Source organism: Phodopus roborovskii, unplaced genomic scaffold (genome assembly GCF_943737965.1).
Source record: "Phodopus roborovskii unplaced genomic scaffold, PHOROB, whole genome shotgun sequence".
NCBI classification, from domain to species: Eukaryota; Metazoa; Chordata; class Mammalia; order Rodentia; family Cricetidae; genus Phodopus; species Phodopus roborovskii.
Genome location: NW_026126459.1, coordinates 31,540,281 through 31,612,369, shown reverse-complemented (window position 1 = coordinate 31,612,369; position 72,089 = coordinate 31,540,281). Strand labels below are relative to the sequence as shown.

The 72,089-nt window shown below is 36.2% G+C and overlaps 1 pseudogene; it reads left to right on the top strand.

The window, feature by feature from the left end:
• Positions 1 to 66,093: 66,093 nt before the first annotated feature.
• Positions 66,094 to 67,910, top strand: LOC127226233 (heterogeneous nuclear ribonucleoprotein K-like; annotated as a pseudogene).
• Positions 67,911 to 72,089: the final 4,179 nt, after the last annotated feature.

Sequence of the window (72,089 nt, the reverse complement as noted above, 5' to 3'; positions counted from 1 at the left end):
ATTAATCTGGAAGGAATCCACAGCTTTTCATTTTCTGTGGAAACAAAAATAGAAATCGTTTTCCCCAGTAACTTGTCCTTGAACTTAAATTTTGGAGTCAAAGAATTTTTTTTAAACTTAATTTATTATTTCACATGTTGATCCCAGTTACCTGTCTCTCCCTCCCTCCTTCCCTTTTATCCTCTCTGCCTCTCACATGCAACCTAGCCACCCTCCCCTCCAGCCCCCCCCTAATTCCATATGTAGGGGAATGCCATCCAGTTGGGGTCATGTAGATCTGACAGGTCATGTGAAGTAGGGCCTAGGGCTTCTCTCCTGTCTCTAGGTTAAGGCAGTTATCCCTTCATTGGGGATGTGTTAGCAAGGTCCTTTTGTGCACCAGGGATACATCCTGGCTCTACTGTCTGAGGTCCCTTAGACTGCTCAGTCCTTCTGGCTGAGACCCATATTCAGGGGGGCCTGAGTCAGTCCCATGCTGGCTTCTCAGCTACCAGTCTGGTGGCCTGTTAGCTCCTCCTTGTTCAAGTAAGCTGTCTCTATATGTTTCTGCCACCTGGTCTTGTCCTCTCCATCTGCATCTGGGTTCTAGATCGACTCAGTGTTTAGGTGTGGGTGTTTCCTCCTGTTGCCAACAGACATTAGATGAGAGCTCCATGGATAAGTTAGTTGTTGATCTCACTCTCTGGGAAGGGCATTTATGATAGCCTTTCCATGGAAGCTCAAATTGTTAGATGGTGGCAGTCTTGTAGTTCTCTAAACCTTTCTTTGTGTTTAATTTTATCTTCAAACCAATATTGGCTCCCTCTTTTATGTTCTCTCTCTCTCTCTCTCTCTCTCTCTCTCTCTCTCTCTCTCTCTCTCTCCTGTCTTCTATTCCTAACCAGGCTCAATCTTCCTGGTTGCAAGTGTTTTCCTTTCTTCCCCCTTGTTTTCTGCTACTTTTCTCTCCATTAGCTGCCCCCACCACTTCCCCTGTGCTCTTGGGGACTTGTCCCTTCCCAGTTCTGTGAGGGACTTTATATGAATATCTTAGAATACACCTTGTATCCTAGTTCCTCTGGTGGTGTGAATTATAGGCTGGTGATCCTTTGCTCTAGGTCTAAAACCCATATTTGAGTGAGTACATACTGTGTTCCACTTTTTGTGACTGGGTTACCTCATTCAGTATGGCTTCTTCAAGTGCCATTCACTTGCCTGCGAATGAATTTCAAGATACCATTATTTTTTTCTGCAGAGTATCATTCCATTGTGAAGCCCTATATCTTAAAATAAAATGTGCCATGTTTCTATATTTTGTGATTTTAGAGTGTACAAATCATGCCCCCTCCCCCGAGGCAACTCTCATGCAATGATTTCCATTATATAATTGCAATTCAAGCAAAAGAAACTGGTTTGGAGACACATGATAAAATGGTGTATACATATAATACAGCATATGATCTTGCTGCATTGCTTTCTTGTGATCTAATTCCAGTTAGAGATGAAATTGGATGGCAAACGAAACATATGTTTAACATGAGCATTGTATACTCTTCAAATATTAGAAGTGCTGTGCCACGTGAGAACTTGATAGAGGTCATACTGTTTCTAACAAAAGTCCATGAGAAGCATGTGTGATGGAGACTCTACCCCATATCCCTGTCTTTGTCCTCCAGTCCTGTTCCTGGCCGGATTTGTGATCTTGTAGCCTTTGAGGTCCTGCTTTTGCTGAGCTGTGTTTACTCAATGTCTATTTTAATATAGTCAAGATGTCATGGAGTCTTTTTTTTTCTTCCAATTTACACATTCTCCTAGGTGCTACGGAGATTTATTTCCAGAAGTACTTCGATACCGGATTTAACTGCAGATCTCAGTTTTTCAATCATTGCCTTCCCCTTCTACAATCAGCTGTCTTGCAATTTTATGAAATGTATGACTAAATTGAACATATTATGAACAAGTGCTATAAAAAGCATACAAAGACAGTCACCATATGGAAAAATAATTGCTTTAATAATTTTATACAGCAACGTAGCATTCTCATAGGCCATTTTACATACAGCAAAGAAAAGAAATGGTTTCTGAAAACCAAATTCATTTTTATAACAATCCTGAAGAATTTTTCTACTAGAACACATATATTAATGGTCTTGCCTTTGGCAAACATGGTAGAAATGTGAGCATGTTTTCTGGATAGTGTGAAAAGCCTTTAGTTCCTTCAAAATAGACCAGAACCTTTTGGAATTTTAAAGGTTTATCTCTAAAAACTTCATTGGATCTACTGGATTGATCTTAGTATCATTATCAATATTAAGACTGCCTTGAAAAAATGATTGTGTTTAAAATCTGCACTTGAAGAATAAATACAAGAGACTGAACTTCTCACAAGACAGCAGCTTGGTGTAAGAATGAAGCTTTTTCTGCTGTTGACAAGGGGGATTAAAAGCACATGTGTGAGTCAGGAAATAAGTATTCCCCCCAGTGTGCTGTTTTAAGGGACTTTAATGATCTCCAGCTGAACCAAAGATGTATCACCATCAGATCATCATTGATAATAGAGATCCCGTTATCCACTAGTGGAAGGCTTATGAGCATGCACATATATGCATACATGTGCACTAGTATGCATATGATATCACCGCAAATTTATGTCCACTTCAGAGTATAATGAGTAAAATATAAAGTACGTTATCTATCTAGAAGATATCCTTAATCATTCTGAGTTAATTTAGGAAAATGTTCTAAATTATTCAAAGAAAAAGATAAGCAAAAATTATTTTTATCAAATTTATATTTGGCACAAAAATGTTTCTGTTGAATATTTTCTGCATTTTTGACTGTGACAAATTATTGAGCAGAGCTCTTGAGGGAAATCCCTTTCTAGGATGCTTTCATCGGGCCTTTACTCAAATATTTCCTTAGCTAGAGTGATCATAAGACTAATTTACCAATGTTTACTTTATTAATATATGTGGGAAACTTATGATTCCATATTAAAAGAAGCAAAATTTAAAGCCCAATATTTGAGCTGAATAACCTAAAGATATTCATATTCACAACATAAATATGTATACTAAGGTAGGTGATAGATAAATACATAGTAGATTTGATAGAAAAATAGACAGACATATAGGTAAAATATAGATGATAGATGATAGATATATAGATAAATAGATGATAGATAGATAGATAGATAGATAGATAGATAGATAGATAGATAGATAGATTGATTGATTTGCTTATCACTGTGCTTAGGAAAAACACAAACATGTTTCAAATTGTGTCTTCTCCCTAGCCTAGCTGAGTTGAATCTGAAAATGTGTTTAACCCTTTTGTCCTTTCCTCCGCGTATGTTGTGAATAGATGATTGGATGAATAAATGAATTATGTTCAAAATGATGGAGCTGTCTAATAATAGATTCTTGCTAACTAATCAAAAGCTTTATACTTTAAAACTTGTAAAATCAATAAACAAGTGTATTCTGCTTAAACTCCTCGGGATTAGCCTAGCATCGAGCAAAATCTGTGCAGCCTTAAATCTGCGAGCCTACTCTCCTTCTGAGATTTCAATCTCATTGTATTCTATCTTTGCTTTTCAAAACAGTATGTGGTTTCAAAAACAGAGTATGGAAGATTTATTTCAAGATAGGAAGAGAGAGAGAGAGAGAGAGAACAGAAACAAAATGATAGAACACTATTGTAAAAGAAAATATTCAGTACCAGATATACATGAACTCACAGTTCACTTATGCATAAACAAAGGAGCCAAAATTATACAATGGAAACAAGAAAGCTCTTTTTCAATTTGTTGGCATAACTGCATGTCTGCATGTAGAAGAATTCAATTAGATCCATATCTATCACCCTATACAAAATCCAACTACAAGTGGATCAAAGACCTCAACATAAAACCAGACCCACTGAATCTAACAGAAGAAAATGAATAAATTGACACAGGTGACAGGCAGTAAGATCAACATTGAATGAATGAGACCTCTTGAAATTGAAAAGTCAAAGGACAGTGTCACTAAAACAAAATGGCAGCCACAGAAAGGGAAAAGATCTTCACCACCTTCATATCTGAGAGAAGGCTAATATACAAATTATAGAAAGAACTTAAGAAACTAGACTTCAACAAGTTAAATAAGGCAATTTAAAACACGGGTTCAACAGAGGAATCTCAAATGACCAAGAAACATTTAAAGAAATGTTCAACCACTTTAACAATGAGGGAAATTAAATCAAAATGACTCTAAGATTCTGTCTTACACCTGTCAGATCAAAAATGCCAATGACAGCTTATGCTGGGGAGGGCATGGCACAAGGGAAACACTCCTTCATTTCTGGTGGGAATGCCAATTTGTATAGCCACTTTAGAAATCAGTATGGTTGTTTCTAAGAAAATTAGGAATATTTCTAACTCAAGACCCAGGAATACCACTCCTGGGCACATACTCAAAGGATCTTTCATCCTATCATAAAAATCCTTTCTCAACTATGTTCATAGCAGTTTTATTCATAACAACCAGAAACTGGAAACAACCTCGATATAGAAAATTTGTACATTTGCATAATATAGGATTATTCAACTGTTAAATACAATGACATCATAAAATTTTCAGACAAATGAAAGGAACTAGAAAAAAATCATGAATGATTCACCCCAAATACAAAAGGACAAACATGTTATGTACTCATTTATAAGTGAATATTAGCTATGAAGTAAAATATAATCATGATAATCCAGAGACAGAAAAAAGGGTAATAACAAGGAAGTCTTAAGGTAGAATGCAAAGATCTTGCCAGGAAGGAGAAACAGAATAGATTGGGGGTAGGTGGGGTTGTAAACAGGAAAGATCAGGTGGGGTGTGGAAATGTAAGAAAAACACTGGGAGCATTTCAGAGGCAAGGTGGAGATCTAGTGCATGGGAAAAATCTTGAGACTATACAAGGGTAACTCTAGCAATGACTCTTAGGAATGGCAGACACAGAACTTTGTCAGGCCATCTTTTGTAACCAGGCAAGATTTCAGGGGAGGGACTGAAACACCATCTCAACCACAAAACCTTTGACCTACATTTTGTCTTGTCTTCAGAGTGTTCTGAGACCAGAACGTAGCAGAACCATCATCAAAGAGACCAGAAGAACTTCATCTAATAACTGGTTTAAGCATTGGCAGAGTCCTACAGCCAGATATGAGGTGGAGATCAGGGAGTTCTTTGGAGGGAGGAGGAAGGATTAGAGGGACCAGAGAATTCAGGAATATCATGAGAACATAGGACCTACTGTTGGGACTCATGGAAGCTTGCTGATTTCAGGGATCCTATACATGTCTGAACTAGGTCCTTCACATATATGTTATGGCTGAGTAGCTTGGTGTTATTGTGGGACTCTAACAGTGAGGGAAGGGGGCAGTTTCTGATTCCTTTTCCTACTTGTGTGACTCTTTTCTTCCTACTATGTTGCCTCATCCAGCCTTTATGTGATTGTATGTACCTGGTCTTGTTCTAGCTTGTTTTGCCATGTTTGGTTGATGTCCCTGAGAGGAGTTCTCTATTTTGAGGGGAGGCAGGAGAAGAGTGGATGCAGGGGAGAGGAAAGATCCAGGGAAGAGATCTGGGGAGGAGAAAAAGTAAAGGAGACTGTCATTGAGGTGTACTTTATGAGTGGAGTAAAGAAATATAGCATTAACATATGTACAATGTATTACTTATTTATACCTAATGCTATACTTAGCAATCCTTATACAGTACCATCTGTCAGTTTCCTTGAACCTCATATCATCCACACTGTCCTTCATTATACTCATTTTTCACTTTTATCAAAGCACCCAAGTTCCTGGCCTCTATATACATGTATAGTTAATCAAAAATAATATATTCATTACAGCCTTCCATTTTGATAATAATTTGGATAGAGACTTTCCTCCACTGCATCAAAGAACCCTGTACTTCAAGATGAAAATATTTATTTCATATTACAGTGGGCTTAATTTAATCCACAGGCATCATATAGCCATTTGAAAAGTAATCATTTGACAGTCATAATTCATATTATTCTCAAAATGGAGCACATATGTAAGCAATAAATATATCTCACTCATAAGCTTAGACCTAACATTAACCCATTTTAATTTCCCCAATTTTAAAACAACTACTACAAAAAATTAGAGCTAATGAGACTTGCAATTTATCGTTTCCTTAAAAATTCAAAAGAATGAACTCAAAATGTTGGATATTTGGTATAGTTTGTGGTGGCTAGTTTTATGATGGCTTGAAAAAAAAATATATCATGAGAGGAAGAAATCTAAGTTGAGAAAATGCCTCCAAAACATCTGTCTGTAAGCAGATCTTTGGGTCATTTCTTAATTGCTGATTTATGTGGTAGAGCCCCTTGTGGGTGGTACCACCGGTGGGTATGTTTTCCCTGGTTCTATAAGAACACAGGATAAGCAAGCCATAAAAGCAACCCAGTAAGCAAAACTCCTCATGGCCTCTGAACCAGCTCCTGCCTCCAGGTTTTTGCCTTGTTTGGGTTCCTTGTGTGACTTCCTTCCCTGATAAACAATGTTCTGGAAGTGTAAACCAAATAACCCCTTTTTTTCTCCAAGTTGTTCTTGCTCATCACATCAACAGTAATCCAAACTAATAGAAATAGGGAGATTATACTTCCTCCTCTTCATGAAAAAAACTTTATACTTCTGAGAGACCAAAAAAGTAATGTTAATGATGGACTAACCTGGAAACCAATATCTGTTCCTTGGAATTTGCTAACTTCCTCTCACAAGGCCCTGAGATAAGAAGAATTCACACTGCCCCTCCTTTCCTGTAAGTCAGCAGGTAGTAAATAGGGTATGTAGGAAACAAAGAGATAGCTGCAACTCCGGTTTTGCCAGAGAAAATTAATTAGTACATCCTGAGGCCCTAAGGTCTGTTGATCCTAATAGCAGACCATCTGGCCTCCAAGGGTCATGTACTCAATGGACAGAGGGTCTCACCCCCTCCCTAAGCTTGTGGGTTTGCCTTTAAAAACACCTGGGCCCAGGGGAGGGGGCTTCTCTCTAGCCTGTGTGCTGGAGGAGCCCGTTTGCTGAAAGGTTTCCTGTTCATTAAAACCTCTTGCGTTTTGCAGCAACTGGACTGGACATTGAGTTCTTGGGGTATCAACCGAACCTGGAAGACTCCTCATTCTGAGGGTCTTACACTTCAAGATGTTCAAGATGGAAAGATCTGTGATGTATTTCGTTGGGTGTAATTTATATCTGAAGTATCATATGGCCTTTTAAAAAGTTATCACTATCACATGAAATTAATTATATTGCATATAAGGAACAAGTACCTCCCACTTACTAGCTCAGGCCTATCATTAACTGATTTTAGATTTCCCAATTCAAGAAAAAAAAAAGACTAACAAGATAATAGGATTTACATTCATTAGTTTCCTTAGATACTCAAAGAAATGAATTCAAAATGTTGGACATAAGGTATGAGTTGATTCTGCTTTGATTGTTGACATAAATTAATATACTGCAATCACAGAAAAAGGTTTGATTCATGAGAAAACTAATGGGAAATACTTTATGTCATGCTCACCTTTAATTATTTTTATCTTTTCCTCATCCAGTACAAATACATACTCATCTAGTCCAGTTAGCTACTATTTGATGGTGTTGTACATTTTTCAGAGGAACAACTTTTAAAAAGAGGAAATAAAGTTTTAGGAATACTAATGTTCAAGGAGCTTGGCATTCCTCCCAGAAGTGAGACAAGTAAACACCTGAGCACTCTCTCCTTCAGAACCAGGAGGTTTAAATAGAATTCTGTTTAGGTTTTTGAATTGTGACATATGTTAGTCCCTAAGAGTCTCTGCATGGGAGAAATGTTAACAGTTTCTTAGCATGGCATCATAAGGACAATTTGCCACATTGCTGTGAATCTGCCATAAATATCCCAAGAGTTTGAAGTTTAGCACATATAGGTAAGAATTAAACTGTATGTTATTCCTGTGTAACAATAGTTTTTAATAACACATTTCACAATTTTTATTCAGATACAATGTAGCATTAGACATGGCATAATGAATATGCTATTTATATTGACATAATTTATTTATCAAAAGTTTTATTTCAATGTTGATCTAATAGCATTTACTTATAAATGAGCAGCATTCAAAACATTTATAAAAGAAAATATCAAATCACAAACAGAAGATTAAAGGTTCCTATCCCTTTGTCAGGTACTAGAATTACACTGATAACTATTAAAATATATTATAAAATGAATATAGATATGCATATATTTTCATTAAGGTTTGCTTTTAGGGATTCACAGTTTTATTGTGATAAGTATACTTTAAGAAACAAAACTAGAATCAATAAAAATGAAAAATCTAAACTAAACTTCTAGGGGGATCCTCTTAGTACTACCACATGGATATTTGTTGCATTTTATCTTTTATAGGAAAATGAGGTATATAGAGGAAGCAATAGGGAAGAAGAAATGGAGTCATATAAAAACTAGAAGGAGAGTGAAGAATTAAAAGCATAAAGGATAATCTGATATTTTGTGGGACACCTTTCCTTGCCTTGCTTCTTTTTATTGACTGAGAACTTTATACATGCAAATGTGTTTTAATCAAGCCTGCAGCCATGCAACCTCATCCAACTTCCCAGTTTCTAAAACAAAGATTCCCTCATTATATATCTATAGTTAGGTAGATATATATGTGTGTGTGATTTTATTTATTTATGTACTTATTGAGGATTTTTATAAAGATTATAATCTACAACATGTCTTCCTTCCCTGTGTGATCTACAAAACCTCTTCTATACCACTCCTCTCCCTCTTCAAATTCATGGCCTTTCTTTCCCCACACACAGCTTGCTAGTGCATTCATATATGTATCTCTATTTGCAGATATATTCCTAGGTATAGCTTGTCTAGTATAAAGTTACTTATATGTATGTTTTCAGAAATGATCATTTAGTACTAGACAACTATCTGGTGTGTTCTTCTCTGGGGAAGTCCACCTCCCTTGTTCCCAGCTTTTGTCCATTGCTGGCAGTTGTTTGTGTAGGCTTGAGGCCTTGTGGACTTTTGCCTGTCCAGTTTTACATGTTCATTGCTATCACCATTGTTCAACTCCTGTCTGGACAGTACTATTGGTGAGATTTTATTGCTAGAGCTTTGAATTATTATTAGTCATGATCTCACATACAGTCTTTAATATTCTGCCTATTATATTATAATCTGCTATGTCTACTCCATGTCTCCTGGGTCTTATGTTTAGGGGAGATTTCTACTTGTATCAATTGGTTATTGTTATCTTACTAACTTCTTAGGAGGAGTGTGGTATAATACAGGTTTTCTCTTTGTAGCCCTGTTCTGGAATTCACTCTATAGCCCAGGCAGGTCTTGAACTCAGAGATCCACCTGCCTTTGTCTCCTAAGTTCTTGGATTAAAGGTGCGCACCAACATTACTTTGCTACTCTGCTAGGTTATAGTTTTCTTTAGTGGCCTCCTTTAGGGGGGGAACAGATGTTTCCTTGATGAGGTGTGAAGACTAGACTTATCTGTGGGTATAAGAACACATGTTAATAGATTGATGCTAAAGGTCATGCTGGTTTAGTAAACTAGTGGATATAGATAATAATACTCTAATGATTTCACTAGCAGTGAGATAGGCACCACTATGAAGCTAGCTAATTAGAGTCTGGCTAATGCTAATGATACATATATGTATGCCATTGAGACATGTTAGCCTATCAGTGGTTGCTCCTCTGAAGAAAACAGATAGTCCCTATTCCAATAACCATAAGTTGCCAATATCTCCTCAGTCTTGGATGGAATTTCCTAATTAAATCCCCACTTTGTGATTTAATTTTATCTGCAATAACCTTGTAAAGTTCTTATAAATACAATTGCAGTCACTGTAAGCTCATGTACAGAATACCTTTGTCATGTGCAGAAAAAAGTCTCACACTATAACCCCAATAGCTAGCTCTTACAATCTTTCAGTCACCTCTTATGTGATAATGCTTGAGCCTTGGGAGGAAGATGTATGATACAGACATGTCATTTTGGCAACGCATTCAGAAATTTCATATTCTTGGCATGTTCAACTTAAAATTAATATAGACAAAAGTACCCATGATAATCAAATAATACTGAACAATGAAAACATTGCTTGAACCTTCAATAGACCCAATTTTAAGTTTTGCTACAGTAATAGTAATAAAAACATCATGGTACTACAGTAAATAAAAGGAAAAGAACTGAGGGCCTGGATGCAAATGTACAAAAGCTATATGAAGTTGAATTTTGATAAAGATATCAAAAATGAGCATTAGAGAAAAGACAGCATCTCCAACAAACTGTGCCAGTTCAAATAAAAAGCTACATGTGGAAAAATAAAACTATATATATTATCTATCACCCTTCAAAGAAATGAACTCCAAATGGAATATGCCTTAATATCCAGAACTTGTTAGAAGAGAAAACGGGATATATTTAGTAATGAGCAATCTTGTTACCAGCTTAACTATATCAAGCATCAAATGAAACAAGTTGCTGGGCACTTCTGTGAATCCTATGAAGGATTTCTTGACAAGATTATTTGAAGCAGAAAGACCTACAGGCAATATGCGTGGCACCTCCTGTTGGAAGCACAGATAAAAGAACATGTAATAAGGAAAATTTTTGTTTTGTTTTGTTTGACTATTGCCTTCACTCTACAAGCTCTCTAAACACCTTGTTGCTGAGGCATTTTCCTTATATTAGAACCAACTTCATGGGCTTCTAGTTCAGCTAAAGAACATCAGTTTTTTTATTTTTTTTATTTATTTATTTTTTTTTTTTGGATATAAAGCTGTAGGTCAGTTACTTGTTTCTTATCGGCTAGCTCTGCCTGCCTTAATTATTAACCCATTTCTATTAATTTAAGTATTTCCACATGGTCTTATCTTACTGGAGAGAGGGGCTGGCATTCTTCTCATTATCCTCCATCTTGAATCTCCTCCCTCCTACTTCCTCTCTCCTCCTGTCTCCTAGTCCAGCCTATCTTGGTTTGCTATAGTCCAACATTGCTTTATTCATTAACCAATAAGAAATAAGAGAAACATATTTACAGAATGACATTTCCCATCATCTTCTCTTTTCTGTCTAAAATAAAAAGAAGGGTTTTAACCTTACCATAGCAAAATGTATAACAACACAGTTATCAAATAAGAACCACAGTTAACAATATTTAGTCAATTAACATTTAGCAAGATTAAAAGAAAATATTTCATCATCTATCCTATCTTTGTGAGTCTGAAGTGAGCAGGGTTTGAGCGCAGCCAGGGCATGGGCACTGGCACATAGGCAGAGTGAGAAGGTCAGTAGAAGGAATGCCCTGAATTGTTTAGCTAACCTGTAATTGGTGATAATTTGCAACAGGAGAGATAGCCATGAGCTGGTTAGCTACTCTTTAGCTGGCTGTTAAACTGCAACAGGAGAGAAAGCCCTGAGCTATTCTTTAACTGGCAGTGAGACCACAAGCCTGTACCTTGGAATGTTCTGCTGAACATTCTGTTTATTTCTTTTAAGAGGCAGTAATTTTCTGCCTGAGAGACCTGAGGTTGTGAGGATGGTGATGGTCCCAAACAGTACTAGGCCTGTCATAACTCATTGTGACACTGGTGTCCACTTGCTGTGGGTGAAACTGTTTTTCCCAGGCTGCTCTATAAGAGACACTGACTTCTAGACTAAAGACCTTTAGACTAGTATTCAAATATTCTCTACCTGTAATTGCATTGATTTTTATCTATGTCTATTCTACCTTACCCCTAAAAAGGAGTTAAGACTATTGTACTATTGTATGTTAATAGATTAGCATGAAAAGGGAGCTTATTATTTTAAAGAGATTTTGGTATTTTAACCTGTGGATGCTGACATGTGGCATAACATATTTAATTAGTAAAGAAAAATGGTGTGCTCAAGGAAATGCAGGCATCTGGGAAATACATTTGGTATTTCAGTGCTTTACTGAATTGTATGTAAGCCTCAGTATATCTTTTATTTCTGTGTCTTAATTTGTTGATTTGTAAAATGAACTATTGTGTCATAAAATTTGAAATATGTCAGTGTATCTGTCTGAACATGATGTAGTAAAACTTATATTCATCAGAAAGCAAATCTACAGTGATTAAACAGCTCTGAACCTGACTGAACTGGCTTGAACAGGATAAAACCGGTCTGAACCAGATAGAACCGGTTTAACAGGTCTGAATCAGTCTCAAACTGATAAAACAGTTCTGAACCAGATTGAACCGTTTTAAACTGGTCTGAACCAATATAAATCAGATCCAGCTCAAACAGGTCTGTATGGTCTGAACTGGTCTGAACCTGTCTAAAGCCGTCTGAAATGGATAGAGCCTGTATGAACCGGACTGAACCAGAGTGAACCAGACTGAACCGGTCTGAACTGGTCCAAACAGGATCAACCCATCTGAACCGGAAAAAATAGGTCATGATTTTGAAAGCAAAAAAGGAGAGGTATATGAGTAAGGAGTAGGGTTTTTCTGCCTGCCACCTGGACTTGTCCCGCCGCCGTGCCAGCCCCAATTAACATACTGAGACTCTGTATTTGATACAATGCTGCCGGCCAGATACTTGTTTCTTATCGGCTAGCTCTGTCTTAAGTATTAACACATTTCTGCTGATCTATGTATTTTCACTTGGTCTTCTCTTACTGGGGAGTCTGCTGGCATTCTGCTTTCTTCAGACCCTCCATCTTGACTCCTCCTTCCTACTTCCTCTTTCCTCCTTGTCTCCTAGTCCCTCCTATCTTCCTTTCCTATTGGCCAATAGTGCTTTATTCATTAACCTGTATGAGAAACACATATACATAATGGCATCTCCCATCATCTCCTCTTTTCTGTCTAAACAAAAAGGGTTTTAACCTTAACATAGCAGAATATATCACACAATAGTTATCAAATAGGAATCACAGTTAACAATATTTAGTCCATTAACATTTAGCAACATTTGAAGAAAATATTCCATCATCTATTCTATCTCTGTGAGTCTAAAGTCCTATATGTAACTTATCTTTAATCCTAACTAAGGAAATCTATAACAATAACTATCTGTCTTCAACACCTTCAAAGACCACAGAAGGATAGTATATAAACTCTAGAAATGACAGAGACATCATGCCTTGTCAGTCATCTGAAGTTCTTCTGTAATCTTCCATCTTCAGCCCATAGGCCATAGTGTGTCTGGTAGACTCTTCAGCAAAGCAGGAAACTTTAAACTGTCTTCTTGTATTGGCAGTTTGTCAGTCACTTTTCTCTGTGTCCTGCAGACTGTCTGGAAGACTCTTCCATAAAGCAGGAACTCTGTAGCAATATCCACCTTGAATCAGCAGTCACTTTTCTGTGGGTCCTGCATGTCCAGTTTATACAGCATAAAATCAAACAGTCCAGACAAGAGCAGTATCTTATCCAAATGGCTAGTCTTGCCATATTGGAAGTAAACTTCATAATGAGTTTCTTCAATGTCCATCTTCCTTTCTGAAGCAGGCAGTGTTGCCAGGAGCAGTTATGTCTCACTGTCAAGAAAAACCCTAAACCATTTTAAATGCTATATTCTGTAGGTCTTTGAAAGGTTTGAAGTATGCCTAATTATCTCAAATAAATGTCTGTATATCTAGAAATCCTAAGTAACTTAACTATAAGTTTTGACTATTATAGGTAACTTTCTATAATATGTCCTGAATTATACATTACATTTCTAATTGAGCTATATAAACCCAATACCTAAACAAGAGGAGAAATATTCATATCACAAAATTGACCTTAACTTGTCTCAATAAATGAAAATCCATTCCAAAACAAAGTATTCATACCATAATCCCTTTTTTACCTTTAAAAAGAATTGGCTGTGATCATTAACCATTTATAACCAAGTCCACTTAAATGAAAACAAACATTTATAAATAATATTTGGGAATTTGGGCATTGTTCTTTCTAAACTACTTCCTGCTGATAGGGGGCACTGTCTTGGGGATCCTCACAAGATACAGAAATCCTGGCTGTAGTCTGCAAGGCTTCCTTGGTCAAGCTGTTTTGAAAGTTGTATTACCAGGAACTCTGTTTCAGGAGGTCTGGCTTGCTCAAACCATGTTAGTGTGGAAGGAATCTACTGCTTTTCATTTTCTGTGGAAACAAAATAGAAATCCTTTTCCCCAGTAACTTGTCCTGGAACTTAAATTTTGGAGTTAAAGCATTTTTAAAATATATACATTGAATTAATCCAGCAGTATTTTCTTTAATAGTTGTTTCCTCAGCAGTCAAATGATATAAAGACAATATAATCCCATACAGTATCCATATTCTCTCCATCTGTGGCTTTTTTATTATTTTGTAAATGAGGAGATGATGGGAGATGTCAATCTGTAAATGTTTCTCATACTGGTTAATGAATAAAGCACTGTTGGCCAATAGAAAAGCAAGACAGGTGGGACTAGGGGACAAGGAGGAAAGAGGAAGTAGTAAGGAGAAGTCAAGATTGAGAGTCTGGAGAGAGCAGTATAGCAGTTGGCTCCTGGTAAGAAGAGCACGTGGAAATACATAGATTAACACAAATGGGTTAATACTTAAGACAGAGCTAGCCAATAAGAAATTAGTAACTGGCCAACAGCATTATATCAAATACAGAGTATTTATGTGGTTGCTGAGGATCCAAGCTCATCTATGCATGTATTTGTAAAACAAGTACTTTATCCACTGGGACACCTTCTAATCCTAATTTCACTCATGTGATCATTACCATGTCATTCTTTTAAGACATATAAATTCATAAAATAAGGAAAAACCAATGTTTTTTCAGATTTATGGATACAGCAGTACAGGTGGCTCAGTGGTTAAAAGTACTGACTGCTTTTCCAAAGGACCAGGGTTCAACACATGGCAGCTCACAGCTGTCTCTAACTCTGGTTCCATGGTAGCTGAGACTCATGACAAAACAGTGAACACAAAACTATGGTTTCCAGATTAAGTTAATCAATAAGATTAAAATGCACTTGAAACACAAATAACTTACATGTGGTTACAAAGAAATCTATCTTCCAAAGAAAATGCTGGCAATGTAGGCAACATCAACATGGGTAGAAGGTAATTTATCCTTGAGCCTTCCCTGGTTCTCTGTTAAAATGTATTTCCACTTAGATGTTTTAGAAAAACCATGTCTATTGTTCAAAACACTCCTCTAAAATGTGGTGCCATCTGGACATAAAATTATGTATTAGAGTACATAATATCTCCACTCACAAAATAAGGACACTGAAGAAGGAAAACCATTAGAATATTTTGAGCTAACTCTAAGATAACAATTAATAAGACAATCTTTTAAAAAACATAAACAGATGAAGGAACAGATCTTAAGGTTAATTATATATACCTATTTTCATCTTGCATTCCCATGTCTTGAACTAGTGCTTGGAAAAGGAACATTAGAGTATCTTGTCTTATTTATCTTTTATTTATAGTTTCCTTGACTATCTACTAAAATTCAACTGCATAGTGAGCAAATTTAGTCAAAATAGACTACAATAAAAACTGAAGTTCCTTCTTGAAATTATGAACATTTTCAAAATAAATTGAACTTATTTATCTGGTACTCAGTGGCAATATGGAGATGTAGAAAATCATTTATTCTAAAAATTAATTTTGTTCAATAGGAGGAAAAGTCCATATAGCTGCAAATATCTACACCAGGCTTATGAAATGTATGAGCACATGTTCATCTTTTCCAAATTTTTTCAAAGTTCTTCACTTGAGAATTACTATTTACTTTAATATCTAGGTAGAAAAATATGCTGCCAAACCCTGCCTTCTGATGCAAACATTATTCTGCATCACCAGGAGTTTTATACCTAAACTTTTAGCACTTCTCAATTCTAGTTTTGATAATTTCACAGGGTCTCTCCTGTTTGTACTGAATTACATTTTTCTTCTCAACCTTCTCAATCTTGAAATCTAATAGATTCCATTCTTTTTTTTTTTTTCCTGATCTCCATCTATACTGATTTATTCTGTTCAATTATATCTAGCATTCAACTCCTTCTGGGAAGTCAGATAAAATTTGCAAATTCTAATTACTTTCTAGTGTCAATATGTGAACCTGGAAAGGTCATTTCCTTTTTAACAATGGAAAAGAGTAAATACACTCCATCATGTGTTTTAGGCTATAGACGAACAAAGAGTTTGGGTGAAAGGCATCTAGAAGTTCTTGATACCATTCTTCTAATGCTTCTGTGAATTTGAAGTTGTCTTTATAAAAATTTTCCATAGCCAACATATCAAAGGAAATTGTCCTTTTTAGCATTATATGCAAATAATTTAAAAACACTTCACAAACTCAATCTGAAAGTATATTTATCATCAATCACAAGCCTAGCATTATAATCTTTTGTTTCAACCCTTTCTATTTTAATTACAAGTGAGGTTACATTATATTCTATGTAAAATGGGGTCAATGGTGTTGTTTGTTTATTTTATAAAGTTTCTGCAAAGATCCAATGGTACATGGGGACAAATCTATAATAATAAATCAGCATTATTTTTCTATGTTTACTATATTATTCCGTCTAATCTGTTGCCATGTTTATGAACACATCTAGTGTTTTCTTTGATATATTTACATTACATGGTTTTATTTTATATATTATTTGTGGTGATATGTTGTTTATACAAATAAAGCAGATCAGAAGGTGGAGCTTTCCCCGAGCTATCAGAAGGACAGGAAGTAAGAATGCTGGGTGGAGAAAGGAATATGGGTGGGAGGAAACAGGAAACTCGGTTTCTTTTCCACTGGGAAGCTAGTGAGGTAAAGGTGGCTTTGACTTGCTCCTTTCTCTCTCTGATCTCTCAGCATTTTCACCTATATTTGACTTCCAGTTTTTATTATTAACACCTATTAGAACTATTTTTATAATTATTCCCAAATATTCACCTTCTTGACTCCAGATCAAATCATCTGCACTGACTTGAACAGTGGGGTTTATATTGCAACTAAAAATTTACATTTACTTTTACCAATGGGATTAATTGCTTTCTTAGTACCTCTCAAATTATATCAAGAGCTGTTGTTGGTTGACGCTTCCCCAAACATCAACCTCAGTAAACAAACATTACCTTCTATTACTCTTCAAAGATGTCTGGGGGACCATAAGTCTCTCTGGCACTCTATACATGAGTCTTGTGTTTCTTTGTCTTTTTATGCACCTTCCTTGCACTGTGTCACTTACCTCTTTTATAGTAGCACCCCTCTAAACAATTTTCCATGAGTACTAAATTTCCATTGAGTACTAAATAAAGCAAATTTAAGGTAAGTTTCCATACAGTGAACACTTGAAATGTCACTGGTTTAGGATAGCATTTTATTCATGTTATGAGAAACATGAAACAAGTGATCCTGTCTAGTCCAAAGTGCATAGCTCTAAGTTTTTAGATGTATGTGTCTAACCTGGACGAACTGCAAAAACAAAAAAGTAAAATGAAACAATGGGGGAGTAGAGTGGCTTAGATGGGAATAGTGGGTGATACAATAGGGGAAAATGGAGAGTAGGCACTAGCTAAGAAGTAGGAGGGAGGTCAATGCAGAAGGGGAAAAGCAAATAATATTCCTCAAGGAATGATATTATATTTTATATTATGTTTATCTAAAAATATATGGAATATATGCTGTGTGTGTGTGTGTGTGTGTGTGTATCTTTGTGGCTCTCTCTGTGTGTGTATGTATGTGTTGAATTTATGCTACTTGAACTGACAATGCTCCATCCAAGAGCTATAGACTATCTAATAAGTACCCTTTCCATTCCAGTTGTTGGTTAGGTTTGTCCAAGTGATTCTATACAGACTATTGTTGTTATACTTAGTTATCTCACATAGGTTGAAGTTAAATTCCTACTGCTAAGAACACTGCACACTTAGGACACAGTACTCTGACTATTCAAGCTGGACCAAACCCAAAAACTTTCTTCCTCCGGTCTACCTTCTACAGTATGAGAAAGCCCTATGCAAGGTGCCATAGGAAAAAGCAGTCAATAGGGCTATCCAGCAGTGACACCTATGAGCCATAACAATGATTCTCCCAATAAGATATCCCTAAAGGTGAAATACTAACAAATAGATGTTAGTAGTAAGTATTTTATGTGTAAGCATTCTGACGGCTTGGATGGAATGGGATGGGATGGGATGGGATGGGTAGCGATTCTGGCATTTGGGAGCAAAGGAATACCATAGGTTACAGTAAGCATAGCAGCTTACACCCTACTTCAGAGACAGACTTCTCAAATGTATCAGCTCTACTCCAGCAGGACAGTTTCCCTGCAAAGTTGTTACAGTTTGGCTCCAGTTCCCCCAGAGAGTGGAGAGAAACAACTTCTTTGCTAAGGGAAGGTCTCCCTGGTGAACAGTGTTATATTATAGCCCTGCTCAGCTCTGCTCAAGGTCGAAAGAAAGTCTCACCCAAACTTCATTCAATAGATTTATTGGGAGCGAAGAATACAGGAAAGTGGCTGCCCTCTGCCAGTGTGGCAGAGGACAGTCAGGCAGCCCGAACAGCCAGCCACGAGCTGAACAGACACAGGTTTCTTTGTTTTTTGTTTTTTGGTTTTTTTCTCTTATTTTATATATAGATCCCACTTCCCTTTCCCCCATTACTCCCACAACCCTTCCATCCCACTCCCCTGCTCCCACCCACAGGGAGGGTGATGTATTCCAGGAGGGATCAACAAAATCTGTCAAGTCATTTGGAGCAGGGACTAGGCCCTCCCTCCAGTCTAGTTTAAGGGAATATCCCTCCATGGGGAATGTGCTCCCAAAGTCCTATTGTGCACCAGGGATACATCCTGGTTCCACTGTCAGAGGTCCCTTAGACGGCCCAGGCCTTCTAACTGAGACCCATGTTCAAGGGGTCTGAGTTGGTACAATGCTGGATTCACAGGTATCAGTGTAGGGGTCCATTAGCTTCCCCTTGTTCAGGTCAGCTGTTTCCATAGTTGGAAATTCCAATATGATTCATCAGGAGGAATATCATGCCTAGTATCAGAATCCTAGCTAGCTACTCAGGCATAGAAAGATCATAGATATTAGAAGAGAATCTATGATTTCTGTTTTACTAAACCAGCATAATTACTAACAAATTGACTCTTACCTCTCCTCAGAGAAGCTTCTGTTTATAGAGAATTAATACCAACATAAAAAAAAAAAACAGACACAATGCAAAGTTCACTGCAGCATAGGGAGTTAAGCCTCAAACAGATTAATTCAAAGGGCAGTGCCTGAACCTAAGTCAGCGAGCATGGCAAAATGGGGGCTGAAAATCTTTTAAGAATAGGAGTAGCAGAAAGTCTGCTGTGATTCTGTGTGTCTCCTAGAACTCCACCATAAACAAAAAACAATGATATGTCAACAGAGGGGAAGATCTCAAGGAGGTCAACCCTTATACAAAGAGCTAAGGACACTATTGACAACTATTGACTGTTGAGAGAGGCAGAAAATGCACAGGCATGAAAACTTTAGGGGGGTTACCAAAAAAAAAAAAAAAGTCAACCCTGAATCTAAAACTATATACATACAAATAACAAAAACCATCTTGGCATATTGTATGTATGTTTGATATACAGATACATATGTGTGTGAGTGTGTCTATGTGTTTGTGCACGCTTGTGATAGAGGGGAGAGAGAGGAGGGTCATGTGAAGATGTACAGGGAAGAAAGGAGAAAGGGAAATGATCTAATTATATTTTTATTGAAATATATATTTTTAAAATAAAAGAGTATAGCAGATAAGGTAAATAAAAATATTCCTGTCTTAGAACATAACTCTACTATGCAAGGTAATTGATCAAATCTTGTTCTTTCCATCACATGACTCTATCTTTACAGTTTGTGAATTCTATTTTTTTCAATATCAGTGAAGAGAGGGCTTTATGGGAAATCACTGGAGACATATAAACAGGCCTGATCTGCTGTGTTTTAAACTACTAGCCATGCAGTTACACTTGCTTTCTGTGGAGTCTGGTGATGTAGTCTAGCATTAGAAGGAGAAGGAATAAGATTATAAATGTTCATTGCCACACAGTATTTCATAACATATTTCAAATATCCTCTTTCCTACAAAATCCTTTCTGAGATTCCAAGGCAAATACAAAAATGTCATATACTAAACATTAATGAGTTAACAGGGTCAAATTTCACTTCTCCAGTAAGTTATTACAAGATTTTATTAGTGATATCATTGGTTAAAATGAATAAAATGGCTTAGGCCTGGGATCTGAGCACTAGAGAAGCAAAGACAGAATTATCACTTAACACTAGGGCCTGAGAGACCTTAGTGTTAACTCTACTAAAGAAATGTATACACACGATCATGTATTTTTTTCATGGACAGAGCACAAAGTTAATTTGAAGACAGTGTATGTGTCCTACTGGATCAAATGAAGATGAGTTAATTCATCTTTCAAGTCCCCTATGGCCCTGCAGTTCCAGTGATTTAATTGTTGAAAAGATACTTCCAGTATCATTTTATTTTATGTCATAACAGCACACAAACTTGATTATGGCTATGAAATTTTCCAAATATCAGGGCAAATGACATTTCTTATAGAATTTGATTTCTGTGATCCAGGTTTATATTATTTTAACATGCTAAAATTATCTAAATAAAACTAAGAACATTCTCCTTGTGTCTCATTATATAAAAAACAAACCCTGTTGTAATCTAATAAACAGAATCTTAGTTCCAAGATTTTCAAATTATATCATAAAAGCCAACTGTATTGTAAGCTGATAAAAACTATAGAAAATAAAGGGCTTTTACCAGACAATGCTGTACTTGGTGTTATCACTACTTCCAACAGCTTTCTCCAGATGTTGCCAAGCAACGACAGCTCATATAAAGCAATTCTTGTTTCTAAACTGAACCTCAGTGCTAATACAATGGCACTTGAGGTTTTTACCACCTGTTCAGGTAGAATTAGAAGGAAAGTAGCTTTACTCATAATCTTGACGGGGAAAATGTCTATAATTTTTATAAAACTGATAACAATGATGTTAGGAGGAAGATTGTCAATGTGAATGACAGCTGGTGTTAACTGTATCAATAGTGAATGTCTCTTGGGGAAAAAATGAGCAGGTTTAGAAAGAAATTTCACAATAGTATAAATAATGTACTTTGGGCGGCAGAATTCACTTGAGACAAAGATGCAGTGGCTCATGTGAAAAATTATTAAACAATTACAGTCTAAAGAATCTATGCTATGACAAAATTTTTGATTTAGCAGTCAAATCATGTTACCATGTGATTTTAGATAAATAAGATATAAATGTACATAAAAGGAAGGCACTGCTTTATAGCCTGTATAATTATGCAAACATAACATGTGTGTTATTGGTTAATTTTCAAAGTGGACAGTGATAGAAAAGTAATGATGAACAATGGCTTCTATTAATAGCTAAAATACAGGCTTCTTTTATCTCTCTGTTTTTAGTTGATTATTGCTAACAGAATTATGAACATTATTTCTTGTGTTTGTTTCTAGATGCATAAAATCTTTACATATTCTTGCTTAATAAAGAATTGAAGATTTTTTTTCATTTGAGAGAAAACATTTTAGATTTATTCTTGAGTGTGAGTCAAACAACTGAAAACAAATGTGGTGAATATGACTCTAAGTGGAGAAAAATATTTTAAAAATTTCCATGACTACTGGATACTTACTTTTGAAATTCCTGGCGTGTTTCAGCACTTTACAAATATAGTGTGATTCAGATCCTAATTTGTTCATATTGTACCTTCTGTCCTTTTTTTGCATTTAATTTTGAATATAGCTATCTTCACCCCATGGCTACCAATAAACATACTATTCTTAATTATACTCAATTTTCTGTTATCAAGTTTTACAGGAATACATGTTGTTATTATTCAATTTTAGTACTATGATAAAACACTGATCATTAATTTTCCATTTAGATTATTATATAATGAGTTTAGGAATAGAATATTGTTTTCCTACTTAGAACATATTACCACTTGTTTACAATATTTTTAAAAAATTGAACAATGCATAGCAACCACTTAGTTTTTAGAGTTATCAAAATGTTTCTAATTTAGCAGTATTATATAACTAAAAACAGAAAGAAATGACAAAAATAAAAAAATCTGTACATACATTGAAGATGTTATGATCCATTATTTAAATTATTATTGAGTTAAATTATGTTACTAGTCTTTAAAGTTATGAACCCTGTATACTACTTTAGATATATCTTGTGTCTTGTAGCCTTCTCAGTCCTGCCTTCAGCTCTGTATGACTGTATTTTGTGGTGAATGACTTTTCACATGGGTTAAGGGATTGTTTGGTTTTACAGACTTTCAGAGTGTTATTCAATTTTAGTGATGTATCTGCCATTACATACATTCCATAGTTAAATAAAATAAAAAAATTGGGGAGATCAATGAATGAAAGCAATACATTACTTGTAAATGAAGAAAGAAGTAAGAGTCAGAAAAGCAATGAGTGAACAGACCAGCTCTTGGAGAGAATATACACTTTCTACTGTTTCTGTAACAACTGCCACATTTTCCAAGTTTTAAATATGGTAGATGTATCACCTGGTAGCAGCAAATTCTTAAAGTCTGCTTTAAGTCTTACAGGGACAACTTCAAGATGTTGACAGAACCACATGCTATGTGAAATGACCAGAATGCAGACACTCACTCTTCACTACAACACTTGGTCAGAGGCCCTTGCAGAAATATAATGGCTGCAAGTCATACTTATGTCTTCACATCTTCCTTCCTGATACATGAGCCCCAAGTCCATCTGGGAGGGGATATAATATGACAAAAATAAAAGCAAGAACTTGACTAATTATACACTATCTCAATATTCTTAACCAAATAGTATAACATATACAGAATAAGAATTGGGCATTTTTAACTAGCTTTTGCTTTACCTGTAAAAGAAGAAAATAACATTAACGTGAGGCTGAACATAGTATAAATTCTAGCCTCTGTTGTTAATTGGAAACTTTGCAGCAGGAAAGTTTGAGTGAAAATCACATTCAGTATTACAAAAACTGAGAAGATTAGAACAAATTTTTGGCTTTTAACATTACAGTGGATTAGCAAACAAATCAAATTTATGGGCTAGGAGAAATAATTGAAAAGATAATGCAATAGACAAAGAAGACTATTCATAAATGAGCAGAATATATTTTGTGCAATTTCTTCTCAAGGCCCAAAACATACTCTAGACTGTATTTCTACAGATTTAGAAAGGCAGCTGCATAGGGGTCATCAACCCTCATAGATCAACAGCAAGGTTTTCTTCCTCCATATATTCCCAAGCTTGATATTTGGGAATGTGTTTCCTTTGAATAAGCATTCCTTCTAAATATAAAATATTATGAAGGCAGTAGGGTGTCACCATCACTTTTGTTAGGTAATATTTGGCATGTCAGTTGACCTACTCTAGATGCTCATTTCTCTCATTAAAAGTAAGTGACAAGTTATTGTCTGTGACTCCAAGTTCTGAGGTTCCTCCAAAAATCAGAAATTGCAAAGATGGAATAGTACTCAAAATCCTGAAGAAATATATTCTACTTGGAGCAAGAATGAGTATTATAATGTGATCTTTTTTTAACAGGTATCCAAATTAGAATAATGTCAACCAGAAACTTTTGTAGAAGGGCAACAAAGACAGTCTCAGATTCACAGAAGGGAAGATGAAGTGTGAAATCATGAATAATGTAATATACTTTGTATTTTCCAAGTGTGGCATGCTTTGAAATATTAGAGGAAAGGTCTGAGAAATCCCATGTAGTTCACATGCTCCATTGTACCCTCCCAAGCTTCCCCTGTCATTACCATCTTGTAATAGTATGACATATTGATTATGGCTGCTGGCATAATACTGACATATTATTATTAACTGAACATAATTTGCACTATGGTGTATATTTATCTTGATATTTTATAGATTCTCATAGATATTCACTAGCATTATCTAATATTGTAACATCATTTTGAGTAGTCTCACTCTTCTAAATATATGAGCTCCATATTGCAGCCACCCCTACTCATATGCCTGGATATTACTCAGATTTTCTAGTCAATTTTTTTCCAGAGTTGTATATAGTTTGGATCATAAGCATGGAGATTTTTTTAAGTTTACATAACTAGTAATAGTAATTTAAGGTTCACCCATGATATTTTTTTTTTGTGGTGGGATAATTTACTTTTATTGAGCATGAAACTCTGAAAAGCTGGAGAGGGGGTAACTTTCATATTACTTGTAAATGTTTTACATTTCAAGAAACTGATTAGTATAAAAGTTTCAATGTTGAAAAATTTCAGAAAATGTGATAGAATACAATTAAGACTAAGAAATATTTACAAAACTTTTATTTTCTTTATTTATTTTTCTTAATTTACATATCAATACAGGTTCCCTCTCTGTCCCTCCCTCCCTCTATTCCACCCTCTCATGCTCCCTGACCAACCTCCCATCCCATCCCCCTCCTACACATGTAGGGTGATGCCTTCCTGGATGGGGTCATCTAAATATGTCAAGTCATTTATAGTATGGACTAGGCAGTCACCTCTGCCTATAGGTTAATGGAGTATCCCTCCTTTGGTAACATGCTCCCAAAGTCCTTTTGTGCACCAGGGATATATCCTGGTTCCACTGTCAGAGGTCCCTTAGACTCTCCAGGCCCTCTAACTGAGACCCATGTTCAGGGGGTCTGAGTCACTCCAATGCTGGATTCCCTGTTATCAGTCTGGGGGCCCATTAGCTCCTTCATGTTCAAGTCATCTGTCTCTGTGGATTTCTGTAGCCTGGTCTTGTCCTCCTCCCTCTCTGCATCTGGATTCCAGTTCGGTTCAGTGTTTAGCTGCAGGTGTCTGCTTCTGTTTCCACCAGCTACGGGATGAGGGCTCTATGATGGTGGATAAGTTAGTCATTAATCTCATTATCAGGGAAGGGCATTTATGGTAGCCTTTCCACTGTTGCTGAAATTGTTAGTTGGGGTCAGTCTTGTAGGTCTTTGGACATTTCTGTAGAGTCAGATTTCTCTTTTTCTCTTCAAACTTATAATGGCTCCCTCTTTTATACTCTCTCTCTCTCTTGTGTATTCCTCCCCTGCATCATCATTCTTCCTAGTCCTAAGTGCTTTCCTCTCCTCCCCTTCCCTGTTCCATAACCCCCTCTCTACTTACTGCCTCCCCACACTCAATATGCTCAGGAGATCTTTTTTCCTTTCCTCTTCTGTGGGGTATACCGTTTTTTGTATACCGTTTTGTATACCGTTTTTAGAATCCTCCTTGTATCCTAGTTTCTCTAGCGGTGTGAATTGCAGTCTGGAGATCTTTTGTTCTTTGTCTACAATTCATATATAAGTGAGTACATGCCATGTTCCTCTTTTTGTAGCTCATTCAGGATGGTTTCTTCAAGTGCCATCCACTTGCCTGCAAATTTCAAGATTCCATTGGTTCCCCCCCACCTCCCGCTGAGTAGTATTCCATTGTATAAATGTGCCACATCTTATTTATCCATTCTTCAGTTGAGGGGCATCTAGTTGTTTACTGGTTCTTGCTATTACAAATAATGCTGCTATGAACATCGTTGAACAGATGTCTTTGTTGCATGGATGTGGATCATTTGGGTATATGCCTAAGAGGAGGATTGTCAGGTCCTGTGGTAAACTAATTCCCAATTTCCTGAGGAACTGCCATAATAAACTCCAAAATGGCTGTACAAGATTACACTTCCACAAAAATATTTATATCACATAAAAATTATTTTATGAGTTCTCAGTAACTTGTGTAAAACATTAAGTTTACAAAGTATTTAATTACATTTAGATGGTAGAACAAAATAGAGCATAAAATTAAGTTGGTTTCCTAAATGGTTTCATGGAAAATTAGTGAAACATCCCTGACATATATGGGTGTGTATGTTAATTTTGTTCACCTTTGATTACTTATACTTAACTTTAATTATATTTAGGTAACTAAGTCTTAAACATTGTTAAAAGGATTGGGAATGGTTTAGCCAAAAACTTCAACTAATAATACTTAGCAAAAATAATTTGAAAAATTTCCAATATAACCAATGTTCATGGTTCTTCAAATGTCTTTTCAAAAATTCTTTAATAGTGAAAACTAATATTCATATTCATAATAAATAAGATTTATCTTACATGTTCAAAATGACAATAGCTTGGTTCGTTCTTATTTCTAACTTGGCTCAAATACTATGTGCACTTGTATCAGTTGACAAAGCCATCAATTAAGATAGATGCTACATCTGAGAAATTGATTACTATCACTATATGTCATTTAAGAATCTTTTTTTTTTCATTTATTTATCTAACCTCCAAATGTTTACTCCTTTTTGTTGCTCTGGCCTATGAATTTATGGTAATTGAAAGTGGCCAAGAACTCCTGTACAGTCATACTGTCTTGCTTTGCCTTAAATTCACATTCCTAACCTCAGGAGGATCCAGAATACTGCCCAGCATCCTTGCTTCATTTCCCTGGATGTCCACCCTCCTGCGATACTAGATTATTTCACACCTTTCTCTTTCTTTTTTTTTATATTTTTTTAATTTAATTTTATATAACAAAGTCCAATTAAATGAAAATAAGCATTTATACACAATATTTGGGAATTTGGGCGTAGTTCTTTCCAAACTACTTCCTGCTGGTGAGGGGCGCTGTCATGGGGGATTCGAAGAAGATTCAGAAATCCTGGATGTAGTCTGTCAGGCTGCTTTGTCCAGCTGTTTTGAATGTAGGATCACCTGGTAGTCTGTTTCAGGTGTTATGGCTTGATCAAACCACATTAGTCTGGAAGGAATCCACATCTTTTCATTTTCTGTGCAAACAAAAATAGAAATCCTTTTCTCCAGTAACTTGTCCTTGAACTTAAAATTTGGAATCAAAGCATTTTTTTTAAATTTACTTTATTATTTTCCATGTCGATCCCAGTTCCCTCTCCCTCCCACCCTCCCTCCATTCCTCCCTTCCTTCCTCCCTCCTTCCCTCCCTTTTACCCTCTCTGCCCTCTCACATGCACTCTAACCACCCTCCCCTCCCATCCCCCCCACCCCAATTCCATATGTAGGGGAATGCCATCCAGTAGGGGACATGTAGGTCTGGCAGGTCATGTGAAGTAGGGACTAGGGCTTCTTTCCTGTCTCTAGATTAAGGCAGTTGTCCCTCCATGAGGGATGTGTTAACAAAGTCCTTTTGTGCACCAGAGATACATCCTGGCTCCACTGTCTAAGGTCCCTTAGATTTCTCAGTCCTTCTGGCTAAGACCCATATTCAGGGGGGGCCTAAGTCAGTCCCATGCTGGCTTCCCAGCTATCAGTCTGGTGGCCTGTTAGCTCCTCCTTGTTCAGGTAAGCTGTCTCTATGTGTTTCTGCTGCCTGGACTTGTCCTCTCCCTCTGCATCTGAGTTCTACTTCAACTCAGTGTTTATGTATGGTTGTTTGATCCTATTTCCAATAGGCATTAGTGGAGGGCTACATGGATAAGTTAGTTGTAGATCTCACTCTCTGGGAAGGGCATTTATGGTAGCCTTTCCAAGGAAGCTCATATTGTTAGTTAGAAGCAGTCTTGTAGTTCTCTAGACCTTTCTTTGTGTTCAATTTTATCTTCAAACCAATATTGGGTCCCTCTTTTATGTTGTCTCTCTCTCTCTCTCTCTCTCTCTCTCTCTCTCTCTCTCTCTCTCTCTATTTCCTGTCTTCTATTCATAACCAGGCTCAATCTTCCTGGTCCCACATGTTTTCGTTTCCTCCCCCTCGTTTTCTCCTACTTCTCTCTACATTCGCTGCCTTCCCCCCCCCCCACTTCCGCTGAGCTCTGGGGGACTTGTTCCTTACCAGTTCTGTGAGAGACTTTATATGAATCTCTTAGAATACACCTTGTATCTTCTGGTGGTATGAATTATAGGCTGGTGATCCTTTGATCTAAGTCTAAAATCCATAAATGAGTGAGTACATACTGTGTTCCACTGGGTTACCTCATTCAGGATGGTTGCTTTAAGTGCCATCCACTTGCCTGTGAATTTCAAGATACCATTATATTTTCTGCAGAGTAGTATTCCATTGTGTAAATGTGCCACATCTTCATTAACCATTCTTCAATTGAGGGGCATCTAGGTTGCTTCCAGGTTCTTGCTATAACAAATAGTGCTGCTATGAACATAGTTGAACAGATGTCTTTGTTGCATGGATGTGAAACCTTTGGGTATATGCCTAAGAGGGGGATTACCGGTCCTGTGGTAAACTAATTCCCATTTTCCTGAGGAACCGCCATACTCATCTACAAAATGGCTGTATGAGTTTACACTACCACCAGCAGTGGAGGAGTATTCCTCTGTCTCCAACATGAGTCATCATTGCTGTTTCTAATTTTAGCCATTCTGGCAGGAGTAAGATGGTATCTCAACCTTGGTTTGATTTGCATTTCCCTGATAACTAAGGATGTGGAGCATTTTCTTAAGCATCTTTCAGCCTTTTTGATTTCCTCTATTGAGAATTCTTTCTTCAGTTCTGTACCCCATTTTTAATAGGGTTATTTGGTGTTTTGTTGACTAGTTTCTTGAGTTCTTTGTATATTTTGGAGATCAGCCCTTTGTCGGATATAGGATTGGTGAAAGTCTTTTCCCAGTCTGTGGTCCGCCGTTTGGTCTTGTCCACTGTGTCCTTTGCCTTACAGAAGCTTCTAAGTTTGAAGAGGTCCCATTTATTAATTGTTTCTCTCAGTGTCTGTGCCCCTGGAGTTATGTTCAGGAAGCAGTCTCCTATAGCAATTTATTCAAGGGTACCTCCTTCTTTCTCCTCTAAGAGGTTCAATGTGGCTGGATTGATGTTGAGGTCTTTGATCTATTTGGACTTGAGTTTTGTGCATGGAGACAGACATGGGTCTATGTGTAGTCTTCTACACACCCTCCATTTGTTGAAGATGCTGTCCTTACCCCATTGTATAATTTTAGCTGTTTTGTCAAAAAATGAGGTGTTCATAGGTGTGTGGGTTAATATCAGGATTTTCAATTCGATTCCATTGGTCTACCTGTCTATTTTTATGCTAATACCAGGCTGTTTTCAGAACTATTGCTCTGTAGTAGAGCTTAAAGTCAGGAATGGTGATGCCTCCTGAAGTTCTTTTATCGTATAGGCTTCTTTTGGCTATCCTGGGTCTTTTGTTTTATTATGCTTTCAACATCGGTGAAGAATTGTGGTGGTATTTTAATGGTGATTGCATTGAATCTGTAGATTGCTTTTGGCAAGATTGCCATTTTTACTATGTTTATCCTACCTATCCAAGAGCATGGGAGATCTTTCCATTTTCTGGTATCTTCTTTAATTTCTTTCTTTAGAGCCACAAAGTTCTTATTATATAGGTCTTTTACTTGTTTAGTAAGCATTACACAAAGATACTTTATGTTGCTTGTGGCTATTGTAAAGGGTGATGTTTCTCTGATTTCTTTCTCTGTCTCTTTGTTGGCTGAAAAAAGTAGGGCTACTGATTTTTTTGAGTTTATCTTGTATCCTGCTAGTTTGCTGAAGGTGTATATCAGCTTTAGGAGTTCCCTGGTAGAGTTTATTGGGTCACTTATGTAAACTATCATATCATCTGCAAATAGAGACAGTTTGACTTCTTCCTTTCCAATTTGGATCCCTTTGATCTCTTTTGTTGTCTTATAGCATTAGCTAGAACGTCCAGTAAGATATTGAAGAGATATGGAGAGAGAGGGCAGAGTTGTCTTGTTCCTGATTTTAGAGGATTGGCTTAAGTTTCTCTCCATTCAGTTTGATGTTGGCAGTTGGTTTGCTGTATATTGCTCTTATTATGTTTAGGTATGTTCCTGTTATTCCTGACCTCTCCAAGACCTTTATCATGAAAGGGTGTTGAATTTTGTCGAAGGATTTTTACGCATCTAGGATGTGTTAAGGATTTGTTGGATTTATGATTTTATTTGGTCGATGAATCTATTTCTTCTAGTTTATCTTTTGTGCCTGAGATTTTCTCTCCTATCTCTTGAATTCTGTTGTTTATGCTTGTGTCTGTAGTTCCCGATATTTTGCACCGTTTTTCTATTTCCAGCATTCCTTTGGTTTGTGTTGCCTTTATTTTCTCTATTTCAGTTTTCAAGTCTTGAACCATTTCCTTCATCTGCTTAATTGTTTTTTCTTGGCTTTCTGTACTTTCCTTAAGGAATTTGTTCATATCTTCCACTTTTTTGATTGTTTTTTTCCTCCAATTCTTTAAGGGATGTTCCCACATCTTATTTGAGGGCCTCTGTCATTTTTATGATGGTAATTTTTAAGTTGTTCCCTTCTGCTTCCTCTGCTTTGTTGTTGTGTTCTATTTGGTGTAGATTCCCTAGATTCTGGTGGTGTCATGCTTGTCTTTCTGTTGTTAGGTGTTTTGCTGTATTGCTTTCTTTCCATAGCTTCTACCAGTAGGTGTTGGTGGGGTCTCCCCTTCTCTCTATGGTACTTCCCCGGTGGGCTTATGTAGGTCAGAGTTTCAATATCTGTAGCTCTGTGTGGTCCATGCTCTCTAGGAGGTCTTTCTGCAGAAAGGGACCCAGGGATGTGATCAATGATGAGGATCCAGTAGAAGATGCCAGCAGGAACTCACAGTGATCCTGCAGAGATAGGTGGATCTCTGGGAGGGGCCCAGAACTCCAGCAGAGGATTGGACGTGGGGTCAAAGACCCAGCAGGTAGAAATTATGGGTGGTCCTGCGTGCATAGGCAGGTCTCCTTTGTTCAGAGTTGCTCAGAGAAGTCTCCGAAGTAGGGTTGACTGTTAGCTCCACCCTCTGTCCCAGTGCTCAACCAGAGCAGCAGGACCATAGGTAGGGTAGGGTGGGTAGGGTAGGGCACAGGGTAGGGGGGGCCGGCTTGCAGTGGGGATGGGTGCAGGTGTATCAGAGCTCCAAGGGTGCTCTCAATGGGGACAGGAGATAAGAGCAGCAGGATCAGGGGCTAACCCAGGGAGTTCGGGGGGGGGGAGGGGGGAGAGGATGCAAGGGACAGGTAGCCCTGATTGGGCCCAGACTCACCTCTGGCCAATAGCTGGTGGAAGAGGACAAAGGCTGAGCTGAAACTTGGGAAGGTTTTGCAGGATAGTTGCATATCACTGGAAACTGGAACTCTCCAGCTGAGGCCTCTTTCTTTAGTAGAGGTCTGGATTTTGGGGTCAAGGACCTTGCCTGCAGGAACTCAGAGGACTGGATGTGGGGTCAGAGACCAAGCAGGTGGAAATTACAGGTGGTCCCGCATGGATAGGCAGTTCTCCTTTCCCATTTAAGAATCTATCACATTTTAGTAGTGTTGGGAATTCTACTGATGCCCCATAATCCACATCATAAATTTATTCAATTACTTTTCTGTATACAGTTATGTTTTATATATGTTGACAAAGTACATTAATAAAGTAAAATTTAAATGTATGAACAGTAAACAAAAAATATGGGTAAACTTATAGTATACCTGTATATATCCTGTATGTGTAGCTTCTTAATTAATATATATAGAGAAAAACAAATTAATATTCATTCCCAAATACCCAAAGATTTTTACCAGTGGAAAACATATCAAAATTTAAAAAATTTAAACTTCCATTTCAATGTATTTAAAGGACTTAAGGTATAATTTGGCATAGAATGCAAAAAATTAATATTGAGCACTAGAACACCATAGGCACAATTTCTTTTGCCTACAGAACAGCTCTAGAAATTATTAGCTTAAAATAATTAACATTAATCATACAAGTATTAATTAAAATAGTAATCAATTCTTTCAGATTAGATTAGATTAGAATTAAAATCATATTGTCATATGTCATTATTGGAAAGAAATTTATTTCTAAGATAGCGAAATGACAAGTGGCAGTACACAATCCAAGAATGGAGTCATTGAGAATTTTGAGTGCTTGTGAGTAAAATCCAAGAAAATAAACCAAGATTCCTGTGACTTAAGTTACTTTAAAACCCAGAATTGTTCTTGGATTATGTTTTTGTGACCCTCCAGGTATAATTGGACAAAAGTGAGTTTACTTTAAAATATTTGTTACAACTATTGTTTGTTTGCTTCTATGAAGAAAAAAAAATGTTTTGTTCATGTGTGGTTTGCCTGCCACATGCTGCCTGTCCTTGTGATTGTATGCTTTATTCATGTAACTCTCCTTAACCCCCCAGAATATAAATTGCCCCATGCTGTCAGTAAAGTTGAGTCTTGCATGAGAATTTAGTTCACCTCATTTGTAGGCTTCATTATCCCAGGTCACATAACCTCTAGAGTCATCAACAAAAAGCGAAAAGATATACAAGATTATTTTTAGTGACATAGGCTCTGAAAACTCAAAAAATATAACTAGACGATTCAACAAGTGAAATACTATTGTAATAGCAATAGCCTTCATCTCTGGAAAGAGACTTATCAAACACTGCTCAGGAGTAGAACTACTATGTCCTCTATTTTCTAATAGGCTCTGGTCAGTGGTACACCAGTAATAAGTTCCAAAGGAAAAGGTACACTGATTCACTGGTCACACTCTTTTAGATTGTGAATGACTAGTGTCTTTGGGGGGCATTTTAAACCACTGTTCATAAGCCCTACTTTATCTCTTCTATTTTGCCTGAAGCTTTCCTGGTCCCTTTATTTCTCTTTCTGTTTGAGTGTATAGTTCCAAATAATGGCCACTGATTTTACCTATTGTTCTGGCTGTGGTTTGGGAGATATACTGAAGAAATATTTAGTCTATTCTTTAATCCTCCCATCCATTTGTTGGGAATTTCCTAGTCTTCCCTTTCAAAGTCTATCTTACATATTTAAGAACATAAACAATACACAATAAACTTCTGGAGAAATAGAAAAATTAAAAAATGAAAGAATATATTTTCACTTGTATTCAAAATTGTTGTTTTCTTGAGTTTATAGTGTTTTGTTGAAGTGTGACTTGCATATAACAAAATGAATGAGCATGAAGTATGAACTAGGAGATTTCTTCTGATAATTATATGTATTTGAGGAACTACTAAGTTAATAAAAGGACACAAGCTTTTATTATTTTAATGTGTAGCATTTTGCCTGCATGTGCCCTTCATGTGAGCCAAGCTTGCAGAGACCTGTAGCTGACTGGAATTCTTGAAACTGAAGTTACAGAGATTTGCATCCACATGAGTATGGGAAAAGTGAACCCAGGTCCTCTGAAAGAGACCAGCAAGTGATCTTAAACACTGAAATATCACTAGTTTCAGGATGTATAACTCTTATTAATTGAAATGCTTTTATTCCTGTGTACCTTTTCATTCACCTCCTTTCATTATGTTTACTAAATGACATTTCTGGTTGCACATAGTGTATTAAACTTCAACATGAAACAGTAAATGGAGATCTTTCACAGCTTAAAGTGGGATGTATCTGAAAATGTTAAAAAGAATGTAAATTGCAAAATTATAATGTTAAAATGGAACTCATTGTAAAATATATATGAAAAACATAAATAGAAAATTGTCATAAGAAAGAGATTTGTCTCCAAAGGCTTGAGTTACTAAGTAAATGGTGCTTTGATCCAACCAGTCTAATCCTGTATTCAGTATGATATTTCAGCATGTTTTACAAAAGCCAAATTCCTCACCTTTTGAAAGAGAAAATGTCTATTTTAACTAGTTTTTATTTTACCTTTGTCCCTAATAAAGTGATTATTGAGAGCATTTTAAAGTTTATAAAACATAACAAAGTGGATAGAATACACCTGGGACAACATGAGTTTAACATAAACTCATCTCAGACAGTCTCCCAGTGTGGTGAACTCATGACTAAGAGCATTCTTACAACATTGGCTTTGGTACCTGATAGGAACAGACCAGGGAATCAAGTGAAAGCTACATGGCATTTTCACCTTGGCTTTGCATCACATTGGTTGAGATGCTGACAAATACATCCAGAATTGATGGAAGAATAGCAGACTCCACTGCCCTTATGCAAAAGGAGAGATATCCAGCATAGCATTAGCAAGAGTAATTTGCATATTTCTTTGCTAGAAGTTGCTTTTCTTTTCTCTTTGTTTATCTTTCTTTCTATCTTTTCTGTTTTGTCTTGTTTCCTTTTCGAGACAGTGATTCTCTGTATTGCTTTGGAGCCTGTCTTGGAACTAGCTCTGTAGACCAGGCTGGCCTCAGACTCACTGAGATCGTCCTACCTCTGCCTCCTGAGTGCTAGGACTAAAGGCATGTGCCACTAATGCCCAGCCTTAGAAATCACTTTTCATATGTCCTAAAGAAAACCACATCCTAGGGGAATACATTGATTTGAGGTTTAACATTATAACTATAAAATATGGTTAGCTGTTGACTTTAAAAAAAATGACTTATCTTCATTTGTAATTTTTACTTTTTAATATTTCAGTATATTTAATTGATGAGAGCAAATAATTGTACATACATGTGTTATACTGTTCGTGGTTCAACACAGTATATACCTTTTAACCATTTTGAGTACTGATCTAATATTCTTCATTACTATAAAATAAAAACAGTCAGAATCTCTCTTCTAACTTTTTGAAATGTATCATATATTATTAGCTATACCATCCTCATGTACAATGGCACATCAGGACATACCACCCACATCTAAATATACATTGGTAGCCTTTGATATATTTCTCCAAAGTTTTGCTTCCTTTTGACAACACCAGCCTCCTGTACCCACCATTGAGCTTGCAATCCCTATGACACTAACTTGGAAATTTCTGTATCTTCATTATTTCATCTTTGTCTCTTTGTAATAATAATCTTCTGACTGTAGGTCTGAATACAAATCTGTTGAGCACATGTGCCACAGTTTCTTTATTCATTATTAGTTGAAGCTGTTTCAATTTCCTACAACTGAAAGGCAGATGTCTCTTCACACTGATTTAATTTCTACATGGATGCATGGACTTGCTGTATCATGTAATCATTTTCCTTCCAAGTTTTGAGGAAATTCCATATTGGGTTCTGAAACAACAGCAATAATTTATGTTCTCAATGAAAGCATGAAAGAATTCCCATACATCCACCCTGTCAACATCTTCTATCATTTTCACTTTTTATAGGTCTCTTACTGGAATTACCCAATATCATGTGATTTTGAGCCACTTCTTTGTAGATTAGTCAGGCTAATGATTCCCACATACCTCTTATTCATTTACATATAATTTTGGAAAATATCTGTATTTTATGTTAGGGTATTCATATTTTTTTCTAAGTAAGACTGAAAGTTTTGCTAGTGAAGTTGTTTTTTCAGGCTTTGTGTATACCAGATAATGCTATCTTTCAGATATATAGTTTACAAACATTTTCCCCAATTATATAAATTTTCTTTCCCAGTGTTGATATATTTCCTTTGTTGTATTTTTTTTTTTACTTTGACATAATTTTCTTTTCCTGTTTCTATTCCAGAGTAGCATGCATACAACATAGAAATATTAACACAAAATTCTAAGCAAAGCTCTTGAAATGAATACAGTAACCATGATCTCCTTCTGATTTATCTGAGTCCTTGTAGACAGTAGCCTAGCTCTGATGCTCACTCTTCTAGCTCTTTCTCTCTCTTCTCTACTGTTTCTCTCTATAATCATTTCCTTCAAATAAAATAATCTTAATTGATGATTGATATGAGAGCTCTTTTCATGAAGGGTGGTGCTACACCTGAGCAGGTTGTCCTGTGTTGTATAAGAAAGCAAGCAGAACAAGCCATGGACAGTAAGTCAGTTAGCATCTTTCTTCACGGTCTATGTTCTAGTTCATCACTCCAGGTACACCCGGCTTTAGATCTTTCATGGTTTCCCTTATGTGACTTGGGATATGTGAGGCAAACAACAAACCTTTTCCTCTACACTGTTTTATCACATCAACAGAACTCAAACTAAAACAGATGGGATTTCTGTTTCATTTATTTTTTGCAAAGTTGTTTTTTAATGAACAAAAGTAATTTGTTAGGCATATTTATATAATTGTTCCTTCTGTAATTTTCACAACATCAAGTTTCTTTCCATTTTAACTGAAGATAGTTAAATGGTTATTTGACTAAGAATGACTCTCAATTCCTATGTTCACATCTACCTGAATAATTAAATGAAGACTAAGGAGAGAAAGGATCACTAAGTTCCCATTTCATTAATTGAAGGTGAGGGTTTTCTTACAAATTAAGGCCCAGTAGAGGGAATCAAAAGCAGAATTGGGGGTCCCCATGCTGCATATCAAATTCATTGTGAATTAGAACTCCAAGAAGATTTAAAATGTAGTTAAATAGTGAACAGTGACATTTGAGCTATTTCATTCATTTCAAATCCAATTCTTAACAGCTTGTAACCGCATTTCCAAGGCACTACAAGTCCTGACAATAACCTTTCTCCAAAAAAATAATTTCTGTCAGTGTTATCACTCAATGTAACCAAGAGAAACCAGAAATCTACTTGAAATGTCCTCCACACAACTGAGAAATGAATTCAAGGAGATACAAAATGTACAACTTGTAAGATGAGGTTTGACTTTGACACTTACTTGATCTGATAGAGTAATTTTGTCTCTGTATAGATCTTACTGTATGAGAAAAGGGGATGGGAAAGGAAGCTGTAATGTGTCACCTTATCTTAATGAGATAACTGTCATTTCTGGAATTCACTTTAAACTATGATATATTTTCTGATACAAACAGAGATTCCTTTCTTCCTGGAAAACTGTTCCTTTTAGAAGAAACAATAGTGAAAGTCAACTATGTTTTCTTACTGGTAGTGCTGAGGACAATGGGAACTTAAGCCTTTATTAAGCACAGCCCCGAATTTACAAACTAAAGGATACACTGTCCACAGTGGACTGAGTATATGAAATTTCACTTCATGTGAGCTTCATAATGACTTATCACAGTTTAGTTTCTCACCTAGGTGCTATTATAATCTAATAAAGTTGTTCACCATCATTTTCATGTCTTGCTTGCCACCTTCATGAAGGAATTTAGAACTATTACGCAAAGAATATACTCAGCAAGTTACACCAGTGTAACTCTCTCAACCAGCCAGAGATGGAAAGAACTGAACATTTATTGTTAAAAGATGAAAAAATGCTATTGGGAGAGCAGCCTTACTGGCCTCTCTCCAATTTTCCAACTATACCTTACTCAAAGTTCAACTTCAAGAGAACCGCACTTCCTCAGCTCTACTTATAAAATTAGAACTGAGTTTCATAGTGAGAAAATCAGTTCATGTTATTTTATCATCACTTGTGCTTTAAAATTACATTTTGACTAAGCATTTTTAGATATTTCTACACCCTTCAATTGAATGTCTTAAACACACAAAATGAAAATCAGAGATCTGATAATCAAATGAAAGTTCTAGCTGGTGCAATGGCAGCTGAAACATGAGCACGGGCCAAATGCACATTTCTGTAAAAGGAAAACATTAATCCACATTGTTTCTTAAACTACAATAACCAAGTGTGTATTTACATAACATCAATAAATACTAGCTCCAAATCCATGGAATGCTCTAACAATTAGCTGGTAACATGTACATTATTCTTTCCCATTAGGAACAAAATATAGTCATAACTGTTTTCCATTTAATTTTGATGTATGTGCCATCAAAATAACTGTCAATTAGTATGCTTTTAATGACTACTTAATATTAGAAAATAGGAATTTATGCCATAAATGTATGCTCTTTAACCCCTAATGAAATACTTCATAATACCTGAAAAGAAACATATCAATTTGCAAAAATTTTACTTAACACTAATTAAAAAGAATATTTTATTTGATAAACAGCTATATATCAAATGTACAGATTTTAATGATTTTTTGATCATAGCATTTAAATGCCATGCTAATTCTACAACTCTCATACTCACATATATACATTCATTTATTTCAGCATTAAATTATAATCAAAAGTTAATAACCAAATTATCTAAAAATATAAAATGAAAATATCAGTTAAGATGAAATAAAATGAACCAATGTAAAAAATGTCTATGAAAAAGTACATATGATATATCCATGAGTTTCCTAAAATACAGGATTAAAGACAAACATAATGAAGAATCACATGAAAGCCTCTTCTTTGAAATATCATAAATTCACAAATGTCAAAATATTTACATTGTATTTTTTTAAACAAGTAAAACTGGAAAAAAATCTACAAAACAACACCATTTAACCATTGTAATTATTTTTCTAGCTAAAGCAATGCAATAGATTGAATTATTTTTCCAGATAAAATTAATATTATGTATGTAGATATATGATATTAGACATAAAGAAGAGTGATATTGAAGGAAAGGAGAATGATTCCTATAATAATCAATTAAAATCATGAAAGAATTCCCAGAATCCAGCTGAATTCCTACGTTTAATAATTGCAGTTGAAAGTTGTGGATGCCATAACAAATAGAATTCATACAGAATGATACTCTTTTTCAAGCCCATGTCAGGAAAAAAGTGTAACCTTATGGATATACAATTATGTTAAAATACAATGGAAAATGTCTCCAGAGATAAGGTCATCTGTATGTTTTTCTAGCTATAGTGAAACATCTTGTAATTAATGTCACTGGAAAATTACTCAAAGAGTACTGTATAATTACTGGGACAAATTAACACCAGACTAATGACTGTTCTTCACTGAAAAAAGACAAAAACTAATCCTTTCATTTATCAAATTACTTTTGAATTAGTCACTTCATGAATATAGAGCTTAAAACATTTATTGGGATATATATATATTCATATATATATATCCCAACAGGAAAAAAAATCTAAATATTTAAACAAGAAGAAACCCTAAAATCTAATATGAAATAACAACTACCAATTACTCAAAGAGGAAAATATGGACTATAAGTATAAACATTGGGAAGAACACAAGCTGAATGAACACAATTGAAAAAGATCAATATCTAAATTAACAACATCAAGGAATTCATCTGGTGGAATGAATTAAGCAGACAATAGAATGCAGGGCTGGAAAAAATAGAGGGTCTAGATGAAATAAGCATAGAGAATGACAAGGTTAAAAATCAGAAGAAAGTCTCTTTGGGATGACCTGCTCTGGCAATTGTGGGCAGGTCCACTTGCCCCCACCAGATCAAGCAATCCAGAGTCTGCTGACAGAGCTGTGGTAGTCCTGCCTCCAGGCAGGGGAGAGGTGAGCTTGGTTCCCTGTCTCAGGCCTTACTTCTGCATCCCCTCTTTGGGATTTCCTAGCCTGGTGACTATAGGCAGGAAGACAAGCACAGCCCAGGTGGATCAAGCAATTCAGAGATTGGGGACATCACGACTCTAGTCCTGCTTCAACCCACCAGGAGAGAGAGTCTCTCAGACCCGCCTACACCCATGATGAGACTCATGGGAGTATTGGACGTGCTTTCACCCACTGGAAGAGAACCTTGGATCTAAACCCACCAGGGGAGGAAGAGACCCCACCTACACCCACTGGAAGAAGAAATGGGAATACAACAATATAAGAACTCATTCAACAACAGAAAAAAACAGTATGACTCTACCAGAATCTAGGGACTCTATACCAGCAAGACCTGAACATCCCAAAATAGACCAAGCAGAAAGAACAGCCTTAAAATCGTTATAAAGATGATAAAGACCCTAAAAGAGGAAATAAGAAAATCCTTTAAAGAAGAAAAGAAAAAACCAAAATTTTGAAGAAATAATTCAAAATGTTTGAAAGCTGAAACAGAGACAGAAACAACAACAACAAAAACAAACAAACAAAAACATTTAGGTACTGCTGGAAATAGAGAAATTGGGTCAGGAACTTCAGACGCAAGCAATAGCCAACAGACTACAAGAGATGGAAGAGAGAATCTCAGGCACTGAAGATATACTAGGAGAAACAGACTTATTGACTAAAGAAAATCTTAAGTCCAAAAAATTACTAACACAAAATATGAAGGAAATATTGGATACTGTAAAAGGCCAAACCTAAGAATAATAGGTAGAAAAGAAGGTGAAGGAACCCAACTCAAAGGTGCAAAAAAATATATTCAACAAAATCGTAGAAGAAAACTTTCCCAACCTAAAGAAATGCCAATGAAAGTACAAGAAGCTTACAGAATATCAAATAGAGTGGACCACACAAAAACAAAAAAAAAAAAAAAAACTCTACATAATAATCAAAAGATAAAACATACAGAATACAAAAAGGGTGTTAAGAGCAGCAAAGGAAGAAGCCCAAGTAACATATAAAGACAATCCTTTCAGAATTATACCTGACTTCCCCATGGAAATTTTGAAAGCCAGAAGATTCTGGACAGATATTCTACAAATACTAAGAAACTATGGATGCCAGCTGAGATGACTATACCCAGTAAAGCTTTCAATTATATAGATGGAGAAACCAAGATATTTCATGACCAAACCATATTTAAACAATACACATCAACTAATTCAGCCCTAAAGAAAATACTGGAAGGAAAATACCTAAGAAGGTAACGATACTCACAAAAACATAGGCAATAGATAATTACTTTACCAAAAGCCAAAAGGTAAAGCACAGTAAATCTACACATAATACCAGCATCAACAACAAATCAAAAACAAACAAGAATTAACAATCAATGGTCATTAATTTTCCTCAGTATTCATGGTCTTAACTTGCCTGTAAAAAGACACAGGCTAACAAACTAGATAGAAAGTCAGAATCAATCTTTCGGTGCATACAAGAAACACACCCCAACTTCAAAGACAGATGTTAAGGTTTGGGGAAACATTTTCCAGATTAATAGAACCCAGGGAAAGGGGGGGGGTGCTTTTTTTTTTCTAAATATTAGACTTCAAACTAAAAATCATTCAAAAGTTATTAAGAAGGTCATTTCATATTCATCACAGGACAAATCCATCAGTCTCAATTCTGAATATCTATGTTCCAAATAAGAAGACACCCACATTGGTAAAATACATGCACATTACTAAAACTCATATAAATCTCATATAAAACCTCACACACTAACCCATTCACCAAAAGAGGAACATGGCATGTACTAACTCATATATGGATTTTACACATAGAACAAACGATCACCAGCTTATAATTCATACCACCAGAGAAACTAAGATACAAGGGGGAACCTAAGAAATTCATACAAGATCCCTCACAGAAGGGGAAATAAACAAGATATCCTGAGATTATTGGGATTGAGTGTGGCAGTGAGTGAAGAGGGAATTAGGAAAAAGAGGAGGAGAGGAGACCATGTGGGACCAAGAAGATTGAGTCTGGGGATGAATAGACAAGAGCCAAAAATGAGATACCATAATAGAGGGATCCATTATAGGTTTGAAGAAAAAACTGACTCTAGAGAAATGTCCACAGACCTACAAGGATGACCCCAACTAACAATCTGAGCAAAGTGGAAAGGCTACCTTATATGCCCTTCCCTGATAATGTGATTGATAACTAATTTATATTCCCTTATCTAGTAGCTGATAGAAACAGAAGCAGACACCCACAGCTAAACACTGAGCCAAATTCCTGGAAACCAGTTGCAGATAAGGAGGAATGATAAGAAAGGGGTCAAGACAAGGGTACAGAAACCCACAGAGACAATTGACCCAAAGAAGGGGGAAATTATGGACCCCCAGATTGATAGATGTGAAACCAGCATTTTGTTGACTCAGACCCCCTGAACATCGGTCTCAGTTAGAAGGCCTAAGCAGTCTAAGGGACCTCTGACAGTGGAATCAGTATGTAACCCTGGTGCATCAAATTACTTTGGGAACACATTCCCCATGGAAGGATACTCCCTTAGCCAGGCAGGAGGGAGGGCCTAGACCCTAATTTATATGACTTGATAGATTTTGATGATCCATTCTGGAAGGCATCACCCTCCCTGTAGAGTGGATGAGGTGGTGGGACAGGAAGAGGGATTGGGGGGGTATGAGAAGCAGGGAGAGGGAACTGGGATAGATCTGGGACAGATATATAAAATAATACACACACACACACACACACACACACACATATATAAATATATATATATATATATATATATATATATATATATAAAGGTGGATATTGAGAAACACAGTGATTTAAAAATAAACCTCACACACTTGGAGTGGGAGATTTCAATGCCCCACTCTCACCACTAGGCAGGACCACCAGACAGAAACTTAACAAAGATACAAAATAACTAACAGAAATTATGACCCAAATGGGTTTTACAGACATCTCTAAAACATTCCATCCAAACACAAAAAATATACTTTCTTTTTCAGGGACATGGAACTCAGCAACATAGCAAACCTCAGCAGATACAAAAATGTGTATTTTATCAGACCACCATGCTCTAAAGTTAGAATTGAACAACAACACAAATTGCAGAAACCCTAAACTCATGAAAATTGAGCAATGCACATAGCACCATTCCTGGGTCAAGGAAGAAATAAAGGAAGACATTAAAGACCTCTAAGAATTCAATGAGAAAGAAGACACAACATACCCAAACTTATGGGACACTTTGAAAGCAGTACTTCGAGGAATGTTCATAGCACTGAGTGCCCATAGGGAGAAACTGGAGAATAGTCACATTAGAGAATTTACAGTACAACTGAAAGTTCTGGAACAAAAAGAAGCAAACTCACCCCGGAGGAGTAGACATCAGTAAATAATCATATTGAGGGCTGAAATCAATAAAGTAGAAACAAAGGAAACAATAGAAACAATCAATGTAACAAAGACTTGGTTCTTCAAGGAAATCAACAAAATAGACAATCCTTTTTCCAAACTAAATAAAAAGAATAGGAAATGCAAATTAACAAAATCAGAAATGAAAAGAATAAGATAACAACAGACACAGAGAAAATCCAGTGAATTTTTATGCCATAGTTCAAAAAACCTGTAGTCTACAAAATTTGAAAATTTAAATGAAATGCATTATTTTCAGAATAGTTATACTTACCAAAATTAAATCAGCAACACATAAGCAATTTAAACAGACTTATAACCACTAATGAAATAGAAGCAGTCATTAAAAGTCGCCCAACCAAAAATAGCCCAGGCATTTTAATGCAGAATTCTACCTAATATTCAAAGAAGAGCTTATACCAATACTCCTCAAAGTTTAGAACCCTTAGTATTTATGACCAAGAAAACCAAAAACTCAAAACATTAAAAAAACAAACTTATGGATATCATAGTCAAAATATTAAATATATTGAATGCTGCAAGAGAAAAACACCCGTCACATATAAAAGGAAACCCATCTGAATAACAGCTGATTTCTCAGTGGAAACACTGGTATCCAAAAGACCCCAGAGCAATGCATTCCAAGTTTTTAAAGACTGAGGGACAACCTAGGCCACTTGTAACCAGTAGGAGAAACTACCATAGTTGTTGGAGGAGAAAGACTTTCCATCTTATACAAAACATTAAATAAGTAATAATATCTAAAGTCAAAATAAAACAACCAAAAATAATAAACAGAATACTGGAAGTGATACTTTGAACATAAAAGAACAAGAGCCAAGAGGCCAGAGAAAGAACAAATGAAGCTATCATACTACAGAAAAAAATGGACACAAATCGGCAAGCACCATTAAAATTATTTAAGTATACTCATGCTTTAATAATAAGTCTAATTATTGAAAATATTAATGGCTTCAACTGTCCAATGAATAATAAATGTTAGCTGAACTGATTAAGAAACTAAATCTGTCTTCCTGTTGTCTACAAGAAACTCAGCTTTGAATATAGGTGCCAGCTAAAAAGTGAAAGGATAGAAAAATGTATTCCAAGCTGATAGATTCCAGATTTAAACAGTCATGGCCATTCTAGTTTCTGATTAAACACACTTCAAAATAAAACTATTCAGAAGAGACAAATAATTGTAGTTCATTCTAATCAATGGATCAATTAATAAAAAATATATCACAATTCTACGAATGCATGTGCCAAACTCTGATGCAGCCAATTCAAATAAAAGCCATACTAATGAAAATAAAGAACCTGATTATTGCAAATCCAGTAATAGTAGGTGATTTCAGCACTCCATGTTCTTTAAGTTATCTGAACAAAAGATAAATACAGAAGCCTCAGAATTAAATGACATTTTATATCAAATGAATTTAACAATTATCTGCAGGATGTTCCACCCATGTGATAAAGAATAGATAAAAATAAATATATAGAATATGTATTTTCATCTGTGCAAATTTATATAGTGTTTTTGTCATTTTAAAAGTCTCACAGCCTTGATTCTGTCCTCAGGGAACTTTGCTTTATTTCTTTAACACTTTTGTCTAAATACAATTTCCGTGTAATATAGAGTGATACAGCTATGGTAAAATCTTTTTGTATTTTCATCAGGGAAAATTCCAGAGCACCATCAGGAGACAAGAAAAAAGCATATAAAGTTTCACATGTTACTTTTCTTTCTATAGTGACAATATATATATATATATATATATATATATATATATATATATATATCCAACTTTCAGAATTTTTCACAGTAAAGGCTTTGTTTCACTTCACAGCTTAAACGTCTTGTCCACAAGGGTGGGAAAGTAATCAATGCCATATCTTCTGACAGCTGGTGACATTGTGTCTACAAGCAAAGCAAAAGAGATGATTTCTGCTTAAAATCCTTCATCTTTTCCATTCAGTTCAGAAACCTACTCATAAAATGCTACCATCCAGGCTTAGTGAAAATCTTCCATGTCAGATAACTCAATCTAGAAACTCTGTCAGCCATATCTACAGGGTCATTTCCATGGTGACTCTATATTCCATCAAGGTAATGAATAGCTATCACAATACATGAGTTCATCACAATCTTTTCATTTATATTTTGATTGATACATGATGAACGGTTAATATGTCAAATTTCTAAGATGTTTCTGTGGATATGTAAATTTAGATGATAAAACTGTGTTGCTAGCTGCCTACATACAGTTGCTTTAATTGCTAGTGGGCCTAGACAAAGAAAGCCCCTGTGGCTAATTTTAACCATCTACTCCAAGTTTGTTAGGTATGCTCCCAGAAACTTGATCTTTTTATTTCTTTTTTTCTGTGAACTTTGAGATGCCCTTTACTGCATAATAAAATGTGTGAATGGTTAATGAATATATATGGGTATTGTATAATCACTTGATTATACAATCATAATAACAATTGTAGATTTAATATTAGGTTGACCATTCTTTACTACAGTCTAATTCTCTATGTCTAAAGTGGAGTTCATCCTCTGGACTCTGGATCACAGAAAAATGAAACTACCCTTTTCATACACCCTGTGACCAAACTATAATCCTGACAAAATGACTGTGATTATGCCTTTGACACCTATAGAGTTGGACCAGATCTGAATGGTGCAATTTTCAAAGTTTATTCTTGGCCCACTCTTGTTTCTCCTTATCTATGACAGCCTCCATCTTTTATAAATTCTTCATGCCATGGCATCCTCATCTCTCTTCTTGCTTCCTATTCTGGAACTATCATTTGTCACCAGCAGCCTCCATACTACCAATATGCAGCTGATGAATTTGAATACGTAGCTTAAATTCTAATGAATTAGTTTTATGTTTTGCAAAATGGGAAAAATAATTTGATGTTTAGAGATAAAATGAGACAATGTATAGTGAGAATCTGGTACACATTTCAGGCCTAAAACAAAGCTCTTTTTGGAGGAGATGTAGAGGCACTTAGTAAAATGTATCAACTAGAACATGTATATATCATTTGAAATGAAGCCTAAGGCTCTGCGGAGGAAAGGAATGATTGACTATACATTGCAGGCAGGAAGACGGCCTCTCAGTTGTCTTTCTGGGAGACTCTCATTTCTGTGACACACACACACACAGAGGGGGGGAGAGAACTTGTATAATAGAGAGACATATGTTTAAAGCATATATATGTATGTATGTATAGAGAGATAGAGATTCATTCCATAAGTTCTGAACTATGAAGAACAATAATACTGATGCCATTAAATATTTACACCTGTGTAACTGTAACCAGAAACCACACTCTCAATGACAATGCTATGATCTTCAAAATCAGAATTCTTATTTTTCATATCAGTATTAACTACTTCAAATCTCTTTGAGAGATGCACAAGTTCAGATAGCATGTACAGGAATATACATAAAGTTAGTAAACAACAGGTGAAAGTTTTCAGCAAAGTTTGAAGAAGATGCATACATTGCTATGGAACCATAACTATAAATAATCTGTCAGGGAATAAAATCCTGAAATGGTTTGTGGGAGCAAGCTTTATCTATATAATACTTGTCCATAATGAGGATAATGATACAAAAATATTAAAGAAGGGCACATTGAGATAGAATGTACATACAATACATTAATATTTACCTGCAATATCTTATTTCCAGAAACTTTTCTGTCAGACTGTGAGAGAGAAAAGGCAACAGTTCATGAGCACATTTTTCAATCATCTTGAAATGCCCTTTGACCTAGTAATTTACTTCCCAGCTCTGCATACATTTTAAATGACTACTTTGCTAAAATGTGAAAGATGTTAAGAAGTAAAATGAACATATCATGCACTAAAGAAGAATGTGGAGGAAATTGAGGTCATTGAAATTATTGGTAAGAAGCTTATAATTCATAATGATGATTGTGACAATGAAGAGATGGCAAAGAAGCAGCGAGGCAAACACAAATAAGTCCAGTATGCAAGCATGATGTCATCCCCTAGACTGTGCAGTTCAGACGCTGTGGAAGCACTTGTCATTGAAATAAGTGATATTCCCCAGTGTTGAATCAGAATATAAATGTATTATAAATCATGAAGTGGTCTGTAGTGGAAAATGAAGAAATAATGTGACATCTTATTCATGTGATTTTTCTTTTTGAAGAATTCTTTTTGTCCTCACAAGTATTCTAATAGTTAAAAACATACTACTGTACATATTCAGATGTCTAGCCTATCACTTTCACTCAGTAATAGAAAACTTTCCACTATTGCCCTCAAATTAACTTCCTTCCACTTTCCTTATGTTAGACAATGGGGTATGTACCCCATGGAGTTTACACTTAAACGTTTCTTCTTTCACAGGCATCAGAGGAAATGGAAAATAAAACTGTGCCCAGACAGGTTGACAATAGAAGTATCTGATTAACCTGGGTAAAAACAATTCTTACTGAAGTTTGAATTATTTCCAAAAACACCTCCTGGAGAGGTACAGCTTCACGAAGATTTGAAGCAAAGGACATTAGACATTAAGGACTTTTCCTGGTGCATAAAAATGAGACACATATAAAAACCATAGCAAAATCCTAGATGGTACAGGAGGAGTTCTCCACATTTGCTGGTCATAAATATGTTCTATATTGCTATTGATGAACAGCCTTAACTCAATTTGAAGTTAAATGTAATGCTTAATCACAATCATTATTTTGAGCAGCATTTTTTGGCACATCATTCTCAGGTTGTTGAATCTGAATTGACTCAGTTTACCCATGTTCTATGAAATAGGGGAGAAGTAAAAATGAATGAACCCATTGGTGGTATTTACATACTTTGTGTGGTACCATAGTCAAGAACAGAATGTTACCACAGCCATATCAAGGACAGAATTCTAAACATATGCATTTTCATCTATTTTTTTAAAGCAACAATCATTTATATTCCTTGGTATTCTCAATTATAATCTATTACTAGTATATTGAGGTAAAAAGTTTGCTTTTAAATATGTTGAAATATGGATTTGTTTTAAAAGTTATTACTGTTAAAAGAATCAGAAACCCACATCAAATGTGTTCTGTGCCTTCCATGAGCTCAAAGAGCTGACTGCCTCCTTTGGCCACTAACCCTCAGCACAATTCTCTGCTTTTATATCCTTTAATCCTTCCCCATAAATCAGAAACTCTGTCTCTGTTCCCCAATCATGTCTGAGAATCTTTTCATAACTTTCAACCATTTCCCTGAATCTGTATTTGAAATCAAACACCAAAATCGAATAGAAACATTTATATTTTGCACAGGGCAATTTTTCCATTTGATGGATTGGAGTTTTTCGATGCCTCTAAAACCTTCAATACACTGTCTACTGTGGTTACTTCAGTCTTTTTTTTTTTTAAAAAACTTATCAAGTATTTGCACTTATTCTACTTGGGCTTCCTAGGAAGGTGATGATTATCACAGTCCATGTCTATAATTTAACTGTACTTTACATTGCTCTCCTATTTCTTAGGTTAGTAGTTTTGCAGATTTTTATTGTTGATTATCTTCCCAGTATTTCTGCTTTTGAAATGGAAAGCAACTTTTAAAATCTTATGTACATTACTTTTTTAATAAATCTGAAAACCTAGTTTTCTCAAAGTTATTTCTATTTCTTGTTGGTATTTCCCCTAGGATTTTTGAGAAATATAATTCAGACTTGCCCAAGCTTGGTTATGAGTGAAGGAACCTCTGAAGACAAATGAAAATACTTAGTAGATTTCTGATTGCTTTGCTAGGCTCTGATACTTCCTAAACTGATATCAAAGGTTTATAAAAGTTTGGGGTAGGGACTGTGATCATTTCTAATCCTATTACTCAGTCCTGGGTGTGTAGCAACCCCTAACTGGTAACTTAAAACAAGCATTTACTAGATCATGATAATGTGATTTTGGCATTTCCCCTAGACTTGGCTGGTAAACAGTTTACTGTTCTCAGAGGAATCTTAAGAAAGCATGCAGTGTTTTGTTTGGTAAACTGGTAAGCACCCTGTGTATCATCAGAAGTGGACTCTACTTATCCAGTACCTGAGGAGTTCATGCAGATGTTTTTGTATTTGGGCAGCTGTGCTTCAGAAGCAATCACCCCCCGGGGGGGGCGGCCCCCCCCCCTTCCAGCAGGGAGGGTGAAGAAATATTGCAAGGGGCAAAAACAAAAAAGAAGAAAAGAATAAATTTTTTTTCCCCAATATTTCTTTTTAATTTTTTGTTACTAATTTAAGGAAATTTTTTTTTTTTAATGGAAGAAAAAAATTTAAAGAAGGGGTTTTTTTTAATATTATTAAAATATTTTTTGAGATGTATTTTTTTTTTTTTGGAGAAAATAAAATAAAATTTAAAAAAAAAAAAATTGTTTTTATGTAAAGTTTTTTTCAAACCCCCCCCCCTATTTTTTTTAAAATTTTTTATTCTTTTCCCCCAAAGGCAACCCCCAAAAGATTTCATTTTTTTGGCCCCCCGCCCGGCGGGGCACCCCCACCCCCAAAGGGGATGTATGAAGAAGGTTAGAAGAAACTTGAGGAAATCATGTACTGCCACCACAAAGGATCCAGTATTTAAAAAGAGCCTTGGGCTTGGTAACAAAACCAGGCTGAGCGATTTCATCAGTCATGATATTGAAGATTCTCATCGAATAAAAATTGTTTCCTAATAAATTGTATCTGTATTCTTAACAGTTGTACATGATTTCTTTTTAAATGATTTTGATTAATCCAGTAAAGGAAACATTTGTTCACTCTCTTTTTATAATGGACTTTGGACCATGGCAATAGAGTGACACTATATCTCTGTATTTATCCTAAAACTCAAGATGTTATATTACTAAGGCTGTCAAATTCTTTGACATATATTTTATGGAATGATTTAAAGTTACTGTTACTGTATAACTTATGATATATACAATCCCATTATCCTTTTTGGAAACTAAAAGCAAGCCCAATCGTTTTTATTGTATTTGAGAGCACATTGAGCTTCTAAATAATTTGAACAATGTAATTGGAATAATAATGTATTATCCCCAATCACTGATTAAGTTGTAGTTTTTTGCTATAGTGTGTCAACAAACACACATATAAATATATGCATAAATGCACATTCACAATTAAATAAAAATGATCTGTACATATACTCCATAAATTAAAATATATCCTAGCAAAATTAATATACATTAAGAGTAAAATGAGAAAAGCAAGGTGTCCCTTTAACTTTCTTCTTGAATAGGTTGTGCTTACACTCCAGAGAGCCCTAGATAATAATGGGAGGATAACTTCCTGACAGAGCTGAATAATAAGATTTCTTCTGATGTTCTGTGTACTTTAATAAGGCTTCCAAATGATGTGTACTGTGGAGTCTTTATATCCTTAAGTACTTACATCGCTCTATGCTACTCATTAAAAATGTATTTCATATGACCAGAAGCAATTTTAAATAACCTCACAAGACTAAGGTTGTGTGGTTCAGTGGCATGAATTTAATTGCTTTAATTCAAAGATAAGTTCTATTTCCCAGGAGGGTACTTGTTTCTATTACTTGATAAAAATGATAAATCCCTTCTATTAATTTGTATCATTGCAAACAGCAGTTTCATCAGATAAAGTATCAGCATATTATATGCTGTGCAACAAAATCCCAGAGGCAAAACAAAGTTGAAACCTTTATTTAGCAAAGTTTCTTATCCACTGACTTTTACATTAGCATGCAACTTAAATAACCCTCCCTATCATGAAAACTCTTGGCAGATCACAACTGAATCACAACACCTCCACACAAGTTTAATGTCCATCATATTTAATGGAAACAAGAATGAAACCGTTTTATAGATTTGAAATATAAAACTCTTGTTATGGAAAGTACAAGCCTTGGAAGCTGCCTCTGGTATTGTTAGAGCTACACAAAGCTGAAAATATGAGACTTTCCACACAATCCATTTTAATTGTCCAAATTTGTTCTTCAGAATAAAAACTTAAGTTCAAAATATAAGAATGATAGTAACCAGAAATTTTTCAAAAGAAAAGACAAATGTAAGAATGAAGGAACAGAAAACATGAAAGGTATGATATCATTTATTATATGAAATCTGAAGAAGCATCCTATGTCTTCCAGGATAATGGCTATACCTCAAGTACATGAAGTATATAAATGAAAGATACTCATATTTAAGTCAAAAATAAGGCCACAGTATACTTGGTCTCAGGGAAACATACCTAGAAAAATATAATTACTATTCTAATTGGAGGCAGTCTGTGTTTGTGTTTATTGTAGGAATAAATGTTCTAAAATATTATGAGTCATTCTTGAAAATATTATGTACACTGATATATATGCTATTGCAATATGTTTTCTAAGAGATGGGCAGTAGTAGACAATAAAAGAACAATTCCTGGACATGCCCATTGGTAAAAAGTATTACCTGCTCTCAGGAAGCCAGACAGAATTGAACTCAAGTCAATAGATTGGGGAACAAGTTAGCAATCCTCTTTTTTCTTTTAGGATTGCTTATTCTATTTCAAAACAAAGTAAGAATTCCCTGTAAAGAATACCATGAGTGGGTTGTTATTTAGATTTCCTTTTGTTGATGGTGTTTTTTTTTTAACCTGTGTCAAGTCAGTACTCAAGGGAATCTATTTGTATAAAAGGAATGGCTACATTTTAGATGATAGATTAAAAAAAAATAAAAACTTGAAGCTCCATCAACTCAGACATAGGCTTTGTAGCACCACCATCACTAATGTCATACCTCACAGAATTTAGCATTCTTAGAGACATGTTTTAATGACTAATGGAAATAAAACTGACATTTTATGTGATTTAGTGACCTAAAATATTACTGACCAGTGGGATTGTAGTAGTGTATATCACATGAAATCATGTCTGTAAATCTCACATCAGAAGTTGGGAAGACCTTCCCAATAGCATAGCATGTATCTGGTGTTCATGATTTATTCTAGTTGTCATATCTATCACAGCAGTTTCAAGACTGTGTGTTCAAATACTTGTACATGAAACTGAAGAATGACATTCAATGAAACCCTAGCACGAGGTGTGTCTACAAATAAACTAGGCAATCCTCCATTATCAGACCAGGCTGATGCTCTAGGAGATTCCGAGGAAGAGCTGTCTATAAAAGTACAACAACAAAGTGTTCACAATACACTCCAGCTTTTATCATACATACAAACTCATACATTTTGTAAATAAATTCTTTTCTTTCAGTTTTGTCATATTACAGGGAGGTTCATACATTGGATATTATTTTGGGGCCCTGTGACAGGTTAACACTGTATGAGGACATGGCCATAAGGAAGGTATTATAATTTGAATTCCCATGATTTTCTTCTTATTTAAACCACTAGACCATTGTCAAATAGGTATTAGGCTAGGTGAGAGAGAGCTAATCAAAATGTAACTACAAATTAAACAATTAACAGCAATCACAGGGAAGATAACTACAAAGTCATAGCATTAGAGAGGTATTGGGTAAAGAGCTAAATTACAAAATTTATGACACATTAAATTGTTTTATTTTTAATAAATTTCTATTTAAATAAAAAAATTGTATTTTACATACTAATTCCAGTTTCCTATCACTCCCATCATCCTTCTCCCCCCACCATCTCCCCATCCCACCCCCACCCACAGAATCCTCAGAGGCCTCCCATGGGGAATCATCAAAGTCTGTCACATCATTTGGGGCAGGACTGAAGCCCTGCTCCTGTATCTAGGCTAAGCAATGTATCTGTCCATAGGGAATGGGCTACAAAAAGCCAGCTCATGCACTAGGTATAAATATTGGTTAACCCTATAGACTGCCCAAACTCTCCAACTGACACCCACGTTCAGGGGGATTAGTTCAGTCTTATTCACATTCCGCAGCTATGAGTCTGGGGTCCATGAGCTCCCACTTGCTCAGGTCACCTGTTTCTCTACGTTTCCTCAGCATGGTCTTTACCCCTTTGCTCACCACTCCTCCCTCTCTACAACTGGATTCTAGGAGTTAGGATCAGTGCTTAGCTGTAGATCTTTGTTTCTGCTTCCATCAGCTACAGAGTGAAGGCTCTAGGATAGCATTTAATGTAGTCACCAATTTCATTATAGGGGAAGGTCATTTAAGGTAGCCTCTCCACTGTTGCTTAGATTCTTAGTTGGGATCATCCTTATGATGACATCTTCTTCTGGTGCATATAAGAAGCACACTTCAACTTCAAAGACAGACATTACCTCAGCATAAAGGGTTAGGAAAAGATTTTCAAATCAAATGAACCTAAGAAACAAGCTGGTGTAGCTATGCTAATATCTAGCAAATTAGACTTCAAATTAAAATTAATGAAAAGAGATGAAGAAGGACATTTCTTTTTTTTTTTTTTTTTTCCCAGAAGCAAGCTGCAAGTCTTTATTTATTTTACGTTGTAAAGTACAACTACTCACGGCAATGCAAGCACGGAAAAAAGCTTGCTGCTTCTGGAGGCAATTTAACAGTTTCTGCTGCTAAGGGTGCAGACTGACTTCCAGAGCAGCAACTCCATCCCAGCATACCTTGTACGTCTTCTTATGGTACCTGGCATCAAAGGGTCCGAGTTCTATCCCTGGACCCCTCGTAGAAGACGGAAGTAGGGACCGGACCACACAAAGTTGTCTTCTCATGCTGTGGCAGATGCATGCGCGCACATCATACTTACACACAATAATTACACTCTTATGCTAAAAAAGCCTCATTCTAGAGGAGGAATCCCGCGCGAAGCAGGACACGGCTTGGCCGTCCACGTGCACAGCGGTCGGAGGCCACAGCCCTGGGCAAGGCTGGACGTGAGGCCGAGTCCGAGGCCAGAGCCCCAGGCAGTGCTGGACAGGCCAGGATCGGGATCACCACAGCTGGTGAGGCTCGGAGGCCCACCCCATGTCTGGTCCTCTCCATCGCAGGACTACCCGCCCTGTTACCATAGCAATCAGCCGCCCTTCCTTAACTACTTTTAACAAAGGCTGTGAACAATGCAAAGTATAACACTAGTGCATAGGAGTAATGGATCCTGAACAAGGAGGAGCTAATGGCCACTAGACTGATAGCTGGGAAGCCAGCATGGGACTGACTCAGGCCCCCCTGAATATGGGTCTCAGCCAGAAGGACTGAGCAGTCTAAGAGACCTCAGACAGTGGAGCCAGGATGTATCCCTGGTGCACAAAAGGACTTTGCGAACATATCCCCCATGGAGGGATAACTGCCTTAATCTAGAGACAGGAGAGAAGCCCTAGTCCCTACTTCACAGGACCTGTCAGATCTACATGACCCCAACTGGATGGTATTCCCCTACATATGGAATTGGGGTGGGGGGATGGGAGGGGAGGGTGTTTAGAGTGCATGTGAGAGGGCAGAGAGGGTAAAAGGGAGGGAAGGAGGGAGGGAGGGTTGGGGGGAGGGAGGGAGGGAGAGGGAACTGGGATCGACATGGAAAATAATAAATTAAATTTAAAACAAATGCTTTGACTCCAAAATTTAAGTTGAAGGACAAGTTACTGGGGAAAAGGATTTCTCTTTTTGTTTCCACAGAAAATGAAAAGATGTGGATTCCTTCCAGACTAATGTGGCTTGATCACACCAGACCACCTGAAACAGAGTACAAGGTGATCCTACATTCAAAACAGCTGGACAAAACAGCCCTACAGACTACAGCCAGGATATCTGAATCTTCTTCGAATCCCCCATGACAGCGCCCCTTACCAGCAGGAAGTAGTTTGGAAAGAACGATGCCCAAATTCCCAAATATTGTGTATAAATGTTTGTTTTCATTTAATTGGACTTTGTTATATAAAATTAAATAAAAAATAAGAAAAAAAGAAATGTAATGAAAACTATAATGCACTGATGACAGAAATTAAAAAAGACACACACATGCTCCATACATTCACAGAAACTTCTAAGGTCCATGGGAAAATCAACATGCAGAAATGTCCATAATTCCCAAAGTGATGGGAAGATTCATTATAATTGCTACCAAATACCAAAGATATCACAGTAGAAGAAATTCTAAAATGTACATGAACCATCACACTACTGTTTTACAATATATTTTCCAAGACAGCATCATACTGGCATTCAAAAGACCAATGGAATGGGGGCAGGAAGATTCCACAAACAAACCCACACATCTTACAGCCCAACTGATTTGTGGACAATAGTGGTAAAACATACTTTGGAGAAAGGAAAGTTGCAATAATCAGTGGTCGTGGAGCCACTGTATATCAACATATAGTAGACTAAAACTAGGCTCACCAGTCATCAAAATATCACTCCTGTCTACACTTCCTATGTGCTGGGATTAAAGGTGTGTCACTCTAAATGGTGGGATCACCTTTGTATGAGCTCTGTTTCTCTTTTAAACTAGATCAATTTTGTGTAGTCCAGGGTGGCCGTGTACTAACAGAGATCCATCTGCCTCTGTCTCCTGGGTGCTGAGATGAAAGTTGTATGCCACCACTGCCTGGCTTCTATGGCTAACTAGAAAGATTTATTTGTTAGATCATAAACAAAATATCACCATATTTCCCCTTTTTTAAGAGGTGTGATCTTGTTGAGTAGGTGTGGCCTCATTGGAGGAATTGTGTCACTGTGGGGGTGGGCTTTGAAGTCTCATGCATGCCCAAGTTACACCCAGTACACAGTTTTCCCTTGAAGAAGGACATTTCATATTTGTCTCAGGAAAAATCCATCAAGATGAAGTCTCAATTCTGAATATCTATGCACCAAACACAAAGGCACCCACATTCATAAAAAAATTTACTAAAACTCAAATCTCACATAAAACCTCACACACTTATAGTGGGAGACTTCAATACCCCACTCTCATCATTAGACAGGACCACCTGATAGAAACTTAGCAATAAAACAAAGGAACTAACAGAAGTTATGACCCAATTGTGTTTAACAGCAATCTATAGAACATTCCATTCAGAAACAAAAGAACATACCTTCTTCTCAGTGCCACATGGAACCTTCTCTAAAATCTACCTCATACCCAGCAACAAAGCAAGCCTCAACAGAAAAAAAAAAAAAAAAAAAAAAAAAAAATTGGAATAAGCCTCTGTATCTTATCGGATCACAATGGTTTAAAATTAGAATTCAACAATATAAATTGCAGAAAGCCTTCAAACTCATGTGTAGTGGGATATTCACTTTGTTTCCTTCTGTGGCACTGACCATGCCCATTTGGGGTGGAGCCATGACGGAAGTGACCTGTGGAACTAGGTCTGAGGAGGAGCCGGGGAGGGGAACATTCTCTTGCTGGTAGGATGCAGAGAGGAGAGCATCCAGTGGAACTTGCTGGTGTTCATCTGTCTAGGTTGTAAGTTATTTCTCCCTGAATAAACATTTATTCTGCCTATTTGTTTATCCTGGTCCTTATTAAACTGCAATACTCATGGAAATTGAACAATGTTCAATTGCATCACTCCTGTGTCAAGGAAGAAATAAAGAAAATATGTGAAATTGTTTTCTAACATAAATTAGTGATAGAAATTTATATGTTACTAGTTGTCAGGATTATTTTGAAATAAAATCTTACTTGTTATTAATAAAGATAAACTTCAGAGATGAAAATTTACACCAATAACTGGTTGAATAATTTTTCAAAATATTTTGTTCAATATCTAGAACACCAGGATATCTAATACTGGTAGGCCATAAGTCTATTGACTCCAAGAACTTAACTCATCAATGTAAATAGTCAAAAGCTAATTTAAGGAACATTATTTACTGCATTATTAAAAACCATTTCCCTTATTATTTTCTTTAAAAATGGAGTTATTAATATTATGCACAGAATTTATGTTTTCCATTCTACATTTAGAGAATTAATTAAAATATGATCTCACCACTTTCGCCCTTCCTCCCTCCACCTTCCCAAGTTCTCCTCTTCAAACCCTTTCTTTCTTGGCATATCTATTTATATTGCATTCTTCCAGTCTTATTTATGTAGACATTTCTAGGAGAGACAGGTTTACAACAGACTTACTTGTACTTTGGCTCTTACAATCTCCCTTCCTTTTCTGAGATGTTTCCTGGACCACTGGTACAAGAGCTGTGCTATTGATGTGTTTACAGGGGCTGGTCTCTCCATGTAACATTGATTGCTGGATTGTGTCCTTAAGAAGACCATTACTAATTTCTCAAAACTGGTGGTATTTTATATTGTTTTCCCTTTTTCTTCCTCATAAATGCTGTGCTGGATGGACTTCCACACCTAAGCCTTCCTAGGCCATGAGGCAATTATGCCAGATCATAATAGTAATGGCTATATTCTGTTTCAAAATGTTCAGGAAGTAGAAATGACTTTTGGTATTTGATAGTTTTTATTGATCTATCATCAGTCTTGAAGTTCACTAACAAGAACCACAAGAGGAAAGTGCTTCTGATGACATGTCCATATAATTATCACAAGCTCACATAATAGCAGAGGCAACAAATGAGATCCCAGCAGAGAAAGCTGTAACTCTATCCCTATTGAACTAGAATAAGAGCTATTTTTTACTTAAAAATCAATAGTTCTATAGAGATTTATGACAAGTAGGACATGGAAAGAGTTGCAATCTTAATAAACACTAGATAGCTATTAACAAAAAGTCAACAAGCATAATGTTGCTATGAAAAAAAACACTTAATCTCTCAGGATCTATAATAGTGCAATCCTGTTTTCAAAAATATTAAAACTCAAGTTCATATACTTAAGAATTAGGAAGATGAACCAGAGCACTTCAAAAATATTTTTTACCATGTGAGTAAATCATTTGATGTTACCTGAAAAAGAGTTTATCCTAACAATATAAATTCCTGTGACTCATTTGAATGTGAATTTTTTGAATTATAAATGTTATTATTTATGACCATATTTGCATATTTCCTAATCATACATAATTTTATTTATAAATATAAATATATATTACAATGTATATATAATTATATATGTCAATAGATATTAAAAAAACTATGTTTCAAACTATTTGTCTTAAAATTCCTGTGCAAATGAATAGCATAAACCAAAAGAAATGTACATATGAATTATTCATTCAGAAAGTTATCTAACATCTACAACTAACCATTTAAATGTAAATTTAAAGCTAACAATCTAAAAATTTCTTAGGATGTATATGCTTTTGTACAGTGTGGGAAATAAGAATCTGGAAAATGATAGGCTGGTGGATGTTTCTTTGGGGAGAAATCACTTATACCAGAAACATATGACCACCACAAGTTCCCATTGTAAGGATGCCTCTGGATGCTCTCTGACACTGACCAGGAAGTAAGAGCCAGCTGGGGTCCAGACCCACAGACCTAGTCCCCCTAGGTCACTCCCTCACCTGGCCCCACACTCCAATGGGCATGGGCAGTGCAACAGGTGTGGGTGTGATGAATATCCCACTGCATATCTGTGACAGCTAGATGGGTCATGTTTTTAGAAGCTACAGTTATCAGATATGGAACCACAATTAAAAAAAAAAAAAGGATCCCATAAGATATTCCTCTAGACATCCAAGGCTCTAAGGTAATTACCTAATTAAGGATTACTTTTTTTAATTATGAGGGCCCAGTTGACTATGAGTGAGGCCATCTCTGGGCTGGTGGTCCTGTGCTCTATACGAAGGCAAGCTGAGGAAGCCAGGATGAGCAAGCCACTAAGTAGCATTTCTCAATGTCCCCTGCATCAGCTCCTGCCTCCAGGTTTCTGCCCTGGTTGAGTTCCTGACTCTATTTTTTTTTAATATACTATGGTGTGGAAGAGTAAACTAAATAGAACTTTCCTCCCCATGCTACTTATGGGCATGATGTCTAATCACACCAATTGAAATCTTAACTAAGACAAAAATTGGTATCAGGTTTTGAGGGAATCATTACGGTTGGGAAATATTGCGAAAGGATTTTAGAACTTTGTGCTAAAAAATATTGCATGTAGAGAGTTCAGTATATACTTTTGTAAGAGTTTGGAAGATGAGGGTGTTGGGAGCACTAGAGAAAATGAAGTTTCTGAAGGAAATAAAGGCTAAAGCATGCCATTCATGTAACATTTTGCACTAAGACCCACCAAAAAGAAATCTCTGATTTACTGGGACAATTGATATTTGTCAACCAAGGCTGAAGGATAACTTGTGATTAAGAAGTGACTAGCAATATTGAGATTTTATCTTCTAAAAAATGCTTCCTCAGGGTGTACACACAGAAGCTGTGTTTCAGAGGTGGCCAACATTTAACCTCATGATGGCAGCCAACCTTGGTCATAAGAAAAGTCTTCCCAGTGGTACTGGTTTTCAAGGCATGAAGAGACCATGGAGACCATGGAAAGCAGCTGAGACATGCACTATAAGAAGCCAGAGAAGGTGCTGCCCCAGGAGCAGTCAAAATCATAGCACTAAATGGGTCATGAAGAGCAGTTTAAGCTTGGCACCTTAAGTAGAAGAAGGGAGAGTCTATTGGTGAAAGTGCAGCTCAGTTGCAGGAGGAAATCCAGCATCTTGGAGATATAAGTACTACTGAATAACCATAAAGGGCAGTAGTAGCTATGTGGTGAGTTCAGCTTAGCCTAGAGACAAGCTGTGTGTGATGCTGACAGTGGGGCCTGAGAAGCAACCCAAGTTCTTTGGATGCCATGAGTGGACCACAGACACTGGACACTGAGTTATTTACAATACTGGATTAGGATTTTGATTTGTTCAGATTGTGACTGTGTTCTAGTTCTTGCCACTTGAAATAGAAAAGCATTTAACCCTCTGGACAGTGGTGGCACACACCTATAATCCTGGCACTAGCAGACAGATCTACGACTTCAATGCCAGCCTGACCTACAAAATGAGTTTCAGGGCAGCAGGGCAGCCAGGGCTACACAGAAAAGTCGTGTATAGAAAAATAGCAGAGAGTGAGAGAGAGAGAGAGAGAGAGAGAGAGAGAGAGAGAGAGAGAGAGAGAGAGAGAGAGAGACTTTGATTTTACAGGAGCCCTATAGTTAAAGACTTTGAAAAAGATTTCAGATTGCTATAGACATTTGGCTTTTAAAAGGTACTTGGATTTGTAAAGGCTATGGGACATTTAAGTATGTTTTATTCTATGATATTGATAGTAATATGAGATCTTGAAGGCAAATGAGAATGGAAATTTGAAAAGTGATGTGTTTGTGTGTCCAGCTGATGAGGGGTCAATTGTGCTAGCTAGTTAATGTCAACATGATTCAAGCAAGTGTCATTTGAGAGGAGGGAACCTCCAGGAGAAAATGCCCTTATAAGACCAGGCTACAGGCAAGAGTGATTTAATAATCAGTGACTGAGTTGGGACAGCCTAGGGCTCTGTGGATGGGGCCACACCTGTGATAATGGTCCCAGGTGCTATAAAAAGCAGACTGGGAAAGTCATAAGATTCAAGCCCATTAACAGCATTCATTCATGGCTTCTACATCAGCTCCTGCCTCAAGATCCCTGCCCTATTTGAGTTCCAGGCATCACTGACACCACTGTTGTCTGTGATGGAAGCATAAGCCAAACAATCCCATCCTTCAAGTTGCTTATAATTATCATGTTTTATCAAAGCAATTGAAGTAATAAGACAAACCCTGACTTTCATTAAGAGATATTTTTTAAAAACTATGTAAATAATGTCCCTAATCTTTTCTCAAAATACCATTGAAGTCACTTTCAAAGGTCCCATTAAATGTCCCACATAGAATCATCAAACAAAACTCCATATAATCTTTTCTGCAAAATATCACATCATATCTTTCTTGTTGACTTCTATAACAAAGTAATGAAAGTGATGTGGCATATCATATTTTATATGTGCCCCAATTTCAAGGAAGATCAAAGATTAGACATATTCAGATCAAAAGTTAATTTTGGCCTGATTTTTTATTTTTTTGCTTGACTTTAGTTATTTGTTCTTTTTTGTTTAATAACATAAAATGCATCTTTGACTTTTAGAGTAAACTTCTATTAATTGTGCTTAGAATACAAATTTATAAAGTAACCTATAAGTAAACATAATTTCCCCTAAAATGACCATAGTTTTATGATAAATATGAACACTGAATGCATGTACACAGAAAGAAGAAAAAAATGTATATTCCAAATTATTTCTAATATACGAACTGTTTGATATTAATCAAAATTTTAAATATTTAGATTTAGCCATATATATATATATATTGGTTGCTCATAATTTAAATTATTTGCCATGTAAGAATATTGGCTACCCAAGAGATTGGCCTGGTAAGCCTCTGTGAGTCTCCCCATTCATGACTTCTCCCTAACCTGCTGTATCTAGCCTTTGGTCCCACATCCAGTGACCCAGCTTTGTCTGCTCACAACTTTGACTATTCATAACTGCCTACATTAGAATCATACTTCCAGCAGTATCTACCCTACCTACCACCCACAGATCTCCATAACCCAGCAAGGTTTCCCACACCCTTATTGAAGTTCTAGCCTGAGGAGTCTCCCTGTTCATATATATATATATACACACAACCTCCCCAGCTTAACAATATCTAGTATATGTCCATACATCCTGTGATACAATTAAACTCTAGTCTTGATCCAGGACCTTCCTTAATTAACCTCTAGCCACCAGGCTCCTTCCTTATCTCCTTTAGCCTTTCTACTGAGATGATATTCTTCTACACACCAGGCTTGGACAGGAGACATATCTTGTATAGCAGCCCATTTCCCTCTGCTTACCTGATTCTAAAATAGGGGTGAAATGGCTAAGAAATATCTCAAAATGTTCACAGTGGTTACCTCATCCACACTCAAGGCTTAGAGGACATTGTGGGAAAGGCATCACAAGGATCATAAGAGATATAGAAGATTCAGTGTTTGCTGTGGGACTGTGTCAGATATATACCCATGAAGTTTCTTCAACATGACTACTTAAACATGAACTAAACAAGGACAGCAATAATAGACATGCCAAAATGGAAGGGAACCATGATATATTATTTATGATTTAGTAAAGCCACTGGAGATCAAAATGCAAAGCTAGCTATAGCCAGGCAGTGGTTATACACACCTTTAATCCCAGGACTCAGGAGACAGAGGCAGATGGGTCTCTGAGTTCAAGGCCACACTGAGCTACATGAAATTGTTCCAGTCTAAAAAGGAAACAAACAGCTCACACAAAGGTAATTTCAGAACTTGGGATCAAACACCTTTAATCCCAGCACTAAGGAGGTGAAGACAGGAGTGACATGTCTGGGCTAGGAGAGGAATATAAGGCAGGAGGAGACAAGAATTCAGAAGATTGCAGTCTAAGGTTTGGGGGAGGGTGATGCTGTCTGCATATTGTGTCTGAGGGTTCATAGTGAGCATATTGCCTCTATGGATTGCACTCTGAGGATTCTAGGGGACAGGATCACCCAGTTTAGCCAGAGATAGAGGTAAGAGCTCTAGGCTGGCTGCTTTGCTTTTTTCTCATCTTCAGCTTGAACCTCAAAATACATCACTGGGTTTTCAATCTTGTTATCAATGGGGAAATTCCAGGGGTCCTCAGTCCTATACAATGAATGCTTAAAAGCAGGAGAAATAGTCTTCCCAAGGGAGGAGCACATGGAATGTTCACCCATTAGCAAATTTTTAGTCCTGAAAACATACACATAGAAGCAGAATTATATAGATAGAGATACTGGCTTTAATCTAACCCTACAGCATTTTGTCTTTTAAGATAATGTTAAATTATTTCAGCCTCAAGTTGACCAGCTGCAACACATGGAGCCCTTATGTTCTATAGCTCTAACTATAAAGTTAACTTAGGAACAAACTTTGTTGTCAAATATTATTTTAAGATGTGTTACTTTTGTTTATGTTGTGGAAATTTATTTTAATGATGCAAAGATGTGTTGCATTCTTTTGTCTTGTTTTGTTTAACTCTTTGAAGCTGTGTTACTTTGCCTGTCTAAAACACATTACTGGTCTAATAAAGAGCTAAGCCACTGATAGCAGGGCAGGAGAAATAATAGGCAGGACTGGCATGCAGACAAAACAAATATGAGAAAAAGGAGGATCAAGGAGTGAGGAGAAGAAGGAGAACAGGGTGTTAGGGGCCAACCATCTAGCTACACAGCCAGCCACAGAGTAAGAAGTAAAGAAAGGTATACAGAAGTAGAGAAAGATAAAAAACCTGAGTTAAAAGATAGATGGAATAATTTAAGAAAAGCTGGCTAGAAATAAGCCAAGCTAAGAATGAGCTTTCAAAAGGATGTATAAACTTCTTGTGATTTGATTAAGAAATGAGTGATAGCCCCCCCCAAAAGAGTAAAGAGCCAAAGATTAAAAATAAAACAAAAAACTTACTTTTTAACCTTGAACTTTTCTTATTAACATATACTAATCATTATGATGTGAAATAAATTTTAAAATGTTTACTTTTAATATTTCAAATTAATATTTTGCATAATAAAAGATTTTTGCCCACAAGTCTCCTTACCTATTAGTTTTGTCTCAGGTGTTCAATGGGTTAGAGCTTCAGTGTTAGGCATATTCTAAAATGTTAACTGAATATTTAAAATTGAGAATTCCATAATAAATAAGTTTTATCCAAAATGTTCTTTACTTATTAATTTTATTTCGAGAGTTCATGAGGATAAAACTACTCTCATTCTTTAAAAGATGGTTGTATTCTAATGATGGTGTGCTGGGAAGGGTGCTATAGAGGAAGTAATGTGAAAGTCTAAGGGAGAAATGCTTCTTACTTATTGACAGAACTAGCATAAAATATACAAATATGCAAAGATCTCAAGAAACTAGTCACAAAAACACCAAATAACCCTATTAAAAAGTGGGGTACAGAACTGAAGAAAGAATTCTCAACAGAGGTATCCAACATTGCCAAAAAACACTTAAGGCATCAGGGAAATGCAAATGAAAACAAAACTCTGAGATACCATCTTATTCCCGTCAGAAAGGCTAAAATTGGAAACACTAATGACAGCTTATGTTGGAAAGGATGTGGAGAAAGGGGAACACTCCTCCACTGCTGGTGGGAGTGCAAACTTGTACAGTCATTTTGGAGATCAGTATGGCGGTTCCTCAGGAAAATAGGAATCAGTCTACCACAGAACCTAGCAATCCCACTCTTAGGAATATACCCAAATGATCCACATCCATGCAACAAAGGCATCTGTTCAACTATGTTCATAGCAGCATTATTTGTTATATCAAGAACCTGGAAGCAACCTAGATGCCCCTCAACTGAAGAATGGATAAAGAAAACGTGGCACATTTACACAAGGGAAAATTACTTGGCAGAAAAAAAGCAATGGAATCTTGAAATTCACAGGAAAATTAATGAAACTTGGTTAAGAAACCATCCTGAGTGAGGTAGCCCAGTCACAAAAAGAGGATCATGGTATGTACTTACTCATATATGGATTTTAGACCTAGAGCAAAGGATCACCAGCCTATAATTCACACCACCAGAGAAACTACAATACAAGGAGGAATCTGAGAAATTCATAAAAAGTCCCTCACAGAAGGGGAAAGAACAAAATCTCCTAAGAATATTAGGGGTGATTGGTGGCAGTGAGTGGAGAGGGAGTTAGGAGAAAGAAAAGTGGAAGAGAGGAGACCATATGGAACTATAAAGAATGAGTTGGGGGATGAATAGACAAGAGCAATAAGTAAATAAATAAATAAATAATAAAAAAATTTACAAAATGATTCCATAATGGAGGGAGTCATTACAGGTTTGAAGAGAACGCTGACTCTAGGGAAATGTCCAGGAGACCTACAAAGATGACTCCAACTAACAATCTGAGGAACAGTGGAAAGGCTACCTTAAATGCCTTCTCTGATAATGACATTGATAACTTATAGCCATCATAGAGCCCTTCTAGTAGCTGATGGAAACAGAAGCAGATACCCACAGCTAAACACTGAGCCAAACTCCTGGAATCAAGTTGCAGAGAGGGAGGAGTGATAAGAAAAGGGGTCAAGACCAGGCTACAGAAACCCAGAGAGATATCTGATCTGAAAAGGGGAAGATAACAAACCCCCAGCCTGAAAGCTGTGAAACAAGCACTGTTTTGACTCAGACCCCCCTGAATGTGGGTCTCAATTAGAAAACCTGGGCAGTCTAAAGGACCTGACAGTGGAACCAGGATGTATCCTTGGTGCATGAAAAGACTGTGGGAGCACATTCCCCATGTAGGGATACTCTCTTTGCCTAGAGGCAGAAGGGAGGGTCTAGTCCCTACTCCAAATGATATGTAAAAAGAGAAAATTATATATATTGTGATTGGGTCCTATAATCATCTACTGTTGCTTTTCTTGTTTCAGGAATGTAGCACCTAGCAGAAGTAACAAGTAACTTAGAAGATAATTTCTTTAGATATAGTTTGAGAGAGAACATAGAATAATGGCAGCAATGGTGACAAGAAAGTGAAGCAATAGGCACATTGTGACTGCACTGAGTAAGAACAGTCAAGAGGAAATGTAATAAACAACAAAGTCATCCAGTATGCTTCTAGCAGCTGTTTCATCCAATGAGAACCTGCTCCTGAAGATTTTACAACATTCTACAACAGAACCAACTGTTCAATCACATGAGCCATCTAGGATTCAGTAGTTGGTTTATAAAGCAGGACATTTCATTTAATACATTTTGTTTCCTTTAACATATGAATATTTGTTGAAAATACAAAGGTTTAAAAATGAATTTGGGTATTTGAATATTTCAAATGCTTATTGTTTCTCAAATTTACCAGATCCAATATAGTAAATTGTTCATATTATGAGGGTCGAAAATACTCTAATGTTCCACAGTAGATAGTTGGTTGAATCATTGGATATTTGTAGGCAGTAAGGTATGAATACTAAACTAATGCTATTCACAAATATCTAGAGATATGTGATAGTATTCCATTATTGAATTCAAGTAATTCAAGAATTACTCATTCAAGGTAGCAGTCACAAATTATCCAGGACTATTCTTGCTATATACAAGAATACATTATATCACAACTCACAATTTACAAAAGAAGTTGTAGAAATTTAGGCATACCAAGAGTGAAATATGGCTATGTCTACATAAGAATATCACAAAGGGCCAGGTGGTGGTAATGCTCACCTTTAATTCCAGCACTTGAGAGGCACATGCAGGCAGTTCTCTATGAGTTTCAGGCTAGACTTTTCTAGAGAGCACGTTCCAGGACATGCCTCAAAGTTACACAGAGAAGCCATTTATCAAAAAAAAAAAAAAAAAAAAAAAAAAGGGGGGAGGCAGCTCGAGAGAGTTGAAAAAAGTTCCAAAATGCAGATTCGGACAAGGGCTTCCTGGCGATCATGGTTTCTTGGGTAGGCCTAGTGTTCCTAGCTGCATACAGATGCATGGATATTTTAGGAGACTGTGCTGTGCATCTGATCACTTGAGCAGCCTGCCCTAGGTATAGACACCTTCCAGGGTTCAGACACAACAGCTTCAAAGAGCTCAGACAGTTAGGCATGGCTCCCACCACTGCCTGTGAACCCGAAGTGGGCAGTCACCCACCTGCACCATACATTAAGTAGATCCATGGGGCCTGATGACAAGGCTATTTAAGATTTGGCACACACAGTCCGAGAACACTGCAGGTGCATAGTAAAGCCTGGTCTAGACAGAGTAGAGGATGCAAGAACATTTGCTAAGGTGCTGAAAAAAAGGAAAGAAATAGTTCAAAATAAGTAAAGTAGACTACAGCAACAGTACTGCATATGCCACTTTCCTCTGTTTCTAGACTGCATAGAAGACCTCTAGATTACGGCCTATTAGTGTATCCATTTAATTCAAGAAAATAGAGACCTAGCAGCCAGAAGAAACCTTCGCCAACACCAAAACCAATAATGAATTTGGTAAATGTGCTGCAAAAGATTTGGAAGAGGAACAAACCTTTAAAAGATATAGAAATACAGATGAGGTGGTTGAAGAGAGCAAGAATGCAGGAACAGTGATTGGGAAAGGAAGCAAGAATATTAAGGCTCAATGTACAGACTACAATGCCAGTGTATCAATCCCAGACAACAGTGGGCACAAGCGCATACTGAGTATCAGGACTGATATTGAAATGATTGGAGAAATTTTTAAGAAAATCACCCCTATCTTGGAAGAGGGCCTGCAGTTGCCATCAACCACTGCAACCAGCCAGCTCTCACCCCAATCTGATGCTGCGGAATCCTTAAATTATCAAACTTATAAAGGAAGTGACTTTGACTGCGACTTGAGACACCAAAGTCTGGCATGAAGAATTATTGTAGTCAAAGGTGCTAAAGTTGAAGAACTTTGAGAAAACAGTGAGACAACAGTCAAGCTTTTCCAGGAACACTGAGCTCACTCCATTGACAGAGTTGTTCTTATTGTAAGAGAGACTGATATGGTTGGAAAGAGCATCAAGACCATCCTTGATCTTATATCTGAGTCTCCCATCAATGGATATTCCAACATTATGATATCAACTTTTATGATGCAACCTATTATTATGGTGGTTCACAATGATGTTTGGTGACTGCTGTGGGCATCCTATGGTTTTGACAGAATATCTCCTGGGCAGGATGGTCATCCCATGCCTCCAGCTAGAAGAGATTATGATGATATGAGCCCTCATTGAGGACCTTTTTCCACTTCCTCCTGGCCCAGGTGGCCTGCAAGGGTGTCAGCAGAGCTTGAAATCTTCTTCTCTTTCCTCCATAACCACCCAGAGGTGGAGATCTAATGGCTTATGACAGTAGAGGAAAGCCGGGAGACCACGACGATGACATGTTTGTGTTCAATGCTTATGAAACTTGGGCGGTACAATTGACACATGGAGTTTATCATAGTGCCAGATTGGTTATGAACCACAGGGTGGTTCAGGATATGATTATTCCTGTGCAGGGGTTGTGGCTCATACAATGATTTTGATGGACCTATTATTATGATACAAGTAACTATTTCCAAAGATTTGACTTATTGGCAAAGGTGGGCAACAGATTATGAGTCAGGAGCAACAATCTAAACTGAGAAGCCCATGGAAGGATCCGAAGATTGCATCATTACCATTACAAGAACACAGGACCAGATATAGATTATACAATGTTTGCTATAGAACAGTGTGAAACAGTATTCTGGAAAGTTTTGCTATGGCTAGTTAAGAAATGAAGGAGAATTGTATCTTTTTTATTTTATCTGCTTCTGTTTAAAAACGTTATTCTGCTTCATAGATGTTCTGCATTTGAGATGTAGTAGAATCTTTGCTGTCCACCAGATGCAATGTTTCAGTTCTGTAAAAACAGAGTTGAGGTAACAGCATGTAAAAACTAACATTGAAATTTTAAAACAGCAGCAGAGTGGCTTAATTTTATTTTAATTTTTTGTTCATTGTTGATGTTTTAAAAAATATCCCTCCATGTAATTATTGTGAAGACCCTGCTTTGTGGTCACTTGTAACATTGTGGGGCAGGCAAGAAATAGTCCATATTCCCCTGGCATTTGTTCAGAGCACTGTGCAGAATGTAATGCTCTTCTCCTAGAAATATTTTATAAATTTTAAAATAAATTCAGTTAATCTATTTTTGATGGTCTTTTTAAAGACCATCCCACCCCTAAACTAATCACTAAGTTTTATTTTCTGCTTCTATCTTGGATATGAGTGCACATTTTGGACATAGACAAAACATAATGGAAATTTCAGTACCGATTGTTTCTTAATGGTGGCTTGATAAATTCCCATCACATTTTTATGCTTATAATAAGCTTGGGATATTGTTTGTTTGTTTGTTTGTTTGCCACTAGTTTTCAATAGTTTTTTATGTTGAGGATAACTAAGGTGTGAAGCAATATTACAAGATTTAACCATCTTAAATATATGTCAGAAGCCCAATGCGCAAAGAGCTTTATTAATCAAAATAACACTTGGTTATGTAAGTAGCTGATGCTGAGTAAATCCTGATTATTTTTAGTAGATAATTTCTCACCTATAGACAAACTATCAACCTGCTAGTGTCCTGTTGGCTGAATATATACATATATGTATATATATTCCATTTTTTTCAATTTATGCACAATGAAAAAAGATGTACCACTTCATTGCTGTGTGTTGACTTATGTAGGAAATGTTTGTGAATGATAAAAAGAAAATGGAAAAAGTTCCTGTGGATGTCTTATATAGTAACTTGGCATCTGTTTTGATAGTTCAAATCCACATCTAAATAAAACTTCCATGACGTTAGTTTAAAATACTACTACTAATAAAATGATGTCTTTAAAGAGAGAGTAAAGTAATATAAAAAGAATAAGTCACTTAAGGGAAAGACCATGAAAGAGAGAGTTTGGATTCCTTATAGTGCTTTGTTAATTTTATATTTTTTAAATGTTAATGAGCAAAATATAACAGCTGCTAAAATGCTTTAAATTATGGAATAAACTACTAAATTAAACCAGCCTACATATTTTAAGGATGTATTAAATTTAGAATGGAAGTCAGAAAAAAATGTATTGTATTAGGGGAGAGGTTATACTTTTGTTTACATGGGACACAAGAAGCTATTGATTCCTTAAAAATTAATAAAGACAAGAGTTAGTAGTAAGAAACCAAATGAAAATCTTAGTTGCAGACATGAAGTAATAAAGCAAGAAAAACTACAAGACACACCTGTGACATGTATACTGATCCTTTAAGTGGGAACAACCCTGAGACTGGCTGGAAAGGATATGGTAAATCTTGTTAGCTACAGAGTCCTCATGTATTACATTTTGTATTGTATTACATTTTGTTTATACAGTAAAACCAGACTTATAAAGTTGGTATATGTCTTTTATAACATATGAAATTCTAATGGAATACACTAAAAAATAATTAAAGACAGTTTTGGCTACCCAAAAATAGAAAATAACTATTACAATTTTTGAAATACTTTGAAGGTTTTTGTGATATATATATATGGGTATCTTTGAATGTAGGTAATCCATACAAATAGACAGGTTTCTTATTCTGATTTTGAACACACATACACAAACACACATATACCTATATGCATACATAGGCACACATGCACATATTCATAATATATATCATAGCACTCACCTGATCTCACAACATAAAACCCCAATTTTCTTCATTAAATACTATACTATGCAAAGTAAGGTTTTAGTGATTTATGAAACCTCTTTTCTTGTCAACTATTTGGGTTTATTTAACAGAGGACTGTGATGATATATTGTTATATATGTGATGATATAAAGCTTGCCTGGAGATCAGAATGCAAAGCTCACCAAAGCCATAGAGGCCAGGTAGTGGTGGCATACACCTTTAATCCCAGCAGCTACACTTTTTAGCCAGAGAGCTGGGTGGTAGTGGCACACACCTTTAACCCCAGCACTAGAAAAGTGTATAAGACAGGACCAAAGTCTCAGAGCTGGCTTTCAACATTCTTATCCAGTCTTAGGCAATTAATCTCCAACCACATTGAGAACAGGATCACACCAGCCTCCATAGAGGTAAGAACTAGTATATAGCTGCTATAATTTTCTGATCTTCACTTGAACCCAATATCTGTCTTGGCTTCTTTTTACTCATACTATAATGTAATCATATTTACTTAATAAAATGAATGTACTTAAAATTTAATAAATATAAAAATAAGCTTCTCCCTCACATTTTTGGAGACATAAGCACTAAAACTTAATGAAATCAGCATACAATAGCACTTAATGATAAAAGAAGCCATGAGTTTAAAGGACAGTGAGGAGGACTATACAGGGTGTTTGGAGAAAGACAAACAGAGGATATGAAGTGTTTTAATTAAATTACAGTTCCAAAAATAAACAAAGAGAAGGCTTTGCCACCTCCTGACATGGAATGAGTTCTATGATATTTGATATGAATTAGTGCATATAGCAATTCAAGGGTGATCATCATGGTGGCCTAGAGGACAGGAAAGGAAGGTTTGGTCTCCTCTATATCTGGTTCTAAAAATATGTCCCTCTTGGTCCCTTACATGTAGGTAAGGCTGCAGATGAATTTACATGCAGCCATACCTTGTCTGTGATTTTGTTGTTCACACCTGTTTTTTCATTTCAGACTGTCTTTTCTTTGTTGCCTTTACTTTTTCCATATATTTTATTTACTGTGTCACATAATGAGTATTTTGCCAACAAAAGGTGAAACATCTCAAAGAAGTGGAGAAAAGGATATTTGACAATTAAGAACTGTAAATTGAAAATGCAGAGGCTCCAGAAAATGTCTATATTCAGAAAGTCCTGAACTTACACAGGGAAATCTCCATTTTGCTAAATCATAACCTCCATTCCCCAGGCAGAAAATGAGAATAATTAATATCCATAATTCTCTTTCTCTGAAATGCACACAAGTCCTACAGTGAATTTCTCATTTTTAATGTAGATTAAATATGAACTTTGCAAAGCTACAGGAACTCCATTTATAACATTGTTTCTAAAAGCCTATATATTAACATTTCAATAATGCTATCTACAGCTGAACATTTAACCTAAAACAGGCTTTTCATTTGGGGTCATTCCATAACAAATACATTTTTCAATCTAAATAGTATTACATTTTCATTGGTATTGCAATCTTGTAAATTCAAAGGTTAAATAATCACTCATAAAGGACACTGTACAAATGAGATGGTAAAAAATCCTTTCCCTGACATTTAGATAAAACAAGCAAAATTCAGTTTCAGTAATTGTGATCCATTTAATGCCAGTTTTAGAAGATTGATACTTAGTGGTTTGTCAACTGACATTTGCAAGCAGACCAAACGTTTGTTTCACTTTGTTTAGATATCACTAAAAGAAATAAAATTTAGTAAAGACAAAAATACAGGAAGGGAAATGGAAAAATAATTTACCTATAATTGAGGAAAACACATTTCTGAGGAATAATTTGGTTGTTGTTTTCTAGACAGTTAAATTTTATAATAAATATGACCAGTATAACTTAATGGAAAATTTATACAAAAATCTTTGAGAGATTAAAATAGTATGGTAATTGACTTGATGCTTATTTTATAATAACATTTTGGTACTTAATGTTGATAAATGCAATAATATGGAAAAAAATATTAAAATATAAATACTATTTCTAAATCTGACTCAATATCTATGTGATTTCATTTAACTTTTCCAGACAGTCTTATGAAGAATACTTGACATCCTTGTTTTTTACTGTCATGTGGCTTGAGCCACCTTTTTTTTAAGACTGGCCAATTATCTCACTTTGTCTGATACTAGGACAAAATCAGAAAGGATGTATGTAAGAACATCTATCAATAATATGGAGAAACAGGAAGGGGAAATATGAGAGGAT